A 72,089-nucleotide genomic window follows, 5' to 3' on the forward strand; every position below is an offset into this window, starting at 1 on the left:
CTTCTTTAGATTGTCTTTGTACCAAATATTAAAGGAGATTTCTGAATTTCAAGCAGACTTTGAGAAAGTAATTTGAAATATCTGAAAAGATCTGTCATCTTTTGGCCAACCATTAAGAAGTCGATATCAATGAATTGGGTCCTTTTGTTTTTCTTTTTTTTGTTATTAAAAAATAAAATATAAATGTAAATAAATAAAACACTTGTGTTGGGTTTTTAAGACTGGCCAATCGTAACCAAATATCAGTTTTGAGACTTGGTAACATAGGAAGGCCGTTGGAAACGCCTTGGAGAAGGCTTAAATCAGTTTCAAGTGCAATGGACTCGTGTACTTGAGCTCCTCATCCACTGTTTTATCAACTATTCCTCTCTGCAGCTCGACTTTTCTTTTTTCTGAAAAAGGCTAAGATACAACCGCTGTATGATAAACTCTCTCCCTCTGGAACTGAAATTTTTTGAAAGAAGACTAAAATACATTTGTTACCCTGATAAAGTGGCCTTACCACAAACTTGGACATACAATTTTGTTCATATTACAGTTCCCTGGTGCTATTTTCTCTTTAAACACTTTCATCCATGTTGACCAAATAAAAGTAGTTCACATTATTTTCCTTTCTAAAAAAATCTCCAAGTAAGTTGATAGGTGGTCTATTTTTTATATGATAAAAAAGAAATATTTGGTCTAGTCCCTTCTCTACAAAGAAATGTGGGAAGATAATATCACTGTACGCTGATTTCCTCAAGAAAGTTTTTGTTGAAACTTTCTTGAATATACATAAAAGATGGACCGACCAGATGCGTCAAGTACATTTTGTTAAATGCTTAACAGAACGATAAAGATGCACAAAGCCAACAAATGAAAAGGAAACATCACAATGCAATGAGAAATTAGAACGTTTTCAGAGCAAATCAATCTGTAGAACCAAAGATGAAGAACAATTATCAATTACAAATTATAGTACAATAACATGTGTCTTAAAATTGTTACAACAATATAAAACAATTATGCGCAACATGGGCAGTCATATTGGGCAGAGATGCAGCATCTTTGCCACTTGAATTTCAGTGTGCAGTCGCTTTCCACCCCAGTACTAGCCAAAACAAAACTTGCAACGTACTCAAAGAGATGCCCCCTCAAAGGAACTCAGAGAACTAATTAAGGATTCGTAGACCTTAATACCATTCAAATATACTGTATCCTTCAGGAACTGCAACAGATACAGCGAAGTTGGGAATGGAATCAGCAATGGATGCATATAGGATGGATGGAGATGTGGAGACAAACCAGTGAACTGACCTCATTATGATCATGAAGCAAGATGGGAGTATTCACCATAGGAGAGAATCCAAGAGCGGGAATTCCCATCTGTCTCATGTATCGTGCATCCGTGGTTGAAGCCAAGATTTCAGGCTTTGCGAGTTTTCCTCCGGCAGCTGTGATAGCTTGCTTGAAAATAACCCACCATGGGTTGGAATCATTGGTTGACGCCATTAAAGGGCGCCCCATGTAATCTCTTAAAGGTCCTTTCTCAGTTATCTGCAAAATAATAGAAGCAACTTGCTATCTTATACTAGTTTAGTAGCCAAAAAATCACAGGAGAAGAAAGTCTACCGTGGGATTAACTGAAATGAGGATATTTTAAATTATAAAATATATATATATGATCGAAAGGTTCCACCCCTTTCCTCTAAGCTTAATGTCAAGAAAATTAAGCAAACACACTCCAATGCCAACATTAAAATGAAGAGATAAGTGCTCAAATTATCAACTCCAATGAGAAAGATTTTGCTCTTCAATATTTGTAATATTTTATTCAAGAAATATCAAATATTTCTTCATCAGTGTCGCCCAAAACACAAACGTCCTGGTTCATGGAATGAGAAGAAGATCACGGAAAGTCACATGTTCTACAGTGTAATAGTACTCTGATAAAAATATGTCACCTGGCAAACATTGGATAACAATTTAAACCACCAGATTTAGTGTTCCAGAATGTAATATTAACAATTTGTCCCATGTTTTGGGATGTTCCATAACAACTTGAAGTTTGCTAGAGTATCAATGTTTTTTCTAGTGACTCTGCTTTCCATAGTCCAAGTATTTTATTGACATAAATAACAAAACAACCAGCATAAAATCATTATACAATCAACATAAAAACAAGGTGCCCATTAAAATGTGGGTAGGTCATACTTCCATATCAGAATGGCTACTTCCATCAGTTACTTAGCCTTTGTTAACAAAAGTCACATGTAGCCCATGCCTAGATAGAAACCACGGAGCTCATTCCGTACTGTATCAAAAAAAGAGGAAACCAACACAACTGCAGGCAGAGAATTTGGTAGCCATGAACCCTAAATCCTGTATCTGGGATCTTAATATCAACTATTGGGCATGTAAATTATGCCTATTAGCACAATAACTCTTTTATCCTTTTCAACTTGTAGGTCTTAGACGTTACAAAAAACAACTGCAACTTTTTTTGGATTTGATTTTGTTCCAACCATGGATCTCCCTCACCCCATCCAAACCCTACACCATCTGGGCCAAGGCTCAAGGGCTTAACTTCAAGACTTATGTTGGTTTTGGCATATTATAGGAGCTTTTATTGCAAGCCTTCTTTCAATAATTTTACTTATGTTCCTCCTATTCCTTTTCTCATATAAAATTTTATTCAGAAAACTAAGGGCCTCTTCAATTGTGGAAGATAGTTTTCAATTTTCATTTCCAGTTTTTCACATAACAACGATAATGCCACCTTACATGGTCCCTTTCATGAACTGTGGAATAACCTGTTTGCTGTTTTTCGGGAGCATTAGATTTTTCCATGTGACTTTGGATAGCCTCTCCACTTCATCCTCAAGGTTTTAGGAAGGAGAGGAAGGCTCTTTGGAGGTGAACAATTTTTGTGATCATTTGGTGTGTCAGGTTGGATTCTAAAGCTGGAATATTTAGGGGTTCTGTTACTCCTATTTTGGTTAGAAGTGGGGTAGTCTTTCTGTTATCACTTTGGTGCTCCACAAATAGCTTCTTCAAGTTTCTCTTTGACTGATTTGCAGAGAAAACAGATCACATTTGTTGAAATTGGTGTATTCCCAAGAAGGGAGGTGAATTGGAATTTTAAAACTTTTCTAAGTTTAATTTGAGTCACAAGCAGTATATTGCAACCTAGGGTCTTTCTAAACAAATTCCAATACACACAATAGTCAAAGCATGTATGAAGAACGATCAAGGCAATAAATAATTAAACATACATGTGCATGTATCAAAGTGCGGAAATATAAAGAGTATTAAGGGAAAGAGAGAATGATACACAATATGATATCGGGGTTCGGCCAACACTACCTACGTCCCTGTCTCAAGCTCACAAGCAAGAGGATTCACTACCTTTGCTCACTTATGGGTGGAACGATACCTAATACAACACCCATTTCCTTACTAGGCAAGGGAAACCCAGGTCAAATTTAAAGGGCTGACCCCAACCTTTACAATCAATCCTTTCGGGTTAGATGAACACCCCCTCAGGCTACGCCTCGAATACAACAGATAAACAATATAAATTTTGTGTAAAATACAATGTTTTTCCAATAAGCAAGTATGTACCAATATAATCAATACACTTCAATATGATAGGATCTATAAGCTCAATGAAGTGTACTAAAACAACTCTCAAGATAATGTCAATATAGCAATTGATATGTGAGAGCGTATTGTGAGAGGTTCTTTGAAACAATAACTATATATATGTATATGTATATATCAATCACAAATATGGTTTCAAAAATTTTAAGAACACTATCAAATATCTCAAAAATAATTTATCAAGTATTAAGTATAAGAGATATTTGGATTTCTAGCTTGTCAAAAATATTTTGCTAAAAGCACAAGACAAGCTCTTCAATCTTGCAATAAGAATGCAAGACTCACAAGCCCTAGAGAGTTTTCCCAAAGAAACTTATGAATGAAATCACAAGAGAGAACTCAGACTTACTCTCAATAAAAATCAACACCAATCAACGAGTATGAGAGTGTAAGCTTATATGTATGATCTTTAAAACACTCTTACCAAAGGAATATTTCAATAGGAATATGTAAGAGAGGGATTTTTAAGCTTGTATAGGAAAAATAGGTATTCAAAAATTCAGAGGATTTTTGCTAATGATGTTTTCTAATTTTTTTGCTATTTAAGCCAAATGAAGGAGTATATATATATAGACACTCCAAAAATTAGAACCGTTTGGGACTCAATGGGTATTTTTGAAAATGTTTAAAAAGGTTTAATTAAAAATAACCCAATTTAACCACGTTTTACTGCCTTAAAAATATTGGCAACCCGAGAGGTTCGGTCGACCGTATTCAAGGTTCAATCAACCACTTTAGCAAGTTCAGTCGATTGTGACACTTTTGAACTATAGATATGGTCAACCATTTCAAGGCGATTTTGAATCCCCTCGTAGGCTTGGTTGATCAAGACAAGGACGGTCGGCTACTCAACTAGGTTCGGTCAACCGTGGCCAAAATGAACTATACATTTGGTTGGCCGAACAGTAGAGGTGTTAGACACGTATTGGTTCAGTCAACCTATGACACTACGTTCAAAAACTAAACAGTTGACCGTGCGAAGTCAAAATGTTGACTTTCAAACCGTTTGGTCGACCGTGGCATTTATATTGCCACAGGTTCAGTCGACCGTGGCTAAGTCAATAGTGTTTGGTGGACCAAGCAGGTTATTACTAGAAAGGTTCGGTCATTCGGACCCATTCAAAACATAATTTTTGACCTAAAGTTTTATCCCTATTTGTATAAATGTGACATTTTAGCCTTAAGGGATTTTGCATTTATGTGCATGGGGTCCTAAGCTCAGTCTATGGCCTAGGCTTCTTAATTGAGCCCAAAAATCTAACGTTGGTTGACCTTCGATCAACCGAAGTCTTTGTTAAATCCATTTTGACCCTTGAACCTTTTTAACCCTGTGTGAATAAGTTGTGGCATTTTATCTTAAGGGTATTGGCTCCTATGGGTATTGCTATGGCCTCTTGAGCATTAAACCCTATCATGCATGTAGATGCATTATTACAAACCATTATTACAAACCCAAAGATTAAATGCAATACAATACAACTTGAAACAAAAATCTTCATACTTTGCTCCTTCGCAATTTCATGGATTGCGCCAAATGGTGTGTGCATTTAAGTACTTTTTGGCTTCCATTTCTCATCTGTCATCTGTGCTTAGAAAAATGAACATGTTCATACACTTAACACACATATAAGATACTGTGGTTTGTCATAATCAAAACAGGGATCAGAGTCAAAAAGTCAACAACATTGCTTCATTAACTTTATAAATTGTTAGTCTCTCTTCTTCATTTTTTTCCCTTCTCCCTTTTTTCCTTTCTTGTTTGCTTAGAGGATGCCATATCTCTCTCTCTCTCTCTCAATTCTATTTGTTCATTGTCTTATACAGAAAACTACTGAGCACTTGCTTGTCATAGGAAAGCACGGATATGTTCAAGACCGGTCCTCTAAAAAACCTCATTAGAATATATTTTTCCAATAATTGAAATAACAAATTGATGAAAAACGGAAGTGCAGACGTATTAGTGACAGAGCAATTAATCCTGTCCTAGAAGAATTCTAGGGTTTTGTGCAAACAGGTATAGAAGAAAAAACCAAACCTTTCTAACCCAAAGAAGTGTGGATGGCCAGCAGCCTAACAAGGCTATTTATAGCTCTCAAAACCTTAAACTTAAGCATAAAATTGAGCCTAGAGTTACACCTAAAATCATGCCTCCAAGATAACTCAAGAAATCCTGAAAAGGTTAAAAAAATTAAACCTTTGAGTCAACTCATGTATTCCAAAATAAATTAAAATAAAGCCTAAAATTATGACTAAAGTAGCCAAAAACTAAGCCTTCTTCAAGACATTGATCTTATTCTACATCAGTCTCCCACTTGAGAAAAGCTCATCCTCGGGTTTGGGGAATGAACCCCTTATTAACAAGAACCTCATGCTCACTGACCATGGGACTTCCTGGAACATTCTGTTAGGAATGCCTTTGACTGGAAATTGACAATCTTTCATAATTTTATAGCAGCCTTTAAAAAACTCAGAGAACACTACCAATGAACCTGAATGAACCCCGGACAAAAATTGGAATTTTTTTCAGTTAGGTTCCACAATAACAACCTCACCTCTCCAGCAGAAACCTGCAGCAAAATCCCCTGGGACTGCAGCCCCCATAAAGGTTGCTTTCTTCATGTGGGTGGCAACTCTCGGAAGGATTCTTACCATTGAGAACCTCCAGAAAAGGGGCTGCCCTTGTTAATAGGTGTTACTTATGTCTGGATTATGCTGAATCAATTGAGCATATCCTCTTGCATTTGCCCTAGACTAGAATTTTTTGGAATTACCCATTTCCCTCATCAGGCACTAGTGGGTTACTGCCAGAACAGTGGAAGGGGGCTATGGGCTTGGAGAGGTATCCACACCAACAAGGAAAGGAGGAGAGCTCTTTCCCTCATTCCCCTTGCCATTTTTGGTCGGTCTGAAGGGTTAAGGAGAGCTTTCAAGGGATCGGCTATGCCCTTTCACATCATCGAAGATCGTTGGATTGCTATTGTTTCTAATTGGCACAGTGAATTGTGAATGATACCCATGCAGTAAGGTGATGTACTTCTATTCATTTATACTTGGTTGGCATCTCCTTGAAGCCTCTTAATGAACTTTCTTCACTGATAAAATGAAAATGAACTTTAGCCCTCACTTGGAACCACTGCTAAAAAATACTTATTCCAAAAAGTACTTAAAATAAGTATTTGTGCAAAAAAGTAGTGTTCAACATACACCCAAATAAGTTCTCAAAAATTACTTCTGAACTACTTTCTTAGTTTTCATAGGGGGAGAAAAACAGGTACTTTTTAAGAAGTAATCTTAATTACTACTGGCTACTTACAAGTAGCTATAGTTCATAACCAGTGGCAAACTTTTAAATTTAGACAACATATGGGCATATTGGTCATTTTGTTGTCTCATCTTTCATGTACCCAGGTCTCCTCCCCCTTCCCCTCTCCTGCTGCTGCTGCTCCTCCTCCTCCACCCACAGCCTTCCTTGACAATCTCCTCCTCACGCCACTGCCACGTCCTCCACCTCCTCCCCTCAACCTCCTTCTCCACCAGCCAATTCCTCCTAATCCTATGCCCACGGCCACCCTCAAAGGCCTCCTCCTTCTGTCGTGCCAACCTCCCCCCCCCCCACCCTCTCTCTCTCTCTCTCTCTCTCTCTCTCCTTGCAGCATGCTGGATCTCGTGGTACTTGCTAGATCCCCTCTCCCCCTTTACAAGTTTTCTGATTATTGAATTATTGTTTTATTAATTAGGAATTAATGATAAATAATAAAAATATTATAAAACTAATAATATTATAAATGTAAATTAATAATATTGTTATATTTAATTAGAAAATAATAATCAAAGATTGTTTTATTTATTATTAGAAAATTATTAAAAATTCCAATTAAAAAAGTTCATTAGCATAAATATTAATTCATTTTTAATTAAATTTCTAATTAAAATTAAATTTTTTTTATTAAAATAACAAAAATTTTAAATAAATATGCTAATTTGACAATATTAAAATTTTTTGATATATTAATTAGACTATAAAAAATGCTAATTTACTAAATTTAATTCGTTTTTTAATTATAAAATATTTAAAATGTAAATTACAAATATTAATTGGAAAACATTGTTTGAAAATGCTAGCACAATTTTAAGTTTTTAACTATATGTTGAAATATAATAATCTTATTCACATCATAATAATGTATATTCAATTAGTACTTACAAATTAAAGAAAGTAATGAAACACCACTTATTTTATAAGTACTTATAATCAGTAATCATTTTTAGACACCACCGGACTGCAACACTTCTCCAATTCAGTATTTATTTCCAATACTTACCAAATTCAATGCCTTTTTTTTTCAGAAAAACACTTTTCCATAGTGGTTCCAAACAATCCCAATCTGTTTCCACTTAAATGAAGGTTCAAGTCATGAGACAGCTTCATCAGTGAGATTTTCAAGATTGCTTTTATGGTTTAATTTTCAAAAGAACTTTTCCTTATTCTGAAAATGGTGGGGGGTTGCTGGAAAATTTTCAAAATAATCAAAGATGTGCGTCCAAAGCTCAAGGTGTCTCCTAGTGTGTCTAAAAGATTTGGCTCTTAGTTTTACGCATACACCAAGGGCATTGTCTAGTTTCAACAAAGGCCAAGTTTATTACTAGCATCAAAGGGCACTGAGCAAGGATTATAACAATTTAAAGAGACGCCAGCAAGTCTATACATAGGACATAAATTTTGCTGTGATGCTCTAGACTAGACAATTTAGAAGTTATATAGCTCTATAATTACTTTATTGCCTTCTTCATATCCCACCGAAATGCAATTTTATTGCACAAAAGTAGTGAGTTGGTTAGAGCAATTTTGCTTTCAGTAGAAGCATTCAATGGGTCTATCTTTGTTTGCACAAAAGCAAATTGATGGTGGTTCATTGCATCCTAGAGGATATTCACAGAACTTGTGGACACCAATGGTTTGTTCATAGTGGCGGCAAATAAACCGTTAAGAAAAGCAACAAGAAGTAAAGTGCTTTTGAAGTTGCTTTTGTCAAAAGACTCAAAACCTACAGAAAACTAAAAGGAAAAGTGAAGGCATTGGTCCATGGCTATCAAATTCAATTAAATAACATAATACAATTCATAGGGGCATATTCAAAAAATAATAATTAATTTCAACTGAAAATAAAGTATTTAACCAAGTTGAAAAATTTGGAAGGAAAAACAAAAACCATATTATCACGCCACAAGTTTCTTAAGCAACCCCAGTCAAGCAGGCAAGCCCGCTAGCACGATGTCAACATCAGGCTCAAGCGACCGTTTGATTGCCAACACATTTGGTGGCTAAATGAAAATCAACTAAGCAAAGAAAACCAAGCCATTGGTTGTCAAACTTACCATTTTGCTTTAGAAAACAGACTCGCCGCTTCATTTTAGTTTCGAAAAGATAAAACGAAGGAAAACCTTTTGAAAAGAGATTAAATTCTAGAAGCACCATTGTGAATAGGGAAGGTAGATCATAAAGCTTTCTTTAAATGAAGTTAAAGTCTTAGCACCCTAAAACACCCATTCCAAGAATGGTAACCACCCTAAAACATTCATTCCAAGAATGGCAATCATACTTAGCTCGTGTGTGTGTGTGTGTGTGTGTGTGTCCCATTTTGAAGTTCATTTTTTAAAGAAAAGATCATAAAATAGAACAAAAATCAAGTTACAACAATGGTAAGTAAACTACTTGCAAAGGTAGATCAACCGCCTGCTGCAAATATTATTTCTTTTATTTTGTATTGCAGAAAACTTTTGAACTCTTGACTTCTTTTGAAAAGGCTTTCATAGAGTCTATGCAAAGGACTTAACCTCACGAAAACTCTACAACTTTATGTCCTTTCAAAATAAACACACATTCAAACAAAAAGTAAAGAAAATAAAAAGAAGACGAAAGGAAAACAATAGAATTTTTAGTTTTTTGGTTGTTATGCCTGAGTCTACATGTGTAGATTGCCTACATATCCTCCGGAGAGAAATCAAGTCATTTGTAGTTCATCAAAACATTTTCAAAAACAAATTTTGGAAAACATTTTGATGGAATCCTTGAAACACTTGAAAACCCTAGTAGTTTTGATTGAAAAATCTTTGTTTATGTTTCAAAACTCTGAATTTTCAACAAATCCTCTGCAAAACAGAGATTTATAACCAACCAAGTTTAAGTTTGAGAAAACACCTATTTTTTTTTTTTTTACCCTCAAGCCACTTCACAGGTGATTACTTTGAAAAATGGTATTTACTTGCTTAAACTTGAAAATTGTGGATTTTTTTGTGGGAGAATCACAAACCTAAATTGAAATCTTGCTTTTTAGAAACCTTGAAAGTTCTAAAGAATACCCAAAAGTCACATCATGAGTATTCACTCCAATTTTTGGTGTGGAAAACCTTGAAAACACTTGTCATTACTTGAGAATTCTTTAGAAAATGAAATTTTGGTTTTTTATGGAAAAACCATGAAAACCCTTGAGATATCAGCATTCAGACTTGACCAATATACTCCAAAGAATATTTAGACTCCAAAACAACATAAAAAACCAAAGAATATAGCCAAAAACATGGCCTCTGGACAAGCTTGTCAACCATCTACAAAGGCCCGTCAACCACCTACAGTAGCCAACGACTACTATGAAAACTCAAGGGAGTTCGACCATGCCTGCAGGCCGATTGACCATCTACATGCTCATCTTCGAAAAATGCTATTTATGCCATTCCAATCAAATTTTTTCATGAATTCCAGTCACTACCACATTCTAAGATCCCTAGATGACTTGATCCAATCAAATAAATTCCAATTATATGCATAAAACAAACACCAATGTCATATGTAAACACACACATGCATTACATACAAAAACACAAACTAAACTTTAAAGCAATGAATAAAAGGGATAGAGGGCTGACATTGTGTTACTGCAATCTATGTAGATCAAATGGGGATACACTCACAATGTTCACACCCCAAGGATCCCTCAAGTAAGAACAAAGAAGAGATAGAATTCTCTTCCCGAATTCTAAGTTGCAATCCTCTTTCTATAACCTCAAAAGATGCACAAATTCTTTGTATTTCCCTCTCCTTACCCCAACTTAGGCGTGCCTCAAACTCACTCCTAAAGGGTCTATTTATAGACCTCTCAAGAAATGGAGGAAAATGAAATTTGAATTTGAAATTTAAAATTCAAATTCAAACTAACCACCAACGAACAACTACCAACTACCCTAGTCGTTTCCTAACGCGGCAATTTCTAGGATACTTGGCATGCCCAGAACCATTAACCAATCAAATGAAAATAACTCAAATATTTGAATTTTACAAGGTCGGTCGACCACCTGTAGAGGTTGGTTGAATGTTATCGGGTGGCGCCAAACCAAAGGCAGGGAAAAGGGCCAATCGACCACCAAATAGCGGCTGATCGACCGCCCTATGTTGCAACCTTCTCCTTTGATTTTTTTGCCTAAGTTTACACATATTTAGTTAGGTCATGTTACTTTGTTGGGTAAAAGATGACAATCGGCACACAAGCAACTGCAACTATAAAAGACCAACTCCAGCCACGATTTAAAAGTCAGAAGGCAATGATGCCAACCAGCAACAAGATTCAAACCAGAAGATTCTCATAATAATTCATTCATGCCTGAAGAGATAACTTTTTTATTGATTTGACTAATAACAATTATCCTACATCTTAAATGACACTCATTCAACCATAAAATATAAACTGGTAAATCAAACACAAAAGGGCAGAGAAAATCTTCATAATCCATAGCTATGGTAGTGCAAACAACACAATGTTTTGATAGTTACCTATCAAAGTTGCACAAGTAAAAGCATTCTGTGCTGCTTTAGCATGCTATGGTAATATACTAATACTAATACGATCAGCATCCTACTTCAGATGTAATTTTTAAAAAAATATGAAGACTAACAAATTAAACATTGAACAAGTAAAAATTATATGTGGTTCTCAAATACTTCAATGTGGATGCAACTGAAGTGTTGCTTTCCTTCCTTTTTTTTTTTTTTTTAAATTTTTTAGCAACCAGCGCTCATTGTGCTAGGGAACTGAACTTTCAGGTGTGCTCATTCAGCTACATGTTAATATCCCTATTCTATTGTGCTCCTACTAACAACATGAGCATCATCCATATGAACAGCCAGACCAAAACAAAAATCTATTAAGACTGAGAAGGGAAATAAAAAGGCCAAAAGAAGATATCCACATGTAATTTGCACTGCATGTCATTACAGTGATATCAGTCAAAGATTTTAGTTCATTTCAGTAAATCGTAATACAAACTCCCCAATGTCTCCTTACTAGTCATCTAAATGACCAGTACTAGCTGGTTGATTCTATAATGATTCAATTATTGGACCATTATGATGATTAGAATATCAAAATAATAAACTACATTTACATAACAATTTAATGTGCATTCGTAGTATAATGATGATTTCAGCAAATTATTTAAAATAAAAAAGAAAAAAAGAAACGTGTTGTCAACTGGAATCCTGAAAATTGAAATGTTTTCTGTCAATAGTCAATTTTTGACCAAACAAACATTTACCCATATCAAGATGCAAAAATTTAGGAAAATGAAGAGAAAGGCCAAATTTTGCACTAGGCAGTTGACCGGCCTTCCCTCCATAACTAGTCGTTTCCATAGGCAGTCAACCGGCCTCTAAAGGCAGTCAACCAGTCCAGCCTTTTTTCAAATTTTTAAAGTTGTTTTCACACGATTGGTTGGAGATCTTTGGCCAACCATGTGCCCTTTTGATGCCGCATGTTAATTGCAAACATTGGTAGTTAACGGTTGGTGGTTATTGGTAGTTATTTCAAATTTGAATTTTTGAAATTCAAATTTGAAAAGGGTTTTCCCTCCCTTCCATTGAAGGTCTATAAAAGGGACCTCTTATGGAAGACTTTGGGGCACATCCAAGTGGGGGCAAAGTGAGGGTTTCAAGACAAATTTGTGAGTTTCAAGGGGACTTTCATTTGGAGGAAGGAAAGAAGAGAAACCACACTTCTCTTCTCTTGAAAGGGACTTTGGACAAGATTTGAAGTGAGGGACCTTCTACTTGATCTACAAAAGGTTATTCTTCAAAGATGTTAGTGTCAAACCCTTTGCTTCGTGCATTTCCATTCATTATATAGATTTTGGCAATGTGAAGCATGATTGTGTTTTCTTGAATCATAACATTTTTACTTCATGATTTCTCTACTTTCCTATGTCAAAAATGCTAGTTGAGGATAGTAGAACATGTTTCTAATTTGATTGCATAAGAAAAGCATGCAAGAATGTCAAAATTTATCATTAATGTTGAATTTCATGTTCATGCGGTCGACCAGCCTCTCCTTCATTTGAAAATGTAATCGTTGGTTACAGGCTGTCGACCGGCCCCTGCAAGTGGTCGACCGTCAAATCCCAAAAATGCTCTTTTTTGCACTCTCTCTTGATTTCCTTTGAAATTTCAAGTATGTTAATGTCTCTATACATGGTAGAGTACTTGTGATTAACATTGACTGATCTTTTCTTTAGAGTTTTCATGGTTTCTTCACAAAAAATCACTTTTAATTAAAAAAAAAATGGATTTGCATGATTTTTCTCAAAAAAGCATCAATCTTTTTGCAAATGTTTCAAGTTATCTAAAGTCATACATCCATAATGCAGCATTTGGGTGTTATCTAATATTTTCTAATGACAATCAAGTCGGGTTTGTGGTTCTCCTTCCAAAAATCCACACTTTTCAAATGGTTTTATGATTTTCCTTCAAAATAAACCAAACATGGCTTTTTAGAAAATTTAACTTTTTATTGAATCATTTATGATGCAGTTTTTAAACATATTAAAAAGTCTCTTTTCTAGAAGATAATTCAAGATATTTCAAGTTAAATTTTATGGTTTTCCACCCAAAGAAATCAAAATCATGCAAATTCCAAATGTTTCCATAAATAACCCAAAAAATGTTTTTAAACTTGAATTGAAAATATTTTTTGGGAACTAGACATGGCTTGAATCCTCTTTGAGGATATGTAGGTAGTCTACATTGTAGATTTAGTCATACCAAACAAAAAACTAAATCCCTCCTTCCTCTCTTCTCCATTTCTTCTTTATTGTTTGTTAACTTGCATGTGTTATATGTGCATTTTGATTAGACATTAAATTAGAAGGGCTTTTTTCATGAGAATTAGTACTTTGTACAAGTCCTATGAAGGTCTTTTCAAAAGGATAAGAGTTAAACATTTTTTTTTTAAATGAATAATCAAAAATGGAAGCAAAAATGCATAGGGCAGTTGGTGTTCAAATCCTCCCGGGTTCGTTTCCGCCTCTAGATTCCTGAAATTTACCTCCCTTTGGAGTTGTGGGGTCGGCTTCAAGGAACGCGAGATTAGTCACGTGGACCGTAAAACGGACATGTGGAAACCTAGTGCGTAATCCAAAAAAAAAAAAAAATGCATAGGGCAGTCGATCAGCCTCTGCAGGTCGTCAACCACTTAGTTTTCAAAAAATGAATTCCATATTTTCCCCAACTTCAAATGTTTGTTTTTAGAAAATCATTTCAATATGAGATATACTCATACCCACAAGGTAAGCACGGTAACCATTCAAGGGAATGGGTGATTTAGGGTGCAAATGCTTTGAATTCTAATTATAGTGAATTTAAAGTGTTACCTTCCCTATTCACAAATGTACTCCCGAACCTTATTTCTTTAAAGAGGTTTTCCTTTATTTTACCTTTTCAATAACTATAATAAAGTGGCGACTCCATTTTCAAAGATAAAAAGGATAAGTTAGATGTACCAGTAGTTTGATAGTCTCCACCCGTTTGATTTTAAAACAGTCACCAAATATTGGTAATTCAAATGGGTCCTCAAAACTCAATGTAGACGCTTTCAAATTAAACAAGCTTCAAGATCTTAATTTAAACAGACTTCAAGAAAAGGACAAGGATTTGTGCCATCAAAACATGATAAAAGTACTATATATCCTGCGCCAATAAGATGCAGTCTTTCAATTTTCATAACAAACCACAACCCCACGATTTCAAGCCTAAACAATTTAAAACAAGAAAAAATTCCAACACTCACTTGATATGTCATGTTCCTCGTAGCCGGCGCCCATTCTTCCTCAATTCTTCTCTTCAAAAGATCCGGGTCTGCTGTGGGTGGCAGACGAACATCAAATCCTGCTTCAGCCTCTGAAGGTTGCATGTTCATCACAAATCCCTACACAAATTCTTCTCTGGTGAAACAACTAGAACCATTTCAATCACAAACCAACAACAACAAATCATGTAATTCACAACTCACAGTGGGGGAAGGAATGCCCGCCTTCAGGTACACGGGATTAACCGATATAACTTCTGAATTCGCCGCCCAACCAGCCTTAACCATATCAAATTGATTCTCCCTAAACTTAGTGATGACTTCAACACTCTTCATCAAATTCTCCATGGCACTGTTATCAAACAACCTCGACCCATGCCCAGGCGCGCCTGAAGCCCTAATTGTCAAACCCCACGGGCTCCGGTCAGCGTAAAAAACCCTAAATTCATCATTAGTCGAGGCCTGCCCTTCGTCCAACACAAACCCCACATTCAAATCCTCAAACTGCTTGGACGCCGCGAACTTGGCAGCGCCGTCGAACCCGCCGATCTCCTCGTCGGGCACGTACGAGATATGCACCGACCGGAGGGGCACGAAGCCCCGATGGTGTCGGAGGGTCCGGATTGCTTCGAGGTACTGCATAGCGATGCATTTGTCGTCTTGGGCGCCGCGGGCCAAAATTTTGCCGTCGGGGGTTCGAACGGCGGAGAAGGGAGGGTGGACCCACTTGGGGGGCTCGGCGGGGACGCTGTCGAGGTGGGAATTGAGGAGGAGTGAGGGGAGAGAGGGGTTTGAACCAGGCCATGTGAGGAGGAGAAGGGGCTTGCCAGGGGCGAATTCGAGGACGGTGGAATTGAGGCCAATGGAATGGGCTTGGGATTGGAGGAAGGAGACGGCAGAGTAGTAGTTGGGGTTTGGGTGGGCGGTGTTGATTCTGAGGTACTGTTGGAAGCGAGTGATGGGGGAGTCTTCTTCGATCTGTTCACTCTGCTCTTGGTCTTGGGGTGCTGTTGCAGAGAGGACAGAGATTGAGAGGAGGAGGATGAGGATGGAGAGAAGTGGCTGGTGGTGGTGGCGGCGGCGGCGGTGCTCGGCCATGGCCGAGGGAGTGAGCCAGCAGCTAAGCTGATCGGTGCAATGGCACAGTGAATTCCTCCGACGGGTCCGTCGGATAAATTCTTCGAGTTTTTTCCTTTTTTAACTTTTTTATATAAAAATATTTGATAAAGGTACAAGAAACTTTATTTCTCATTTTCTATGTTTTCTATAACATTAAACCGTCCAACATTTTTTAAACAAAGTGAGCTGGTGTTAGTTGATGCGTGGTAGCCAAAAAATATTGAAGTGCATCTTTTATTTAGAAAATATTGGACCATCCAGCGTTTTTTGCACTGTTCATGCAACATGAAATTTGTAATTTTTTTTTTATTAGAATTATTTGAATCTATAGGATTTTCATTTCAATTGATTTCATTGAATTCAACAAATTATCAAAGGAAAATTTGATAAAAACTTTTATCACTTAATTTTCAACTTTTTGGGAATATATTAGTCGATGAATTAGTAATTTTTGTTCTTATTTCTTTAATATCTTTAGTGGTTCTTATACTCGTTATGTTCCTTTTGATTATTTACAAGCAATATTCAAGCTCTTATATTTGCAACTTTATCTGTGACTTATATAGGCGAATCTATGGAGGGTCATCACTGATTCTTTTTTTTTTATTATTTATTTTTGAAGTATTCTTTATTTAGTTTAGCCCAATGCAATGTATGCGCAGTTCAGATAATCTACTTAGGAAACACTAGAATAATAGCAATAAAGATAAAAATGAAAGAGATCTAAAAATTTTGGTAAAGTACACATTCACAGTACATTGAATTACTGTAAAATTTTTGACAAAGGCTCCTCTTAAAATCGAGTATATTCATTCATGCTTGCACCTGTTCAAAGAAATAGGTAACCTACTTAGGAACAACGTGGCATGACTGGTGCATCCACATCCTCAACATCTAGAATGTCGTCCAATAGGAATGACATGGATGGGGTCGTAGAAAAGTTAGACGGGGTACTCAAATCTGAAGGTCTGGAGGATGAAAGAACATTTGCAGCATACAACCTGCTACTGGTCAACTCCACAATATTAGCTCCCATCGAATAAGCATAGGGTGCTGACGGGCCAAACACGTATTCAATCTGTACGTTAGACGGCTCACTGGAGCATCCATGAACCACTATCCACACACGAAACATGTCCTCCTTGTACTGGAGCTCCTCGACCTCCTTATATAGGTGGGTCAGGTCGAGGTACATTGGTCTTGTTGATTTTTTAAATCCTATCCTATTTTGATAATGATAAATCATAGCATCTCATTTGTGCACTAAGTGTTTGAACCGTTTTATGTTTCCATAAGTACAAATGACCAATGCAAAATGAAATTCATAAAGCACTTACTTGAACACATTCTTGGCACATTCCATGGGAATCATAAGAGCAAAAGCTTGAAGACTTATCTTATTCAGTTGTATTGTTAATAGGTTTCAATTGTGCGTGCATTTCATTTGATTTAAAATTGAAGCTCTATACTGACCTTAGATTGACCTTAGGAACTCCAACCTTGCATGAAAAACCTTTTATTTAAAATGTTTAATTTACACAAAAGGATTGAAATGATTTTGAAATCAAATCACTGGTCAAAACTCATTTTTATAAAGGGACCAGTCGACCGGATCATAAGCTCGGTCGACCGAACTTCATTCAAGGATGATTCGGCAGACCAGATCATACGCTCAGCTGATTGAACTGCGCTAAAAGGGAAATCGCCCTTTGACCGATCAACTGGACCTTGGGTCAATCGACTGGATCTCTCGGGTTAAAGCCTTTTTGAGCTCCAAACGGTCATAAAATTTAAAATATATTACTATTATAATACCCAACAATCATATAATGATCATATTTTAAATTTGGCTATAAATACATTGCCCAATCACTTGGAGAAGGTTAGCAAATCATTTTGAAATTATACTTGAATATTTTTTTATTCTTATTCATATTTCAAACTCATTTTGAAGATCAAATTCATATTTCTCTTACTTTCATTTTGAAAACTCTTTTGGAGAAAAAATATTTTGAGTTATCCTTGAAAGGCTAGATCATATATTCATACTCATATATATTGCTTGAAAGCCTCCTTGCATTTGATATTTCAAAGGTCAATCTTGAGAAAAACATTTTCCATACTCTCATTTACTTGCAAAAATTTTCTTTTGAGAGAAATACCCATGCTCTACTAAGCTTCATATTTCAAATCATTTGAGAGTACATTTAAAAAGCTTTTCATTGTACAAATAAGCTCTTTAAGGAGTATTTCATTGTACGCAAAACTTATCTTTCAAATCATCTCTTTGTGGTTCAGGTTGTAAACCGTGCCAAGTGAGGGTATATCACTTGGAGAGGTATCTCTGCCTAGAAGGAAGGATTACAGTGTGAACCATATTGAGGAGGGTAAATCGCTCGGAGAGGTATCTTCGCCTATAAGAAGGGATTATGGTGTGTACCATACCGAGTGAGGGTATATTGCTCGGAGAGGTGGCTCCGCCTATAGGGAGTGCGTATAAGGTGGCTACGCCTTGATTTAAAGGAGTGAATAGTAGAAATCCTCAAGTGGTTTGCTTGAGATGAGGACGTAGGCAGAGAAAGCGGAGCCTCGTAAAAATCTTGGTGTCATTCTCTCTTACCTTACACTTTTTTATATTTTCGCACATGTATTATCATTTATATATTGTTGTGATTGTTTTACATACACGCTTTAATTTTGATTGTGATATTATTTGTGAATCGGTAAAATAATTAGAAATTTTTTTTAAAAAAATCCAATTCACCCTCCCCTCTCTTGGGATTACACCAATCCTCACAGGTCCGTCGTCCATCCTCGTGGACAATTCTTAATCCAGATTTCACCAATCCTTGTACTGCAGGATTTGGAGAGATCATATCTACCTCCTACAGTATGTCAGCCTACAGTTTAGAACAAAATTTAGTTAGTACATTCACATCATAAAATCCACAAAACAAAAGTACAATATGTGGCTTAATGTCTACTTACGAGGCTCAAATATACAACAGTAGTCCTGTCCATGAAGCATCGTGTGATGGACCTATACCACCTGAAGTATGGGTCATTCGAACGTAAAGGACCATCCTCCAGCTTCACTAGGATGATGTGCTCTCTTCGATGTTGCCATGTATCCACATACATCTTGCGGAAAGTCATCCAATCAGCGACTCCTCGACTATGTCTGTCAACTGCATGGAGGTTGTATACATGTAGATGTACCTTCGATGTTAAGAAGGGGTCAGGAATGCCTTACAGATAGCCAAGATACCACTTCATAATATTAGAGCATATGAGTGGTACTCGGGCTACTCATAAGTCACTCCCAATGTGATAATCGGTGGGTAAGTCAACTATAACCTCATCAGTGTACCCCATATGAACTGCACATAAATAGAAAAAAAAAGTTAAGCAGACTATACATATCTCCTACAAAAAAAATAATTGTGATTTGTTAAAATTGAATACGTCTTGCTCCCATTGCATGTCCAACTTGAACTTATACCAGGGCAATGTATGCTGCACAACTGACGGAGCCCTCATATCGTCCCTCCACTTGTACAAATTGAAAACTTAAATATTAGAATGTAACAAAGCAGTAAGCACTACTTTGTAGTACTTAGAGTACAAATTTATTGTAACAGATGTTGTTACTAATCGATATGCTAGTGGTACTCGCTCAACTAGATGATCTTTTCCATCCCTTGCAATCTGCAGCATACCCAAGCACAAAGGGGCTAGGTAGGGGTATCTCTCCCATGCCCAGATTTGTAGTAAATGTAGAGGACGAGAGATCTCCCTCCTTGATAGGTGTGTGGCGTGGCACATCTCTCTATACAGCCACGCCAATGTCGCAGATCCCCAACTATACGAGCTAATATGCATAAGGTCCTCTAATAGTGGCATGAACATCAGATGGGCATAACTACTCAACAGATCGTAAAATAATGTCTCATATATCAACTGCAAAAATGTGGGCTCGTGCGAAGAATACTGCAGTCTGAGCATCCGCATCTGTCGGTAAATGAGTGAATTGCTCCTATAGATAGCGCATATGGATGTAGGCACCGTGCATCATGGTGTCAGGTGGCACAACTCTTAATAACTGGTGGCACATATGTTGTTGTGTCACTCATCCCTGCCGGTTTGCATCACCGTCTCCTGGTCCACACGTATGACCAATGACAGGCCTTCCGTCAATGGGCAGGTCAAACAAGATCGTGACTTCCTGTAATGTGATTGTTGCCTCACCATGGGGTAGGTGGAACGTATGTGTCTCCAGCCTCCATTGCTCCACGAAGGTCATGACTAAATGCGAATCCAACTGGATATGGCCAATACGATAAATCCTGTAGAATCCCGCTGTATGGATCCATGTAATGATGTGGTCATCCACATTGAATAAGTTCTCCAAGAACTATGTGCCCCCTTGACAGTACAAGGGCTCCGCATGACCATCAACCCATGCTCAGGTGGACCGGTGTTGCTCGATCAACTTCAAAAATGAACGATTGCTCGACCCAGGATCAATGCTGCAAAATGGAAAAAGTTGAATACAGTCACTAACTAAATCAAATAATACAAGGTCCTAACATACCATATAAAGTGAAGTTTGCGTAGATGTGATCAGTAAATGCGATGGGTAAACTCCATCCCCAGGTAGGGTCCTTTTCGGATACTTTGTGTGGTTATGTCCTTGTTTATGGTTGCATATGTTCTTCTTCCTAACCTCCCTTACGTCCATCTCATTACAGAGACATGAGCTCCTAGGCTGACCTTTATGTCGAGCTAGGATTTGTTTGCAATGTTAGCAATGAGGATGCTGGTCACTATGCCTTGTGCCTAATTGGGTTGAAATCGGCTGTGTTTGTCATATAGTGTTCGGCAGTGCTGTAGCAAGGGTGAACAAACCTGATAGTGTTCAGCCGTGTCCTAGCAAATGCAGCTAACAAGTGGGAGCAAGTAAAGTGTAAATTTAGCAACTTCTTATATGAGTATTAGCATCCATTGATGCTCAAAGTTTGAACATTGTTTCCTTTGTGTGGCCCTTTTCGCACCGTTGTTATTGCTAAATGTACTAGTTGACCTGTTGAATGTCGTGACTTGATATCCAGTAGCCTTAAGCTTCCCTCTTTCCATGGCTAACATTATATGTGGAGTAAATGCATTTCCTCCAGAAATTGCCTTATAAGCAGCCTCTCGTCGGCTATTGAAATAATGTGCAACATGATAAAATATTAGTTGCACAAGGGCCATTATTGGGAGGCTATGAGCTCCTTCCAGGATGGCGTTGAAACACTCCATAAGGTTAGTGGTCATGTTCCTATACCTTCGTCCATTGTCGTGGCATTGAGTCCACATATGAGAAGGGATTTGGTCAAAAAATGACTTTGCTGGTTCTCCACCTTCATCAATTATCCTCTCCATCCACTTGTCAAATTTTCTTATCTGATACTCCCTCCACACTTACTTTACCATATGCTTTAGATTGACATTTTCTACTTTATTATTGAAGTTGCTTACCAAGTGCTGAAGGCAGAATCGGTGGTGGGCACGTGGTGGTTGCTAATCACGATTTCGTTACACGGTAGTTAAGATGCCTGGATGCCTATCTAATATCAAGAAAATATCATCCCTATCGGTAATGGAACGAAGACAACATAGAAATCAATTCCATATGTCAAAGCTTTTCTCTTGGACAATGGCAAATGCAAGGGGATAAACTTGTTTATTTGCATCCGAGGACGTCGTAATAAGGAGTTTGCCTTTATACTTAGCGTATAGATGTGACCCGTCTACACATATAACAGGAGAGCAATGATGAAATCCCTCAATGGATGCTGCAAACAACCAAAATATAGATACTGACATTGTAGAGTTTTCGTATTTTGGAACAGAAGTCCACCTCCATTTGACTACAAGACCAGGATTGTATGTGCACATCATTTCCATCCACTTCAGCAATATTTGATATGGCATCTCCCAATTGCCGAAGACTTGACCAATGACCTTCTGTTTGCCCAACCACACCTTCTTATACGAGATCAAATAGTCGAAATGACGATCTATGAATTCTTTCAACGTGGCGATTGATGTAGACGCATCTCCCCTAATCATATTCACTATCTCCCCAATAATTAGGGATGATGTGATTTGGTTATGGTCCTGCGATAACAATTCATTCAAACACGTGCGGACCATCGTATTGAGTCAAATAAATTGTGCTTCTTTCAAAACATTGCATGTAATTTCCATTTGCACTCAAAATCCTACTTACACTTAGCAACCCATAACACTGGGTTAGACTATACCACATAGAAGTCATGGTGAGTTCAAGCGTGATAAATTCGCACCACAGCTATCAATTGATCCTTGGACCCAAAGAGCATCCCCTTACACAACTCGGATGACTCATCCCAACGAATCACTTGTATAGGAAGCTCTTCTTAGCGTGACATATTTGCGACATCTACATCAATTTGAGCGTACATTGGAAGTTCATCCATAGATTGTACATTGTAGATGGCATCTTTGTTTCACTGAGGGGTGGATTCACATCATCAATGAACTCATTTAACCCTTCAGCGGTTTCCTACTCGTAGGTTTTCTCGTCTTCTAAATTAACATCGTTCGTAATGTTCATCCCTTCATCTAACGCAATATTCATAATAACAAACAAATTAGTGGAGACTTCAGCATGTCCAAACTGTTCATCCGTGTGATAAACAAGCATATCATACGTCGGCGGCTCGAGCACCGAAATGTTCATTCGTGTGATAAACATGCATTTAGCGGGCTAGATTTATTACCATAAAAATCTCCTTCAACAACACATTTAGAAATAATTTAATTACTTATTACCCTAGCCAATAAAAAAAGTCAAAATACAATGTTTAATTTAAACTGAAGGTGAATAAGCATGAGTTGGTATTTGGTATCAATCGATGGTGTCATTATAAAATTAAAACCAAATGGACCTTCCAGAATTTTAAGAATTGCAAGTAATAATCAAATGATAGAAAGTGAAATATTTAATTATAGATGGTTTGGCTTGATTTGTATTGATGACTTAGGTATCAAACTTGATTTTTAATTATTTTAGACTTTTAAATATGAAGTTCGACACATAGAGCAAAAGAAATGTATTTAAAGCAATCTATATTAATAGTATATTATAATTTTTCATAAGTTATTCTTGGTCCTAGAATGATCTTATGAAAATATTTAAGTAAAAAATAATATGTAGAATAAATTTAATTTTTTAAAATCTAAATATTAAAATAATGAACTCCAAATATTAGTATTTATAAACATAAAAGTAAAGTAATTTGAAAAGGTACATACTAATTTTAAGTTTCTTATATATATTGACTAGTAAAGTTATAGCCTTCGGCATAAGGTTCTTAAAATATTTTAAATATTTAAATTATGCATATGTGTCGAACATTTTGAATCAATTTTCACTTATATCAAATTACAAGGTTTGTTTTTTTTAGATTTTAATAGTATTTGATACTTTAGGAAAGAACGCATTTGTTGACCTTATAGGTCATACCTTGTTTTGATTATGACAAATAATCAAGTATTTAATGTCTATCAAGTTTGTGTGTGTGTTCATATTAGTAAGATCATTTTGATGGCATGTGAAGACTTAAAGAATGAAGACCCGGAAGATTCATTTGTTGTAATTTATATTATTATCATTTCGGATCTGTAATAGTAATATAGGAAAGGTCTGTAATAATGAATGTATATCATGCATGTAGGAACTAATAAGCTCAAAGGCCTTAGAACAACCTTAGGTCCCTACACATCACTTGGAAATCGAGAGACCTTAGATAAGATTTCGGTCGACGATCCTAGGTCCTTGCACTTGCACATAGGATAGTCCCCAAAAATACATATAATATATCAGGGGAATCAACTGAATTAAATCAGGACTTAAAGGGCCAAATCACAAAGGTTTCGGGTGACCGAACTAGGAAAGTTAAATTGCCTTGGGCGACCGAACAGTTGAATGGTTAAACAGTTGACCAGACTTTAGGCAACCAAACCAAAAAGGGCACCACTATCCTTGGTCAACCCAACGTCCATTCTTACTTTTTCCACCAACTCGGTAGCCCGAACTCTCACGTTCAAAATTGCCTCAGGCTACCGAATGATCAAGTTCGATAAACCGAACTTGATATCAGGAGACCGAACTGCGGTCTTTTGGAAAATTGCCTAGGTTCAGCAAATCATCTTCTTTCACAGGCACCCAAACTTCAAAAATGTACTTTTTCTCAAGTGTCTGTTCGGGCAACCTAACCTCAGGTTAGCCACTTGAAACTCTTGGTTAATTTTCCTAAACATTTTTAAAAACAAATTTAATAATACCCTATGTGTCCCCAATGATTATAGAATTGGGCAAGTCTATATATAGGGGCTCATTTGCTCTAACTAGCAAGCAATTAGCAAAATTGATTAAGCAAAAACTCTCTGAAATTTCTTAAGCCCTATTTCTTCATACAAACTCTATACACTCATATACTACCATTCATTTTAGAAATCAAGCTTTGTGAGTGTTTTATTCATTGTTGATTATTGCTAAAACCCTCACTTGTTTATTGTATATTTGATTTTTGGATTGAGGGTTGAGCTTAGTTTTCCCCCTAAATTTAATTTAATAAATCTTGTATGGGAAAACTTAGAGTTTGTGGTTCTTAGCACCCATATTGCAAGACACCTTAGCTCATATTTTTGTGTGTGCAAAAATCATTTTACAATCTTAGATTTGAATATCTCTTTGTGCTTTGATATTGAGAAAATACTTTTGAGATATTCATATTACTCTTGGTACAAATCTTTGAAATCCTAAAACTGTGATTGATATTTTTATCTAAACGTAGTTTAAAATATTAGCATGTAGATACACTCTTGTGCTTAAATTTGAGATAATCTTTATTTTGAGTGTTGATTGCACATATACACCATTGAGCTTATAGTTCTTACATTATTGGTGTGCATTGATTATACTGTATTGAATTGTTGTATAAATCTGCTTGTGTTAGAAGTACTTTTCATTGTGCGAAAAAAGTTTATTTGATTGTATTCCATACGTGGCCTAAGGAGGTTTGATCTAGCCCGTAAGGATCAGGTTGGGGTCAGCCTTGTGAATTTGACCTAGGGCCTTCTCTGCCTCACAAGGAAAGTTTGTAAAGGTTGAGGTCAACCCTATGAATTTGACTTGGTTGTAATCGGTGTCGTTCCACCCGTTAAGTGAGTAATAGTGATAATCCTTGGGCTTGCAAGCTGAGGCGGGGACGTAGGCAGTTGGTCAAACCCCGATAACATATTATGTGTGCACTTTAAATTTCTAAAATTTATTTACTGCACATGTATGTTATATTATAAATGTTGCACATGCTTTAATTTCCACATCTTACACTTATCTGCGCATTTGGGTTTATGAGTATATAGACAGATCCTAGGATGAGTATTACTACTGCTGATTTGGACATACCTAAGAATAAATTTTAAATACCCAATTCACCCCCCTTTTAGGAATACACCAAAGTCAACAATTGGTATCAGAGCCTCGTGGCATTGATTTAAACGTTTTTGCTAAAGATCGAGATGGCTCACATTAGTGTATCCTCATTTAGAAAGGGGAGGTCACCTTCTAATCCTCCATTATTTTGTGGTGTTGATTACATCGCCTGAAAAATTAGAATGAGCATATTTATAAAATCAATGGACTGGAGGGCCTAACAGGTGATTGTCAAAGGAATTTGTATGCTAGTAGAAAATGATATTAATTTAATGCATGCAAATTCACATGCCATGGATTTACTGTATTGCGCTTTAGATTCTAATATTCTTATTGAGATTATGGCATGTACAAGTGCTAAGGATATCTGGGATGAACTTGAAAGGAAATATGGAGAAACCCGGGAGAATGAGACCTCCACTCAGGAAGTGGTAAATAATAGGGCAATTGCATTAACAGACAAAGAGGTATATGTTCCTATCTCAGCCTCTATAGATGATTTTGTTGCTGAATGCTATAATTTTTCAAATGTTGAATCATCTATTGAATTTCATGATAATTCTATTAATGATGCATGTGATGATTCTCGTGAAAAATATTGAAATATATTGTATGTTGAATCATTTGTCAAACTTTGTGATAATATTGTAAATGGTTCACGCGATGTCTATTGTGATATAACTTATGATGAATCATCCATTGTTTTTGTTGATGTTGGTGCATGCAATGATTCATTTGTTAATGATCATAATAACTCCTGTAATGAATCATGTGTTGAATTATATGATGAAAGCATTCCCATATATAAAAAACTAGAAAAGGCTTCATCTAAACTAGATAAGCTTCTAGGTAGGATACCTAAACATAATATGCCAGGAGAATTGAAAGAATTGAAAGCTTATCATACCACCTTAGAGAAGAAATATGAAGAAAATATTGAAAATAATATGCCAGGAGAAAGAAATGGGAGATGATAAACCCTCAGGTCTTAAAAAGAAATATCTTTTCAAAAAGGATTCAAAATCATTTAATAAATCCTATACAAATTTTTATGCCTCATCGAGCAAAAAAAAGAATTGTAAACATAATCCTTCACGCATTCACAAAACCTTTTTTTTTTGTGAAATGTTATGGCACATTTAGTTTTCTTGTCCATCTAGAAGTGCCAGAGGCCTAAATAAGGAGATGACGTGGGTATTTATGAAAGTAAATCTCATAGGACTTGAGGAAGAATGTGATCGAATAAGAATTAAATATTCATTTTAAATTATTCCTTAGTTCCTAGGTTTAGGAACAATGATAACTAAAGGCTTGGGAAGTGTGTTTTGGTTTAATATGACTAAGAAGATTTGAATATGAAAAGTTAGGTAATATATCCAATTAAACCACCTAATAAAGAAATATCACAATGATATGGTAAGATATGAAAACTTTGGCTACAACATACTAGAGTAAAATCCACTTCCAATTGGACATGGCGTCTTTGTCAGGTAATTAATTTCATATGCTTAACTCATGCTTAAAGATAAAATATTTTAAGTTAAGCACGTTTTGTCCATTTCACAAAGTTGAGGTTTAGGGATTCGTCTCACTATATATCCTTTATCCCTAAGCTTATCCTTTAACATAAAGGTCTGGATCAAAACTTAGACATTACTCTAGGCTTAAGCACTAATGATCTCAAATGCCTATTATACAAATGCTTATTTAAAAAACATCCCTCGTAATCAAAATTTGAGGTAATCAGTAAGGGAATCAAAATGCTTCCTTTGAGCTTAAAATATTAAAATCCTCTAATCTTGGTTCACTATCTCCTCCATAGAAATCCTTACCAAACCACGATCATATTCGGTAAGGTTTCACATATCCACTTGTATCCTTGCTTTAAATTGTGATTATATTTATAGGATATTTTCCCACTCTCCGAAGAGCATTGTTCAAGAAAATTCAAATACTCAAAAATGCTTTTTACCTAAGAGGTTGGACATATCCACTTCCATGAAAATATTTTGAATCATGTCCACTCATAATGAATACTTTTCGAACTTATCAGAAATTTTAATCCTAAAGAGTATTTAATCACGTGCCTCTCACACGCATTGAGATTCATAAGAAAAGAGGCAGACATTGGCTTATCATCTTAACAGATATGCCTATATGTGTATAGCATTGTAGCACTATCCATGATTTAATAAATAGTTAAAATTTCTTTGATGGATAGTTCATGTACTTTCCTAGCACAAACTACTATTGAACTATATTGAATATCTTGAGTTAATTATACTATTGGAATGCATGCTTAGTCTAGAATGCCTCCTACATGGCGGATGCAATTGATGTGAATTGCATGCTGGTAGTGGATTATAGGTTCTTGTATGCCTAAATTGAATTATATATTGCTTGCTTGAATCTATTTTGTATAGGTTTAATGGAAAATGTCCAATTTACAGAAGGCATGTTATCGAAATTTCAAAAAAATTTCCCAAAATAAAACCTTGCGCATAGATGATTATGATATAATAAATGATAAAACATTTTTGAAAGGATGAGTGAAAACTAATTGAATATTAAATTTCATCCTAGCATAATCATCGAGAATATTTAGGGAAGTTCAGTTCCATCCCTATAGGAAGCGCATAAATGACCCATGTGCATCACTTTCATCTACTGAAATATTGTGGCTCTTCTAAAATCGCTGAATATTATATCATGCGCTTAAAGTTTTATGTTTTGATATGGAATGTTCTTGGGTCATGAACTCTATAGCATGCCTTAATATACACTTTTCTGATGCATTTATGGTCTATAGGGACAACTATACTGATAGGGATAAATATAGTTGATTAATATTCGGTATAGTTGATTTTAAAGATTTAAATTGATGACTTATACTACTTAGTACAATGATATTAGTCTTTAACTGGTATAAGCAGTTTATTGCATCTAAGCTAGAATTCAAATTGACAGGGAGAGCATCTAAAATTAAAATGTCTATCATATTATGCTTACAAAATTTTTAGCTTAGATCTATTGTTGAATTCAATGTGGCGTGTGCTTAAATGAAATGAACTTCATGAAAATCTTAAGTTGATATACACTACTTTGCCACATGTTGTTTGCGTTTACCATATGATCTTACATTTGATTGATTATATCTTTAGGATCATTGTGGTTGTGTTTTTCTAGTTACATTTTGTGTGCTTAATTAACAAACCAGGAAAATGTTGTTTGCTTCATGATCTTTAAATTTTTTAGCAAGCAACCCCTAGTATCTCTTGACGACATCCAAAGGGGGTTATATAGTTATACATATAAAATATATACATATATATATATATATATATATATATATATTTACATACATTTTTATTATTTGGCAAGAAATTATTTCAAATAAAAAAGTCCTTTATATTTTGCCTTATTATTACATACACACACACACACACACACACACACACACACACACACACATATATATATATATATATATATATATATATATATATATATTTTAAATTGCATAACTGATTCAATAACTACACATGAAAATGCATACAAACTAGTTAGACTATTTTATGCTCAAACCTTTTACCTGTTATCATATGTTGTATGTTTTAAAATTAAATCTTTTACGGGTCTTATGATATGACTTAAATTGCTATGGTTTGTGGATAATTCTGCTCTAATCACGTTTGTTATTTCATTTTAAATTTGAATGACCAGTTATATTGTTTGTATGCTTAATTGCTATATTCTTCAAAAACTAGTTATATTTTACATGCCCTTTTTACTGTTGCCAAAAAGGGGAGAACTTAGGCAAAATTGGGTACCTTAGGAAAATTTTTGAATTTTTCACATCTTTACACTTCCCTTATGCATATTGATAGGGGAAGCCTTTCAAAGCTGTACCTACTTTTGCATGATGTATTTGTCATCATCAAAGGGAGAGAATGTTGACCTTATAGGTCATACCTTGTTTTGATTATGACAAATAATCAAGTATTTAATGTCTATCAAGTTTGTGTGCAGGTTCATATTAGTAAGATCATTTGATGACATATGAAGACTAGAAGAATAAAGACTTAGAAGATTCATTTGTTGTAATTTATATTATCTTCATTTCGGGTCTGTAATAGTAATATAGGAAAGGTTTATAATAATGAATGTATATCATGCATGTAGGAACTAATAAGCGCAAAGGCCTTAGAACAACTCTAGGTCCCTACACATCACTTGAAAATAGAGAGACTTTAGACAAAGGTCAACTGACGCCAGATTTTTTAGGCTAAGTTAAAATGCCTAAAACCTTAGAAAAGACCTTAGGTCCTTGCACTTGCACTTAGGATAGTCCTCAAAATCACATATAATATAAGAGGAATCAACTGAATTAAATCAAGATTTAAAGGGTCAAATCACAAGGGTTTTGGGTGACCGAACTAGGCAAGTTAAATTGCCTTGGGTGATCGAACAATTGAAAGGTCAAACAGTTGACCAAACTTCAGGCAACTGAATCAAAAAGGGCACCACCATCCTCGGTCAACCGAACGTTCATTCTTACTTTTTCCACCAACTCGGCAGCCTGAAATCTCACGTTCAAAACTATCTCGGGCTACCGAATGTTCAAGTTTGGTAAACCAAACTTGATACTGGGCGATTGAACTGCGGTCTTTTGGAAAATCGCCTAGGTTCAGCAAACCGTCCTCTTTCACAAGCACCTGAACTTCAAAAACGTACTTTTTCTTATGTCTTTGTTCGGGCGACCGAACCTCACGTTAGCCACCCAAAACTCTCGGGTTGTTCAATTTTTTACTGCAATTAAGAGGGGCAAAACTGGGTTAATTTTCCTAAATATTTTTTAAATAAATTTAATAATACCTTATGTGTCCCCATTGGTTATAGAATTGGGCAAGTCTATATATAGGGGTTCATTTGCTCTGATTAGGAAACAATTAGTAAAATTGATTAAACAAAAACTCTCTGAAATTTCTTAAGCCCTATTTCTTCATACAAACCCTATACACTCATATACTACCATTCCTTTGAGAAATCAAGTTTTGTGAGTGTTTTATTCATTGTTGATTATTGCTATAACCCTCACTTGTTTATTGTATATTTGATTTTTGGATTGAGGGTTGAGCTTAGTTTTCCCTCCAAATTTAATTTAATAAATCTTTTGTCTGGGAAAACTTAGAGCTTGTGGTTCTTCGCACTCATATTACAAGACGCCTTAGCTCATATTTTTGTGTGTGCAAAAATCATTTTACAAGCTTGAATTTGAATATCTCTTTGTGCTTTCATATTAAGAAAATACTTTTGAGATATTCATATTACTCTTGGCACAAATCTTTGAAACCTTAAAACCGTGACTGATATTTTTATCTAAACATAGTTTCAAAGATTAGCTTGTAGATACACTCTTGTGCTTAAATTTGAGATAATCTTTACTTTGAGTGTTGATTGCACATATACACCATTGAGTTTATAGTTCTTACATTATTGATGTGCATTGATTATACTGTATTGAATTGTTGTATAAATCTGCTTGTGTTAGAAGTACTTTTCATTGTACGAAAAAGTTTATCTGATTGTATTCCATACGTGGCCTAAAGGGGTTTGATCTAGCCCGTAAGGATCAGGTTCGGGTTAGACCTGTGAATTTGACCTAGGGCCTTCTCTGCCTCGCAAGGAAAGTTTGTAAAGATTGAGGTCAACTATATGAATTTGACCTGATTGTAATCGGTGCCGCTCCACCCGTTAAGTGAGCAATAGTGATAATCCTTGGGCTTGCGAGCTGAGGCGGGGACGTAGGCAATTGGCCAAGCCCCGATAACATATCGTGTGTGCACTTTACATTTCCCCAATTTATTTACTGTACGTGTATGCTATATTATGAATGTTGCGCATGATTTAATTTCCACATCTTACATTTATCTGTACATTTGGGTTTATGAGTATATAGACAGACCCTAGGTTGAGTATTACTGTTGCTGATTTGGACATACCTAGGAATAAATTTTAAATACTCAATTCACCCCCCATCTTGGGAATACACCAAAGTCAACAGTATTTCACAACATGCTAATGAAAAAGTAAATATGATTGAAATAAGAAAAGGTTTTTTTAGGTTTTATAAATAAAACATGTTTACATTAATTCATACCAAAACATAAACTAGAACAAATTGCAAATGAAAATAAGACCAAATTCGAATAAATTAAATAGGAACAAATCAAGCCAAGAATAAACCCTAACCTCAAATTGGAGTGTTGGCCTAACTAGGTTTTTCAATCTTGTTTTGATGATAACAAATATAGATGGTTTAACATGTGTTGTTGAGTGATTTTGTTTCAGGAATACATATCTCAACACAAGAGAAAGAAGCTATAAATCAAAGCCACATCAAGAGAAAGCTTTTCAAATAAATCAAGTATCAAAAGACTAAAGCTTGAAGATAAAGAGAAACTCAATGAAAATCTCAGTATCTCAAAGTATCTCAAAGCTTGAAGAACAAAAGCATGAAAACTTGAAGTGTTCAAGAATGGTAAAAAACTTAGAAGTCTTTATGTAAGTGCTTTAATATTTAAATATCCTTTGGAATATTGTTGAAGCTCTTTAAGGGACCAATATAAACTTAAGAAACTCATTTTTAAATCTCTGAAATATTTTATGAAAAATCAAATCATAAGTGTAAAAGCTGTAATGGAAAAATCAAAAAGAAAAATCAGTCTTTTGTCTATCCAATCGACTGACTTAACCAAGGCAAACTTACCCAGCTGACTGACAGTCAGCCAACTGACTCAAAATGAACTATGTTCTACCTGCTGACTGACAACTTCTTGAAATAATTTTTGGGAGACAGAATGGTGCCAGTCGCTTGTCCAGCCAACTGACTCCACGGGTTTTGTTTTTCTTTTATTAAAAAAAAAAACTCCAATGGGCAAATTTCAAAAATTGGTTTTTCAAAATATAAACGTTGTAAAAACTTTGGAAACACTCATAGTGACTTGGGGAATAAGGAAACTAATCCTAGAATGCCTATAAATACCTCTTTGAACCCAAGAATTATATAACAACAAATTATACAACACACTTGTATAAAATCTCTCAATCTCTTTCAAAGTTTTAAATTGTTGAAACTCTTGCTGGAAAGAGAACATCTGAATTGCTGCTGAAATATCTACCAAAGGTTCTCATACTGAATTTTTCAAAGCACAAAGGAAACCTTGGTGAATTCTACTCTTGACCTTCAATTCTATTTCTTAGTTGTATTTAAATTATTGAAGTACCTAGAGCTGAAATTGTACTAATATACTCTGTTTTGAGAGTGCTTTATATGCAGTATTTTCTTCATATTTTTGCGTAGTTCTTGGATGGTTCGAGGTGTTTGGATCGTTGGCTAAGAAAGGGGGTATTGCTTAGAGAGGCGGGCTCTAGCCTAATTAAGGAGTGACCGAGTGAGGGTATATCGCTTGGAGAGGCGGGCTTTAGCCTATTTGAAGGAGTGACCGAGTGAGGGGATATCGCTTGGAGAAGGCGGGCTCTAGCCTTAACAAAGGAGTGTGTAAAGGTTTGTTCCACCTGTTAACAGAACAGGTTTAGTGAATCCTTTGGTGGTTTTGCCAAAGGCGAAGAAGTAGGCTGTGTTGAAGCCGAACCTCGTAAAAATCCCGATCTCACTTTCTCTTTCTCTTACTTTTTATTTTTAGTACATATTTCAATTGCGTGGATGGTTTAAATTTGAAATCATATATACTACGTAAACTTGGAAATCAAACAAACTCAAAGTTTAATTTTGATTTGGGATTGCGAAAACCGAAAGGAAGTACGTTGGTTAAACCATTCTTTGCGGAAACCTTACAGGAGTACGTTACTTGGTTAAACACCCAAAGATAAATTTATCAAGAGTTTATTTGAATTCTAAATATTTGGAAAGAGTGATTGGATTTTATATTGAATATCATATTGAAGAAGAAATTTCATATATACAGGGATTTGTTCAAACTTATATTCACCACAGGGCTGAAAGCATTAAAAGATGAAAGTTACATATATTATATTGATTGTGATTGAATGGTATAAAACTTGAGATTAATTGGATAGCGTTTATATTCCCAGAGATCTACATCTTGAATCTTATAGTGCTACAGTAAACATATATTTGTCAATTGGTTGTTGGTTTGAGCATTGTGGTTGATTGGTTTGACTGGTTTAATTATTTCTATGGTTGAAGATTGGATGTTTTATTAGTTGTCTTGTTGATTGTTTAAAAGAAATCAAGTTCTTTTTTGATTGAAAAAATAGATAAACAAGTCAAAGAATTGGTTAAATATTAAAAGAAGTTAAGGACTTTAAAAAGAAAATTTTAAAAGCCAATTCACCCCCCATCTTGGGAAGCTATTCCTAATTTCATGGAGGTTTCCAAATTACGCTTCCAGTCACAAAATTTGGTTCAATACAACCAAATTGAATATATGAAAGACTACTTTATACCACAAACTAACACAAATTTTGAATCAAAATAATGAATCTTAACAAAGTAAGATCAGAGTTTAAATGGGGGAAACATACCTCATCTCCCTGACTCACTCTAAAAATGAGTAGCGCAAAGGCTATCCTAAGTATAGGAGTTTTGTCATGTAACATTTAGCCCAAAGGCCAGATAGTCTGCTCAGGGAATGCAGATTAATTCCAAACTCATGTAAAAAGTTTACTAAACATGATTCAGATTCAATTTTTGGGATTTTTGAGATATTGTGATGAAATTGAAATGACGCAAGATTTAAACTACAAACCTAACACGCAAAAAATTAACGACAAGAAATGGGAAACATGCACAACAAGATAGACGATAACAAACTTAAATACTAAGCACAATCCTATGTTTAACCATTCAGACAGGAAATAAATCCTATGTTTGAACTTTCGAACAAAAGCCTAAAAGTGGTAACTTTATTACGTAACTGAAGCATGCAATCCTAAAAACCTCAATCAAACACGAACTCAAACAAAACTAAATTTTAATGCAATCAAAAATGTAACAAAAAGCAAACCAAAAACTAAACTTTAATAATAACCAAAAAGAAATTTAAAATTTGAGGACTTTAATTAAAACACAACTCAAATAAGCAATATTAACTTAAACAATTATTTAAAGGAAAAGAGAGAGAGAGAGAGAGAGAGAGAGAGAGAGAGAGAGAGAGAGAGAGAGAGAGAGAGAGAGAGAGAGAGAAGAGACAGAGAGAGAAAAAGATTAACCCAATACTCAATGCAAGAATTAACTAAAACTAAATATTCAAAATGTATTTAAATGACAATGAAAATAAATAACAAGTAAGTAAAACAACTAATTAAACAAAGAGAAAAAGAGAGAGAGAGAAGGATAAGAAGAGAGAAGGCAAGTCGTGAGAGTATGGAGGAGAGTTGCAGCACAACAGCTGCTGCTCGAAAGCCTGCTGCTACAATTCCCTACCAAAAAAAACTACTGTAAAGAAAAAGTAAAAACCTTAAAATTAGTCCCCAACAAAAGCTGTTGCCTCCCCCTTTTATTAAAGACCCAACATGACCCAACGCACAGCTCAGCATCTCCTAGCCTAGCACGCTTCTCCAATTATCATGAAGCCCACTCATGCACAGCTAAGTGGTCACATTACTATGAAGCCCAGCACCTCTCATGTACATGCTTCATGGGCGGGTCACATCAATGAATCCCATGACCCAGCTTCTTCAAGAGAGAGACCCAGCGGTTCCAGCTCTCACCTATCTAGAACATGGTCACTCAGCGCATACATGGCTAAGAACCCTTCACGAACCGGCCATGCATGGACGGGTCTTGTCACCCAAGCCCATACAGACGGCTTCTCTTTATTATTTTAATCTCTCCTCACGATCTTCTTTAGTAAATAGCCCAGTGCATGCCACTTAACTGCATGCATGCACCAACACATGCATGGCTTCTCAACTGGTTCAAGCCCATGCACGACCTTCATTTAAAACTCATGACCAGCCCACACTTTAAATGCTCCAACCCAACTCTTTTTAATTAATGTCTAGCTCGCGAGCTCTCTTCATTCGGCTCGACAGCCACTTCACGTGCATGCGCATGGTTTCTATTCACGCACATGCGGTCTTCTCGTCTAAAAAGGAAGGTGTATTCCCAAAAGGGGGGTGAATTGAGTTTTTAAAATTTCTTTATGCCTTATTTGATTGATTCTTTCTCAACTATTTTTAAGTTCAGCAACCACACACACAAAATTGATTTTCAATCACAAGTTCAGCGGAAATTTATTTTGTTATAAACCTTTATGAATGAATATATCAATTAGAATATCCCTTTCAACAATTTAATTCAATCCAACCAAGATAACCAAAACACAATTCACAATATAGAATGAATTCCGCAATGCTTCAAAGATTCAACACTTAAGTAACTCAAAGTAGAGTTTTAGTATGTAGCTGATAAAATCCTTGTATTTGTGAACTTGATTTTTCAATATGAAACACAATGTAATTTTCCAAGACTCTTCCAAAAACTTCAGATTTTAAATAAACTTTCAATTAATAAGTTTTGGGTGTTAACCAATCAATGTACTCCCTTATGGTTTCCGCAATTTGTGTTGATCAACCAACGTACTCCCTTTTTGGTTTCCGCAATCCCAAAGTCAAATTAATCTTCGGTTTATTTAAAATCCAATCCACGTAGTTATTATAAACAGAAAATTAAAATCCAATCATGCAATTTATATGAACAGAAAATTAAATGAGAGTAGGGAAAAGAGTGAGATGCGAGTTTTACGAGGTTCGACTATACTTGCCTACGTCCTTGCATTAGGCAAAAACACCCAAAGATTCCACTATACAACTCCTTTACGAGTAGGAGCAACCTTACACACTCCTTTGATGGGCCGGAGCAGCCTTTACAATCTCTCCTTCAATAGGCTAGAGTTGGCCTCTCCAAACGATACCTCACGCTTGGTCCAACAATGATTCAAGGACCTGAACCGTCTACAAAACAAGAAACAATATTTGGTGTGCAAAGACACTCTCAACAAGAGCTGATTAGTACAATAATTAAGCACTACAATATACTTCAATTCAAAATTATAATTGAAAGAATTTGAAGCCTTAGAAGTATATCATCGTGAACTTTCTTTCTATATTGAAATAATTCAAAGTAGGCTTAGAATTGTGAGAGAGTTTCACAGCAAAACTCAACAAGGAACTTTAGAGAGTTTGAGAGCAAGAGAGATTTGAGAGTATTGAGAGCAAGAGAGCTTAATTGATGTGTATTTTCTTGGTGTGTTGAATCCTTAGCCTTGGGAGGTATTTATAGATGTTTAAATAAGATTGTTTCATGTTCCCCAAGTAACTTAGAGTGTTTCCCAAGTTTTCATAATGTTTAGAATTCAAAAAATCAAATTTGGAAACTTCTCATTATATTTAAAATTTGAAGTCTCGAAGAGTCTGTCGACTGGGAATAAATAGTCAGTCACCTGGATTCATTAAAACATTCAGAATTTCAAAGGCAGAAAAGAGTCAGTCAACTGAGTCATCACCAATCAGTTGCCTGGGTCATTTCAGGTTGTCTCAAAAATAAATTATTTATTTTTTAGTCACCTAGAAAAACTTTATCAGTCGTCTGGGTCCGCTCGGGTTGTTTCAAAATCAGTTTATTTCTTTGTCAGTCGCCTGGGTTGTCTTTGTCAGTCGCCTGGACAGACCATAATTCTGATTTTTCTTTTTGTTTCCAAAAACTTTTTGCTCTTTTGCTTTCCTCAAATTAATTTAAGAATTTGAAAAATATTTTTTGGGGTTTTTCAAAAACATCATCTCTAAGTTAATAAGCTTCCTAGTGAGCTTCACATCCAATCAAATCATCATTTGAATGAAGTACTTACATAGAGACTCTCTTAAGACTTTAAACATATTCTAAGCTTGGAGTCTTCATGCTTGTCATTTGCTTAGTCCATCTTACCTTTTAGCTTCAATTTTCTGAGCTTCTTCAATTCTTTATGCTTTCATCAAGTTTTCTTTGAAATATATCTTTTAAGCTTTCTTTTTTTTTTTTTTTTCATTTTTTTTTTCATGTAGACTTGCAATAAGCTTTGTGATAACTTTGAACTTGAGTTAAAAAGCCCGATTCTTGAAGTATCATCACTTTCAAAAAAACATGTTAAATAACCTTTGATTTGCTATCATCAAAACAAGATTAGTAAGTCATGTTATGCCAACAATCTCCCCCTTTTTGATGATAACAAATAAAGAGCAAAAATTTGAGTAAGCCTTAATAAGTTTGCCCCTTTCAATGAGCATCTTAACAATATTTGTAATATCAAGATCAATTTCATATTAATTTCAATATCATGCTCCTATATCAAGATTAGCTTAATATCACATCATGTCATAATTCAAGATCAATTATCATGCTCAATTCTTATCCCCCTTTTGACATCAATAAAAAAGAGTAAGATATCAAGAAAAACATATAAATACTAAGGCAAAGAGCAACCATTAGCAAAAGTATATATCCAGTGAAGGCATAAAGCAAAAACTTTGCATTCATCATGCATAAAAAGATAGACAATGAGTCCCAAAATAACATGAAAAAATATGAATGATTATATATCAGAATTTTCAAAAATCTTCATAAATCATGATTTCATGGCTTAACAAATCTAACTCCCCCTGAATGAAATGTATTTCACGTTCAATAAAGTTATAATTTCATTCTTGAAGGACAAACTATGTATCCATGAAGGTGTCAAGATTACCAATTATGCTTTTAAATTTATCATGCCATGCTCAAATATCAATTAATTTTATGTAAGTGCTCATGGATACCAATATCAAGAATAATACCAATATCATATCAATATCATCAATATCATAACATGCTCATGTTTAGCAAGTTATTTCAATTTTGCAACTCAATCTCTTTATTTTGATTTATCATTTTATCAAGCTTCAAGTGACTTTCTAAATTGGCTTTTTGAAGCAAATGACCTTCTTGATTTCGAAGATAAGCCTTATACAATCCAAGCTTTCTTGATTTGTGGTGAACAATACCATTCTTGTATTCATCTGTTTCAATGTTATAGTCGTCAATAAGCTTATAAATTCTTTTTTAAGATTTTCCATTTCAATTAGTTCAATATCCTTGTATTAAATTGGATTAAGTAGATTTCCATATATTGAACAAGGAGAAATTTTCTTCTAATATTTGAATTGGCTATCTTGAATCTTGTGGGCTATGGAGGCATCCCTTTTCATTTTAGTATAGATTTAGCTTTCTTAATTTCTAAAAAGGGAATGACTAATCCTAATATCTTTGGAGTCCTTAGTTTGTGAACTAGGCTTTTTATCTAGGTACCCATACTTTATTGGGGCCGAATGGTTTAATAAGAGTTGATTCTTTTATTTTCCAAACTTGTTTGATTTTTGCACCCTTTCTTTTTAATGGACATTCAAACTTATGGTATCCTTTCTCCTTACATAGAAAACATGTGGTATGTGTGTAATCATTTAAGGAGGTGCTAGCATGATCTTTGGAGGCTTTTGCAAAGTACCCCTTGTAGAGGTTCTTTTTCCTTGTATTCTCAACTCCATTGAATCCTATGCCTTCTTTATTCAAGGACATTCTTTGTGAGCCAATCATTTTATCAAGATTTTCTTTTCCTCTAGTAAAGTTGTAAATTATTTTATTTTGATCCTCAATTTTCTTTTTCAAGATCACATATTTTCAGGTCTTGTGTATTTTTACCCTTTTCTTGATTTTGAGACATTTTGTTAATTTTGTTTTCTAGTTCAGAAATATATAGATCTTTCTCATTATCAATGGAAGTTTGGGATCTTAGATCTTCCAATTCTTTCATCACCTTTTCATTCTTGCTTTCTAATCTCTTGATTTTTAAATTCTTTTCTCTTTTAGAAAGATTTTTAGATTCTAATTCTTTCATAATAGTTTTGAAAATTGAGGTGTAGTTCCAAGAGGGGGGTGAACTGGGTTTTTAAAATTGTTTTTAAGTCTTTTTACAAATTCACAACTTTTTGTATACTTAACAAACACACAAAAATGTTTTGATTTTAAATGCTCAATTAAACCAACCACAATCCACACTTAATATCAACATAAGCCAATGACTCTAAATGATAACAATTAATCAACCAATCAATCAAACACACGATACTTAACCAATTATATGAGGTGCAGCACTTCCTTGATTCAGCGTTTGCAAAACTCAGCTTGGAGTTTAAATAAAGCCCTGAATATATGAATATTGGTGCACTTCCTTTTAACCAAGATTTTCGCAAACGATTAATCAACGTACTCCCTTTAAGGTTTCAGCAAAAGATTAATCAACATACTCTCTTAAAATAAAAGTTGTCTCAATCTCAAACTTTCAGCTACCTGCACTTAGAAACACAACCACACAATTTATATATGCTGAAAAATTTAAAGAGTAAGGGTAGAGAGTGAGACCAAGTTTTTACGAGGTTTGACTTATATCCTGCCTACGTCCTCGTCTTAGGCAAGACCACCTAAGGATTCCACTATAATGTTCCTTTGCAGGAAGAACAAACTGTTACAATCCCTCCTTTAAGGTGGAGCTCCCTCTCCAAGCGATACCCCACTCTCGGTACAATGATCCAATAAACCTAAACCGTCAAAGAAAACAAGGAAACAAGAAATATTTATTTTGTATAATAGATGCTCTCAGACAGAGTTGGTTAGTACAAATATAGCACTAATATACTTCAAAGTAAATATCAAAGAGAATGAGTTTGAACCTCTAGAATGTATCACCATAATTCTTCCCTTGATATGAATAAGTAATTCAGAAGTTTAAGCTCAGAAAATAGTGATTAGAGACTTAGTATATCTCAGAAAATCTCAATAAGAATATGTGAGTAGGAGAGCTTTGAGAGAGAGTGAGCAATATGGCTTGCAAACTGATTTTCAATACTTTGTATTGATTAGATTTGAGAAACCATGTACTTATAGGCTTCAAAAAGTGTTTAATTCATATTTCCCAAGTTACTTGAAGTGTTTCCCAAGTTTATACGAAGTTTGGGGCACAAGCAACTCAAATTTGAATTTTAAAAAGCTGTTTAAAAACTAGTCGTTCGAGGGTCAGTCACCTAAGATCTGAGGGCTCAGTCGCCAGAAGCTTCTGAACATTGCGAAAATTTCAGTTTAAAATAGGGTCAGGCGCCTGAGGTTTCATGGGTCGATCGCTTGAACCTTCACTGCCTGTTTAAAATCTGTTCAGGAAAAACTTTAGTCGCCTGAGGTCTAAAACTCAGTCGTCTGAACAATTATAAAAAATGTTTTTTAAGTTTGCTTCCAAAATCCTTTAGCCATCTTACTTTGATACATTTAAAAAAAAAATTTGGGATTTTTAAAGTAAAGTCTCTAAGTCCATATCAACCCCTAATGAGCTTCAAAAGATATTTATAATAAAATACTTACATAAGACTTCCTAAGGACTTAAAAACTCTCTAAGCTTGAAGTCTTCATGTATTTCTTTGCTTTGAGTCATCTTTGCCTTGAGCTTGAGTATTCTTTAAGCTTCCATATGTTTTGAACATCTTGGTCCTCTTGAGCTTTTCTTTTGATCACTTTGTTGATGAAGTATAGCTTTATGGTACTTTCATTTCTTTGAACCTTTTGAACTTTATCATACTAGGTTTCTTGAAACATCATCACTTAAAAATAACAACTTATTAAATTAACCTTTATTTGTTATCATCAAAACAAGATTCGAAAGCCATGTTAGACCACAAGCTTCATTCCTATTTTTCAATAAAGTGTATCGTTTAGTTACTTTAACTAGAATCTTATGAGCTTTAAATAATTTCATTTGTAATTCTTCATAAGATGGTCTACTCTCATCATTGAATTAATCATATGAATCATCACAAGAATCATTAAATGATTTGGATGAAGAGCTTTGTACTTCATCAACGTCCCATGCCATAAGAGAACCATTTGACATCTTTTGATCGGTTGATTCACTCTCCGAACTGTTGGAGCTTATATTGTCCCATATAGTTGCCTTCATTGCCCTTTTCTTTTTCTTCTTAGAATCCTTCTTAAGTTGTGGACAATCTGATTTTATGTGTCCATCTTTCTTACAATTACAACATATTGGAAGTTCAGCTTTTGTTTTCTTCTTACTAATTTCTTCTTCTTCATTTTCATCCGATTTTGAGTTCCGGATTTTTCTTGTAAATTTATTCTTCTTTCTAAGGATTTTTGCAAGTTTCTTGGTTATGAAGGCTATATCATTTACATCCATTGTCTCTTCATCCTCATGGCTAGAACTTTTATTTGAGGCTTTAAATGCAATGGATACCTTGGCTTTATATTTTCCACTTCTTTCATTTATTGTCATCTCATATGTGAGTAGGGATCCTATTAATTCATCTAGGGAGGTATTTTTCAAATTTCTTCCTTCAGTTATTGTAGTTTCATTAGGTTCCCAAATTGGTGGAAGTCCTCTAAGGATTTTTCGAATCATCTCATATGTAGAGTAGTTTTTCCCTAAGACATTGAGGGAGTTTATTATATGGGTGAACCTAGAGTACATACTGGTAATAGTTTCATCCAAGTTCATCCTAAAGGTCTCATACTCGTTTGTGAGCATGTTGATTCTATTATCTCAAACATCAACTATCCCTGCATACGTTACCTCTAGCTTATCCCATATTTCTTTGGATGACTTAGATGTCATGATCCTATTAAACTCATTTACATCCAAGGCACAATATAGTGCATTCATGGCACTTGAATTAACTTGTAGCATCTTAAAGTCATTATCGGTCATGTCTTTTTCTTCTTTGGGTACTTCTTTGCCATCAACTAATTTAGTGGGGATGTGTTCACCATGTGTGACAACTTTCCATGCCTTTCAATCCATGGTTTGTAGATAGATTCTCATTCTTTATTTCCAAAAAGTATAATTTACACCATAGAAAATAGGAGGTCTAGTTGAGGATTGACCCTCAGCAAAAGGGGATACACCTAGGTGTGCCATAGAGATCTTTATATAGCTTCTAATTAAGATTTGTTACAACCTTGCTCTGATACCAATTGAAAAGGAAGGTGCATTCCCAAGAGGGGGGAGGGGGAATTGGATTTTTAAAATTTCTTTATACCTTCTTTGATTGATTCTTTATCAACTTATTTTAAGTTCAGCAACCACACACACAAAAAATTGATTTTCAATCACAAGTTTAGCAGAAATTTATTTACTTATAAACCTTTATGAATGAATATATCAATTTGGATATCCCTTTTAGCAATTTAATTCAATCCAACCAGGATAACCAAAACATAATTCACAATATAGAATGAATTCAACAATGTTTCAAAGATTCAACACTTGAGTAACTCAAAGTAGAGTTTTAGTATGTAGCTAATAAAACCCCTGTATTTGTGAACATGATTTTTCAATTGGAAACACAATGTAAATTTCCAACACTCTTCCAAAAACTTCAGATTTTAAATAAACTTTCAATTAATAAGTTTTGGGTGTTAACCAATCAACATACTCCCTTATGGTTTTCGTAATTTGTATTGATCAACCAACGTACTCCCTTTTTAGTTTCCGCAATCCCAAAGTCAAATTAATCTTCAGTTTATTTAATATCCAATCCACATAGTCATTATGAACAGAAAATTAAAATCCAACCATGTTGTTTATATGAACGGAAAATTAAATGAGAGTAGGGAAGAGAGTAAGAGTAGGGAAGAGAGTGAGATGCGATTTTTATGAGATTCAGCTATACCCGCCTATGTCTTCACCTTAGGAAAAAACACCCAAAGATTCCACTATACCACTCCTTTATGGGTAGGAGCAACCCTACACACTCCTTTGAGGAGTAGGAGCAGCCTTTACAATCTCTCCTTCAATAGGCTAGAATTCGCCTCTCCAAACGATACCCCATGCTTGGTCCAACAACGATTCAAGCACCTGATCCATCTACAAAACAAGAAAATATTTTTGGTGTATAAAGATACTCTCAACAAGAGTTGATTAGTACAACAATTAAGCACTACTATATACTTCAATTCAAAATAACAATTGAAAGAATTTGAAGCCTTAAAAGTATATCATCGTAAGCTTTCTTTTTAGATTGAAAGAATTTAGAATAGGCTCAGAATTGTGAGAGAGTTTCATAGCAAAAATCAGTAAGAAACTTCAGAGAGTTTGAGAGTAAGAGAGCTTTGGGAGTATTGAGAGCAAGAGAGCTTAATTGCTATGTATTTGCTTGGTGGGTTGAATCCTTAGCCTTGTGAGGCATTTATAGATGTTTAAACAAGATTATTTTGTATTCCCCAAGTGACTTGGAGTGTTTCCCAAATTTTCATAACATTTAGAATTCAAAAAATCAAATTTGGAAACTTCCTGTTATATTTAAATTTTGAAATCTCGAAGAGTCAGTCGACTGGGAATAAATAGTCAATTACCTGGATTCATTAAAACATTGAGAATTTCAAAGGCAGAAGAGAGTCAGTTGATTGGTTCATTGCCAATTAGTTGCCTAGGTCCTCTTGGATTGTCTTAAAAATAGTTTATTTATTTTTCAGTCACCTGAAAAAACTTTGTCAGTCGCTTGGGTCCTCTCGAGTTGTTTCAAAATCAGTTTATTTCTTTGTCAGCCACTTGGGTTGTCTTTGTCAATCGCCTGGACAAACCATAATTCTAATTTTTTTTTGTTTCCAAAAACTTTTTGCTCTTTTGCTTTCCCCGAATTAATTTAAGACTTTGAAAAATATTTTTCGGGGTTTTTCAAAAACATGGTCTCTAAGTTAATAAGTTTCCTAATGAGCTTCAAATCCAATCAAATCATCATTTGAATGAAGTACTTACATAGAGACTCTCTTAATACTTTAAACACATTCTAAGCTTAGAGTCTTCATGCTTGTCATTTGCATAGTCCATATTGCCTTTTAGCTTCAATTTTGTGAGCTTCTTCAATTCTCTAAGCTTTCATCAAGTTTTCTTTGAAATATGCCTTTTGAGCTTTCATTTCTTTTCATGTAGACTTGCAATGAGCTTTATGATAACTTTGAACTTGAGCTTAAAAACCTGATTCCTGAAGTATAGTCACTTTCAACAGAACATGTTAAATAACCTTTGATTTGTTATCATCCAAACAAGATTAGTAAGTGATGTTAGGCCAACATCGGCATTGCATGCATGTGCTTCCAACTCTCATGTGGTCTTGTTTCTTCAATTTTTACACATGTACACGGCTTCAAATAAATGCGTGCATGGCTCACGGTCACGTGCATGGCTCACGGTCACGTGCATGGCTCACATACATTTTTAATTTTGACTTTAATTTTCAAAAAAAAAATCTGCAATAATAAAATAAAAAAATCTGTATATTATCAAATAGAAACCCAAATATTGTAAATTGAGCTCAATGTTAAAATACGGACCATAATCAGGCATTTAATTAAAATTATAATCTTTAATGCATGAATTTAAATACTTAATTACGCAACTTTGACGTGTAATCACCCCACCCAACTAACGCTTTGCTAGTCTCTAACAAAGCAAAAACTACGAAAACTATCAAATCCTATCTACCTCCTCTTTTACGGGAAACACGGTTACATTACCAAATGTAACAAGGCTTTAAACCCCTAGGTCGATCCTAGTGGACGAGTTGTAGTCTAATGAAGATTTCTAGGGTGACAACTACAAACACCAATTCTAATAAATATTAAATGAATGCACATGCAACACAAATATACCATTTCACATATAGGAATATCACTAGATTGCACACCAGCTCATTCATACACAATTATGCTATACAAGTAACTCCAAAGCAAGTCACTCATGCAAGTTTCATCATTATATAGCCATTAAAAATAGTATATTCATATAGAGTCAACCAGGAATTACAATTTAGAGTTAATGTAGCCATATAAATTCAAGACTAAATAGGTGAAATCTCGAGACATGTGTAATGTGTATGACTCGTTACACCCAGAATATCCATGGGCACCTACAGAACATTCGTTTTGACTCAGCCTCATTGGTATACCCTAAAAAATACTCAAAAGGATGGGTTCACTCGTCATATGTGAGGAGGAGTGTCATGATCAAACATCCCACATATTGCAAGGAACAAATGCTAAATATATGGAGTGGGCTAGTCTAAAAAGGATCCAGCCTATTTGTGAGGTGTTGGGTCTTTCATCCTAACATCTTCTCACCTACTCACCATATCTAACCAAGACCACCCTAGATCAATTTATCCATAGACTAGGTGTGAATATTTCTGAGGCATTAGACAGTTGAAGAGTCTTCATATGTGGAGAACATGTGTCGTGTCCCTAAATTTTTGTTGTAGTTGTGTTTTTTTGAAGTAGATATTAATTTTTCACCTCATTCTTGTACATTTATGTTTCTCTTTTTCTTTCTTCTGCTCATTCTTCAATTTCTTTCTTTTTATGATTAGTTAGGACAATCATTACACTTCTTTTATTGTCTTCATACCACCCATGTAAATTAGGCTCAAAAAGGAATCCATGAAATAAGTATATTTCTAGGGGTGACTCAGCCTTCACATCTTGAGTAGATTACACGACCTAGGTTTCTATCTCCCCACTAGATGTCACCTCTAGGCTAGCAAGTCAAAAACTGAGACTAATGTACAAAGAATTATCTAGAAAATGAAAATTTGATGTCAAAACTCAAAAGAACGATAAATGGCTCAACAGTACCTCACAAGGTGTCATAGTCGCCACGGGTGCTCTCTCAGTGCTCACAAGGAACCCTAAGTGCTACAAGTCACGTGAATGTGTGTTTTCAGCCTCATGAGATACTATGTAAATACAATAGTTTATATAGGCAGATTAACACGACTGAACTACTAGTAAACCTATATAGAGTTATAATTCCTAGATTAGCCATATGAAGAGAAACTACACATAAATAACCCACTACATTGTCAGGGAGCATACAGAATCATGTTAGTGATAGGCCTAAGCATGTAACTCCTAGGTTATATGTAGGTATGTAAAGGGTATAAGTCAGTGTTAATCATGACCTAATCATCCATATTCAATATTTTTGTTTTGTTTTGTTTTTCTTTTTGTTTTTGTTTTGGTTTTTTTTTTTGGTGTGTATAAGGATTTGATGCAGTGTTTTCCTACCCCCTCCCCCGCAACTAAAGTGTAACATTGTCGTCAATATGAAAGCATAAGGGAGACGAGAGCGATGATAAGGAGGGAAATAGAGGAGTACCTGGGTAAAGGAGTAAAGGAAAAGAAAAACTGAAACTAAGAGAAAATGTACCTGAAAATAAACTAAAAATAAAATCAAATAAAAAAAATGCAAATAAAGGGAAAAAAAAAAAAACATCGCAATATGTTTGGAGGAGGCTCTGGGGGAATTTCATCTAATGGGTGTAGTTTTATAAATTGAACTGACGGGTCTCCAAATTTGAGTCGCCATAATGAATCAATCTTATTACCTACATGAAATTTGGCCTTAAATGAATTAATACTCTTCAAAATACCAGACAATACATGTGCAAATTGAATTTCTTGTTTTAACAATAAAGGATCTTTATTCAGTATGTTTTCTAGGAAATTTACTTCTTTAAGAACTAGTTTTTGAGAAAAAGTTATCGAAACAGTTACCTTTAGTTCTTTAGAAGCATCAACATTAAAATTCTTACTTGGTTCCTTGAAAGTTGAACTTTCACCATTCTACTCAACTTCTTCATCTAGTGCACCAATTACCTTACCGTTGCAAAGATTTGCTTCAATATTGCAATCCTTGACATTTACTACAGTAGGTAATGATGGTTCCATGGCCGTCACTTGCACTTGAATATTTAGCTGGACTTGACTTGACTTCTTCAATTCTGGGCTCGCTTCCTCTTATTCTTCTTTAATTTCATCTGTCTCAGTTGTAATTTTAGGTGTTAGGACAACTGCTTGTCTATCGATGGGTATCTCAGGTAGGGAAACTTCTTTTCCACTTCTCAGAGTACTAACGACCTTCTCTGTCTCAAGAGAATCCCCTAAGACATTATGTACTTGTTGATGTTATTGCTGGTATACTTGAGAATCAGGCTGAGGTTGTGCCAGAAATTTCCCTTTTTCTAGGGTACTCATTTGCGTGCTCATATCATTAATGGTGCGCCACAATTCATTTATGGCTTGAGTGTTAATCTACATAAATTGTTGAAGTGTATTAGCTATCTGTGTCATGCTATCCTCAAGAGACTTTGTCGGTGGAGCAGGTGCTGTAAAAGAATAAATCTGAGGAATCTGATGTGGCTGATACTGATGCTGAGGTGCAGTTTGATAATATATCGGCTAAGAAGGTGGTGCAAAGAACTGGGGAGGTTGATTCGAATGTCGCTCTGTACTATTCTCCTTTTCCATCTCCATAGCATCCAATTTTCTAGTGATTTCATCTAGACGTGTCTGAACATCAATATAATCCGTCAATTCATACCACTCTCCACCATGTATTGCTCTCAATGGTTGAGCTGCACTTGGTCTTCTGTCAATCCTAGTGTTCCACTACTGAGCATCTTTAGATAAATGATCCAGAACACCCAATGCCTCATCAGGCTCCTTGCCGAAGAAATCTCTTGAACACATAATATGGTTGAATTGTTTCAATGTAGGAGTCAACACAGTGTAGAAATAGTCGACCAGGTGCCATGTTTCAAATCCATGGTAGGAAAATATATTAACCAGATCTTTAAATCACTCCCAGCTTTCATGAATTATCTCATCGGCTCTTTGCTTGAATTAACTGATCTGTTCCTGTAAAAATTAAGTTCTCTATGAGGGAAAAAAATTATGCAGAAATTCACATTCCATATCATCCCAATTAGAGATAGAGTGAGATCTCAAAGAATTAAACCACATCTCCGCTTTATCCTTCAAAGAGGAAGGAAATAAATGAAGTTTAGTAAATTTATCAATTCCAGCTCTAGTAATAATATTATTGCAAGTCAACTTAAAATCCACCAAGTGCTGATAAGGACACTCAGATTCCGTCTCGTGGAACTGAGGTATCACTGACATCCTCCCATGCTTAATCGAGAAATTAAGTGCATCATTAGGTAAAGCAGTGTAAGATGTTGCAGTGATTCGTGTGGACTACAAAAAATCCATAAATGTGTGTGGTGCATGTGCAGCCATATATTTTTTTTTCAAAATTCTTTTTTTTTTCCTTTTTTTTTTTAAAATTTTTTTTTCATGAAGAAAATCAAAATAAAAGAGAAAACACTAGTTTGAAACTAAATATGGCATTCCTCGGCAACGGCGCCAAAAACTTGACTCACTCTAAAAATGAGAAACGCAAAGGCTATCCCAAGTATAGGAGTTTTGTTATGTAATATTTAGCCTAAAGGCCAGACCGTCTCCTCAGAGAATGCAGATTAATTCCAAACTCGTGTAAAAAGTTTACTGAACATGGTTCAGATTTAGTTTATAAGATTTTTTAGATATTGTGATGAAATTGAAACGATGCCAGATCTAAACTATAAACCTAACTCACACAAAATTAATGACAAGAAACAAGAAACAGGCACAGTAAGATAGACGATAACAAACTTAAATATTAAACACAATCCTACGTTTAACCATTTAGACAGGAAATAAATTCTACATTTGAACTTTTGAACAAAAGCCTAAAAGCGGTAACTTTATTACGTAATTGAAGCTTGCAACCCTAAAAACTTCAATCAAACAAGAACTCAAACAAAACTAAACTTTAACACAATCAAGAATGTAACAAAAGCCAAACCAAAAACTGAACTTTAATAATAACCAAACAAAAATTTAAAATTCCAAGATGTTAATTAAAACACAACTCAAATAAGCAATATTGTTAAGAACCCAAACCGTGATATAGGGAATTAATTAATTGAGAGAGGGCTAAATTGGTAATTAAGCAAGCTTCGTCGACGAAGCCAGGGTTTGTCAACGAAATCTTTGTAGTTTTCGGTGACGAAGTATAGAGTCTTGTTGATGAGGAGTGGTCAAGTCAAAGGGTTATAAATAGATATTTTCATTACTTCTTAGCTAAGAAAACTCAAATTCTATCTCTATCTTTCTAGAAACTCAACCTACTCTCTATCTCTCTACATTTCTTTGTCATATGTAGCGGAAATCGTAGATCCGACATTACCACGAGGATTAGGGAAGGATTCTCTACAAGTTCTATGGATTGGATTTTCATTTCGAGCATTCTTGTGTTTTGGCCCAAAATAGAGCTAAGGCTCGGTTTTCAGTTTTGATTTGGTAGTCTAGTAGGTAACAGAGTTGTGAGTGAGTTTTGTACTGTGGGTTGTAGGTTTTGGAACTCAGTTCACGGTTTTGGGGCTTTGGAGTTCGAAATTTGTCATTCGGGAAAAGGTAAGAGGATTAAGTTATGTCGATTATTTTTTAAATCAGACTCGGTAGAAGTATGGTTCACGGTCCTGTGTGTGTTTTGGTTAGTCATGTGGGAAAATCTAACGGGTAAAACTTCAGGTTTTTCATGTAATAGTTTTTTGAAAAAATGGGGTACTGGGCTACAATCCCTAGTTTTGTTGGAAAACCTTTAGTATACTGTGTTATGTATTGTGTTAGGGATGGTCGTGCCTTCACTTTATTAAACTGTATATGCTTGGAAAATCAGGATTTATAGATTACCAAATGGGTGTGGTTTGTTTGGTTATATAAGCATGCATGGTTGTGTTTTGATGAAATCCAATAAGAACTGGGTTCCAAGTTGTTCCAGGTACTGAAAGAGTGTCCGACTCTATATTTGAGGGAGTGTGTTTATCACCTGCCATGTTTGGCAAGAGTGTCTGGCACTATATTCGAGGGCGTGAGCCTTATCGACTAATCATCGAAGGGTATGGATCCACCAGTTTGTAGTGGTACGATGCCATGGGAGTCTGGGGTTCCCCATGTGCCGGGGACGCCATGTATTGCGTGCTGGCTACGAGCTGACGCCGGGTATAGCGAGTTGGCTTCATGATGAAGGGTGTGACAACATCGGGTTGCTTGATCATGTGTGTGTGCGCGTATGCACTGTTTTGAAACTATTTTGTGAAAGTACTTGAATTGCATTTAATTGTGTATGTTTTGCTATCATGATAACACTCAAATGCCACACACCAATATAACCTGTTTCTGCCGTACTGAGAGGTGTCTCACCCCTGTTGTACGTACATATTTTATAGGTCCTTTGAGTAATCGGAACTAGCATCCTGGTGTTGGAAGCGTAGTGGTCAGTGTACTGTGAGAGGTACTTGGGTAAGTACTAGGACTGTACTAGGTGGTCTTTTGATGGTTTTGGCTGACACCCGGGTTTGTGTTATATTTTGTGGAGTTTGACTCCTTTGTATAGACTCTAGTATGGTACAGTACATGTATAAAAAGACCCGTTTCCACTGTGTATATTCTGGATGTGTATGTGAATGTGTATAGGGTGCCTGGGAACCCCACGGGGTTGGACCCTCATTCATTGTACTGTCTGTTGATTTTGTATGTTACAAGGACGAGTTAGGTTACTATTTCACCTTTGGGTCCCATTATCGGATTCGGGGCATGACAGCTTACTATCTAAGCTAACCAGGTTGCTAGGTCTTGCAGACTTTGTTAGGCATAGCTGTGTGTACATACCAGAGCATAGGAGGTTGGACGTGGTTAGAGTTGATTGAGGGATGTTCTATTATTAACCAGGACTCGTCGGCGGTGTTATGTGTTTTTCCTGGAATGACGAATTTAGTAAAATCACGACAAACCATTGATGACTTTCGTGTTAGTGTGATAGGACAGACCTGGACCTGACAGGTGATAGATAACATGATTATGGTTAGATAATTATGTAAACTATACATGTTGTAGGAGTCTTGATAGAACTCTGTTGTGTTTTCAGAATGGAGCCCAAGGATATGACCTGGGAAGTGGCTTCGAGGAGACGGCGAGTGATGAGTCTCCTACTGTGCCTCGAAGACTGACAAGACAGGTCCTACGGGAGATCGAGTGGAGTGTCAGGAGATGCAAACCTTCTCCTACGTCTGTGGGATGCACCATTGAGAGGTTCACACATATGCATCCTTTGACGTTCTCAAAGGGACATGACCCAATGATAGCAGAGGACTAGGTCGAGAAGATTGAGAAGATCTTGGAGGTCCTACATTGCACAGATAGGCAAAGAGTTCTTTATGCTACCTTCCAGTAATCTGGGGGGGTAGGGTGATGGTGGACTGCCATGAGCCTGCTGGAGAAGCAGACGGCTGGTCCTGTGGAGATTTCTTGGAGCCGTTTCAAGGAAGTGTTCTTTGACATATATTCCCGGCTTCTGTACATGACGCTAAGGAAGATGAGTTTTCTGTGCTGACTTAGGGGAGTGTGACAGTGCAGGGATATGCTGCTTGGTATATAGAGCTATCTCGGTTTGCATCGTGTTTGATCTCGCACGAGTACGAGGTGGGTGATTGTTGTGCCAGGTGCCGCAGATGGCATAGCGGTGAGTGCCTGCCATTTGTGGGTAACTACTACAACTGTGGCTAGTCAGGTCACATGGCTCAGGATTGTCACGCACCGAAGAGGGGTACGCCTTCTTCGAGTCCGAATCGGGGGAGTAACCAAGTATTCCAGGGAACCCACCAGATGAACACAGCTCCAGTGAGGATGTACTCGCTTACTTTAGCGGATGCTGAGCATGCAGGGAATGTGGTGACATGTACTATGATGTTACTTTTAAATAGAGTTGTGGTTTTATTTGATTCAGGTGTGACCCACTCCTTTATATCTGTTAATTTTGTGAAATTGTGTGGGGTGGAGACCCAAGTCATGGAAGAGAAATTGTCTGTAGCTACACTATCTAGGGGTATATCATTCTGTAGAAAAATGTTGGAGGACTGCCTTGTGGTAATCCAAGGGAAGCTGCTACCAGAAAACCTTGTAGTATACGACATATCAGGGTTTGATGTTATATTGAGAATGGATTGGTTATTCTCCAGAAATGCTCTGATCAACTGTCGAAGGAAGGTGGTAGTGTTCAGACCTCCTGGGGAGCAGGAGTATGAGTTTGTGGGATCATGTGTGCGTTTGACGCCACAAATTCTATCAGCATTGTAGGCAAGAAAATTACTCTTGGATGGATGTCAAGGGTACTTGGCTTCTATGAGGGAACCACCATGGGATGAGTTGAGGCTCGAGCATATTTGGGTAGTCAATGAGTTCCTAGATGTGTTTCCAGATGATTTACTCGGCTTACCTCTAGATCGTGAGGTGGAGTTTGCGATAGAGTTGTTGTCTAGTAAGGCACCGATCTCTAAAGCTCTGCACCAGATGGCTCCAGTAGAACTTTGAGAGTTGAAGGAACAGTTACGGTAATTAATGGATAGGGGTTTTATTCGACCTAGTGTTTTGCCCTGGGGAGCTCCAATGCTGTTTGTGAAGAAGAATGGGTCAATGCGTATGTGCATTGATTATCGTGGGATTGACAAGATAACTGTGAAGAATCGCTACCCGTTGCCTCGTATTGATGATTTTTTTGACTAGCTGTAGGGTACGTAGGTATTTTCGAAGATTGACTTACGGTTAGGATATCATCAGGTGAGGGTCAAATCTGAGGATGCAGTGAAGATTGCTTTCCGTACCAGATACGACCACTACGAGTTTCTAGTCATGCCGTTTGGATTGACGAATGCTCCGGAAGTGTTTATGGATCTTATGAATAGGGTTTTCCATGAGTACTTGGACCGGTTTGTGGTGTTGTTTGTTGATGATATTCTGGTATACTCGAGGAGTACGGAAGAGCATGAGAACCATCTGAGGTTAGTATTATAGATTCTGCGAGAGAAGAAGTTGTATGCTAAACTAAAGAAGTGTGAATTCTGGTTGAATCAGGTGGCATTTTTAGGCCATGTAGTAATTGGTGATGGTATATCAGTTGATCCTAGCAAGATTGAAGTTGTGGTCGACTGGGTGAGGCCAAAGAGTGTGCAGGAGGTTCGGAGTTTTCTAGGACTGGCGGGTTATTATCGTCGATTCGTGGAAGGGTTTTCTAAGTTGTCCAGACCTCTAACTCGATTGACCAGGAATGGGGCAAAGTTTGAATGGACCAGTGATTGCGAGCAGTGTTTTTAGGAGTTGAAGCATCGACTGGTTACTGCTCCTGTGTTAACCATTCCTTCTGGGGATGACGGTTTTTTGATTTATAGCGATGCGTCTCTGAAAGGTTTGGGTTGCGTGCTTATGCAGCAGGGTAAGGTAATAGTTTATGCTTCTCGACAAATGAAGGATTATGAGAAGAATTACCCTACGCATGATCTGGAGTTGGCTGCTTGTATATGCACTAAAGAACTGGTGACACTATTTGTATGGTGTGCAATGCGAGATTTTCACTGATCATAAAAGCCTCTGGTACTTTTTCACGCAGAAGGAGTTGAATATGAGGCAGATACAGTGGCTTGAGTTGATTAAAGACTACGATTGCACCATCAGTTATCACCCGGGAAAAGCTAATGTGGTAGCTGATGCGTTGAGTCGGAAGTTGGATCACGTGGCAATATCTGCAGTTGTAGCTCAGCATCACATTAGACAGGATCTGTAGAGCTCAGGTGTACGACCTACTAATAAAATAAAATATTTTTCCCTAGTTTTAAATTCAATCATTAACCTAAACAGCGGAAGACCAATTATGTAAAATAAAACCACACATAATACAATACCAGAGTGTCAAACAAACCCACAATATACAATCATCACTGTTTTCCTGAAACTACCATTACCGATACCAAGGATTTACAAAACATGCTACCCAAAAATACTCACTCTCAAAAAGGGCAGTACAATAGCCCTTCTACCTATGAGCCTGCTCCGCTCGCCTAGTTGGTTCACTTGAAAAATAATTCAACACTGGGATGAGCCAACGCTCAGTAAGACGAAACATGCTATTACTTGTGTGTGGCTATTAAGCTATAGTTTGGTAAAAATAATCTAATTTAAGAATAATATGAATAATTGAATCCAAAAGTGCTGATATTACATAATGTATAATAGAACCATTAGCTATATAACTGAACATGTCAATCTGTATGAAATTACTTTTCATATTAATACTACTATTTCTGAAAGTCTGATAGTACTCATAATATCTGAGAAATTTCCCTAGATGGTTGTATGTCATGATTTAACCCCTCATGACAGGGTTGTGCGGCCCGAAGGCGGGACCTATCCTGGCTGGCCGATCAGGGTAAGTCAACTGAACTCTGACAGTCTGATCGGCCCCCTCAATCCATATCTAATGGAGAGCCTGTCCCAAAATGGGTATGATCAACCTCATACCACTTACTATCTAAGTAAAGTGGTTGCACTTTGAACTGAATATTTGTAGCTACGGTACCGTGCTCTGCTGTCCGATCCATCAGGGTTTGATACTATATAAGTAGCTGATATCTGTAATATACTATTTTTATTGTGGTTTCTAAAATAACCATAACCCCATAGAATTTATCTGAAATTCTAAATAAACTGACTGGAATGTTTTCTGTATAACTAAATTGCTATCAGAATATTTGTCTATTGGGGCGTTATGGTACTGATAAACATGTTATTCTGTAATTACTAAAAATGCATACTTCTAAGTATACTGTACACTGAAAAATTCGTCATTCTATAAACATGCAAATATCATGGTATTTCTGTTAATAACTAAAAACTTGGTATTCACAAATTCTATAAATATAGTACTATTTTTGTTATCAACTCAAGCCACACAAATAAATATTAATATTACCAAGCTTTGAAAACTGTATATATATAGTTTGAATAATAAGTTAATACAAGCATATAATTTGTATTGAAATCATATATGGTTGCCTAGTTTCCCTTACCCGACTACTGAAAAGCCCCTATGGTATACTGGTCCAACACCCGTAGGGCTTCCTACTCAATATCCTGAAAACAACATTTTCCAGAATGGAATATCATTATTTCTTTGTCTCCATCATTTCCTACAACTATCAGAAGGCCAAAAACTGAATAAAAGGCCTTACCCTGATTCTGGGGAGAAATTCAACTTAATTCCACCGACAATCCGCCCTGGTAAACTTCGAGAGAACTTCACCAAAAGCATCGTGGTGGCCTCAGATTGTCAATCCGGCGACTAACGGGGCTGGAATCGAAGAGAGAAGAGGGAAGAACCGTAGGAGAGAGAGAGAGAGAGAGAGAGAGAGAGAGAGAGAGAGGAATATTTTTGTTGATTTTTCTATGATTAAACGAAGTTTAGGGCAATTTATACTGCGGCCTTCGTTGACGAGCCACGTCATCTCGTCGATGAGTCTAATAAAAAATTCTTTGACAAGCTCTCCCCTTCGTTGATGAAATTTAGAATCGCCTAAAACATTCCCTCGATATCTTCTCATCGACGAAGGTATGTTTCATCGACGAGACCCTCTTGTACCCTCTGTCACACCCCGAACCCGCAGATGGGTCCTAGGTGTGAATTTAGTTGCCTAACTTGTCTCTGTATCAATTAAAACATACATGATACAATACAAAAGAGGGTCCGACCCCATGGGGTGAACGGATGCCCTATATACATACACATAAACATCCATACTCATCAAAATACGCAGCGAAATACGGTCTTTCTATACATAAACGATACCATATCAGAGTCTATACCATACAAGGATATACGTCCCTATGAATACTATACATACTATGGGCATCTACAAAATCCATCACGACAACCCGGTTACAAAAACCCGTACCTATCAGGTACTAGTAGTAGCTAAACGACACCCCTTGCTTTCGGACGCTAGGATGCTAGTTTCGGTTACCCGAAGGACCTGAAAAACATTTATATATTCGGGGTGAGACACCTCTCAGTAAGGAAGAAAACAGGTTATATCAGTGTGTGGCATACCAGTGTTATTTTACATACTTCATAACACTATAAAATATGATACAGTTCGAAACATTTCCATATAGTTTCGTATAGTTACATACAGTTCCAGTATTTTCACCAAACCATTCTAAGTACATACGATACCCAAAACATATGGTCAGTGTCGTCACACTAGTACACAACTACACAAGGTAACCTAAGTCTCACAGCGATTACATTGCTACACACGCAACTATACTACAACGACCAAAGCCCAATAGTGATTACATTGCTCCATACGCAACTACACAAGGTAACCTAAGTCTCATAGCGATTATATTGCCACATACGCAACTACATTGTGACGACCAAGGCCCAACAGTGATTACATTGCTCCATATGCAACCACACAAGGTAACCTAAGTCTCCCAGCGATTATATTGCTACATACGCAACTACACTGCAACAACCGAGGCCCAACAGTGATTACATTGCTCCATATGGTGTAGAACACACCCATCAGTGACCAGCCGGAACATACTGGTGATATTTCACACCCCGAAATCCCCAATTTTTCTCGAAAACTGTAACCCAAAAATCCCGCATTTTTACCCGATAGATTTCCCCAAATAAGTTACCAAAACATACACATGATCGTAGCCTACAAGCTTACCGATCCTGATTTTGAAAATAAACTGATATAAATAGAATCCCCTTACCTTAACCCGAATACCAACTACGAACTCTATGGTCCCCAAAACTACGAACCAAGACTCTAAAACCTACAAACTATAGTACAATACATGCTTACAATTCGTACTACTATACATATACTGAATCAAAAATGAAAATCGAGTCTTACCTCAAACCGAAACCCAAAAATGCTCAAAACGAGATTCAGATTCGCTAGAAATGTAGAGAATCCTTCCTTGATCCTCGTAGTAACGTCTGATTTAAAAATCAGGCGATGAACGGCGAACAAATCAAGGAGAGAGAGAGGGTTCCGAATTCTAGAGAGAGAGAGAATTTCCAATCTTAGCCAAGATGTAATCTCAAAAATATATTTTAAAGGCCTTTGACCCAAGTGGATTCGTAGACGAATTGGCGTCCTCGTCGACGAGTCCGCCATTACCTTCATTGACGAAGAGGTGGCCTCGTCGACGAGCCGGATATTTTAAATTTTTTTGAACCTCTCAGCATCCCCTCGTCGACGAGCCTCTGAATTTCGTCGACGAGAACAGAAGAAATTTCGTCGACAAACCCTGGCCTCGTCAAGAAACTCTACTCAATTTTCCATTTTACCCTTCTTTTACAAAATTAAGCCATATATCAAGGTTCGGGTTCTTACAACCTCCCCTCCTTACAAAAATTTCATCCTCGAAATTTGCAATCTCTCATTATGAACACAATCATACTACTACATACATACATCCTCAAGTGAAGCGGTGACCATTTATACGCAGTCCCCTCTACAATACATACATACTCTAAAGAATATGGCGGCCATTTATTAGCAACCCCATCACGATACATACATACATGCTCTAGAGAATACGGTGGCCATTTATACGTAACCCCGTCACGATACATACATACATACTCTAGAGAATACAGAAGCTATTTATATGCATCCCCGTTACGGTATATACATACATACATTCCCTCACTTATGGCGGAGGAATACCATGGTTACATACATACGTGGCCTCGGGAGTTTACAATACAACAGGACTCTCCCAGAGACTAACCACCAAATACAATATGATAACAGAGGATTACATACATACATACATACTCATACCACCCTACTATCCAACTACTACTTAGAACAATTGCAGATACTTCTGGTGTATTTTCGTTTCTAGTTCCCAAGAAGCTTCCTCAACCTCATGGTTTCACCACAATACCTTCACCAATGGTATTTCTTTGGTACGAAACTTCTAAACTTTATGGTCCAGAACCTAAATAGGTATTTCCTCATATGCTAAAGTATCATCGATTTCCAATTCATCATAACTGAAAACATGAGATGGATTCAACACGTACCTTCTCAACATGGATACGTGAAACACATCGTGGACCCTCGAGAGTGCTGAGGGTAGTGCAACTCTGTAGGCTACCAAACCCACTCACTCAATAACCTCGAATGGTTCGATATACCTCGGGCTCAACTTGCCCTTCCTTTCGAATCTCATCACTCGCTTTATCGGAGTGATTCTAAGGAATACTTTACCTCCCACCTCGAACTCCAACTCATGATAGTGAACATCCGCGTAACTCTTATGCCGACTCTGAGTCGATCTAATCCTCTCTCAGATCAAACCTACTCTCTCAGACGCCTATTGCACAAGTTCAGGTCCTAAAACTTGACGTTCACCGACCTTATCCCAATACAAAGGAGATCGACACCTCCAACCATACAGAGCCTCAAACGATGCCATCCCAATACTAGCTTGGAAGCTATTGTTATAGGCAAACTCCACTAATGGTAGAAACTGAATCCAACTACCATCGAAGTCTAATACACAAGCCTGTAACATATCCTCTAAGATCTATATCGTCCTTTCCGACTATCCATTAGTCTGGGGGTAGAATGCTGTACTAAAAGTAAGCTTCGTCCCCAATGCTTCCTGCAAGCTTTTCCAAATCGAGAAGTAAACCTCGGATCCCGATCTGAAACGATGGACACCGGTACTCCGTCCATTCTCACTATCTTATATACATACAAGTCCACTAGCCTACTCAAAGGGTAGCTAACCTTCCTCGGTACAAAATGAGCATATTTCGTCAACCTGTCCACAATTACCCAAATAGAATTCTTCTCGTGAAGCACTAGTGGCAATCCGGTAACAAAGTCCATAGAAATGTGCTCCTATTTCCACAGCGGAATAGGCAAAGGCTGCAATGGCCCTACCGACCTCTGATGTTCAGCTTTGACCTGCTAACCCGTCAGACACTGTTCCACAAACTGGGCAATATCCCTCTTTATACCACTCCACCAAAAGGACTCACGTAAATCCCAATACATCTTCGTACTACCCGGATGTACCGTACACAAAGAACGATGCGCTTCCTCCAGAATCGTCCTTCTGATTGCATGGTCATTTGGAACACACAACCTAATCCCAAACCTCAACACACCTCTATCAGAGATGTTAAAATCTGCAGCCAAACCCTGCTGCACTTTCTCCATAATCTCAGCTAACTCTGCATCATTAGCTTGCGCAGCTTTAATACGCTCATACAAGGTCGGCTGAATCACCAAGCCAGCAATGAAAGCTTGATGATCACTAGACACCAACTCCACGCCAAGGCTTCCCAGATCCCGTCTGACATGATGCTGAGCTACAACTGCAGATACTGCTGCGTGTTCTGATTTCTGACTCAACGCATCAGCTATCACGTTAGCCTTCCCTGGATGGTGACTAATCCTGCAATCGTAGTTTTGGATCAACTTTAGCCACTGCCTTTGCCTCATATTCAGCTCCTTCTGTGTGACAAAGTACCTGAGGCTTTTGTGATCAGTGAAAATCTCACACTGAACACCGTACAGGTAGTGTCGCCTGATCTTCAGTGCATATACCACAGCAACCAATTCTAAATCATGCGTAGGGTAATTCTTCTCATACTCCTTAAATTTCCAAGAAGCATAAGCTACTACCTTACCCTGTTGCATAAGCACACATCCCAGACCTTTCAGAGACGTGTCGCTATAAATCACAAAACCCCCATCCCCCGAAGGAATGGTCAATACTAGAGCAGTAACCAGTCGGTGCTTTAACTAGAGAAAGCACTGCTCGCAATCACTAGTCCAATCAAACTTAACTCCCTTCCTAGTCAATCGAGTCAGAGGTCCAGACAATTTATAGAACCCCTCCACGAACTGACGATAGTAACCCGCCAGTCCCAGAAAACTTCGGACCTCTTGCACACTCTTCGGTCTAGCCCAGTCGACCATAGCTTCAATCTTGCTAGGATCAACTGAGATACCACCCTTAGACACCACATGGCCTAAGAACACGACCTGATTCAACCATAAATCACACTTCTTCAGCTTGGCATACAACTTCCTTTCTCGTAGAATATGTAGCACCAACCTCAGATGATTCTCATGCTCTTCCGAACTCCTTGAGTATACTAGAATGTCATCGACGAACTCCACTACGAACTGATCCAGGTACTCATGAAAACCTGGTTCATCAGATCCATGAACACTGTCGGAGCATTGGTAAACCCAAATGGCATAACCAAGAACTCATAGTGGCTGTATTTGGTTCGGAAAGTGGTCTTTGCTACATCCTCAAATCTAACCCTCACCTGATGATACCCTGACCGTAGGATGATCTTTGAAAAGACATACATTCCCTGCAGCTGGTCAAAAAGATCATCTATACGAGGCAAAGGGTAACGGTTCTTCACCGTCACTTTGTTGATCTCACGGTAGTCAATGCATATACGCATCGACCTGTCCTTCTTCTTCACAAACAAAACTGGAGCTCCCTAGGGCGAAAAACTTGGTCAAATAAAACCTTGGTCCAATAATTCCTACAACTGCTCCTTCAACTCTCGAAGTTCTGCCAGAGCCATCTGGTACGGAGCTTTAGAAATCGGTGCCTTACCAAGCAGCAACTCTATCGCAAACTCCACCTCACGATCCGGAGGTAGACCAGGTAATTCATTAGGAAACACATCCAGAAACTCATTGACCACTCGAATATCCTCGAGCCTCAACTCCTCCAGTGGCGGTTCCTTCACGCAAGCTAAGTACCCTTGACAACCATCCAAGAGTAACCTCCTCACTTGTAATGCCGATAAAATCTGTGGCGTCGAACGCACACATGATCCCGCGAACTCATACTCCTGCTTCCCAAGAGGTCTAAACACTACTACCTTCTTATGACAATCAATCACCGCATAACTGGAGAACAACCAATCCATTCCCAGTATGACGTCGAAACCCGACATGTCGTATACTACAAAATTTTTCGGTAGTAGTCTCTCTTGAATTACAATTGGGCAGTTTCCTAACATCTTACTACAAATCATTACACTCCCAGTTGGCGTAGTCACAGACAACATCTCATTCATCACACAGGTTTCCGCCTCACACAACTTCACAAAATTAGAAGATATGAATGAATGGGTTGCCCCCCGAATCAAATAAAACAACAACTCTATTCGAAAGCAATAACATGGTACCTGTCACCATGTTCCCAGCGTGTTCCGCATCTGCTAGAGTAAGTGAATATACTCTCTCCGGAGCCATGGTTGCCTGGAAGTTCCCTCGAGGCATCTGATTACTCCCACGGTTCTGACTCTGTGCAGGCATAATCCTCCTCTGTTCCTGACAGCTCTTTGCCATGTGGCCCGACTTGCCATAGTTGTAGCAAACACCCCAGAATGGCTGACATTCTCCATCGTGCCATTTACGGCACTTAGCGCACAGTGCAGAGGATGGATCCACTTGAGAACTCGGCCGCTCTGTGTTTCGCCGATAACCAGAACTGTAATTCTTCTTCTTCTTCCACTGACCCTGCCGAGGACCACTCTGAGGACCAGAAGATACTGGCCTCTTCCCCTAATCCTGTACTACCTTATCTCCCTAAAGGTCGGTCTCAACTATAGTGGCTTTATCCACCAAGACAGAGAACTCACTGATCTGCAGTATCCCCACAAGACAGTGGATGTCTTTCCTTAAACCCCTCTCGAACTCTGAGCCTTCTCGTGCTCATTCAGAACCAAGTATGGTGCAAATCGAGATAACTCAATATATCTAGCAGCATACCTCTGCACCGTCAAAGTTCCCTACGTCAGGCCCGAAAACTCATCAGCCTTCGCATCCCGAGTGGAGACCGGGAAGTATCTTTCGAAGAATACCTCCTTGAAACAGCCCCACGTCATCCCCAATGGACCAGCCTTCTGCCTCTCAAGCAGACTCATCACTGTCCACCAACTCCCAGGCTCTCCAGATAGCTGGAAAGTAGCGTAAAGGAACTTTTTCCCATTAGTGCAGTGGAGGACATCTAGAATCCTCTCAGTCTTCTCGACCTAGTCCTCCACTATAATCGGTTCGGGTCCTCTAGTAAACGTCGGAGGGTGCACACAGGTGAACCTCTCAATTGTACACCCCCTATCAGAAGGAGAGCATTCACGTCTCCTAACACTCCGTCCGATCTCACGCATGACCTACCTCATCAAACCCCAAGGCACAGAATGAGACTCATCGCTCGCAGTTCCCTCAGAACTGTCTCCCAAGTCATTATCCTTGGGCTCCATTATGAAAATAGAATAGGAATCAGTTACGATTCCTATATCGTACGCAGTTAACACAATTATAAACCTAATCATGTCAACTATTACTCTCACAGGTCTAAGCCTGCCCCGTTACACTGACACGAATCCATCAATGGTTTGCCCTGCCTTTACTGGAATCATCATTCCAAGAAAAACACGGAATACTGCTGACAAATCCCGATCTAGCAACAGAACAATCCTCGACCAACACCACCCATTTCCTACGTCCTATACTCTGGTATGTACACACCAATACTCCTAACCAAGTCTACAAGACCTAGTAACCTAGTTAGCTCTGATACCAAGCTGTCATGCCCCGATACCACAGATGGGTCCCAGGTGTGAATTTAGTAACCTAACCTGTCTCTGTATCAATTAAAACATACATGATACAACACAAAATAAGGGTCCGACCCTGTGGGGTGAACTAATGCCCTATATACATACACATAAACATCCATACTCATCAAAATACGCAGTGAAATATAGTCTTTCTATACATAAACGGTACCATACCAAAGTCTATACCATATAAGGATATACGTCCCTATGAATACCATACATACTACGGGCATTTATAAAATCCATCACGACAACCCGATTACAAAAACTCATACCTATTAAATACTAGTAGTAGCTAAACGACACCCCTCGCTTTCGGACGCTAGGATGCTAGTTTTGGCTACCCGAAGGACCTGAAAAGCATTTATATATTCGGGGTGAGACACCTCTCAGTAAGGAAGAAAACATGTTATATCAGTGTGTGGCATACCAATGTTATTTTACATACTTCATAACACTATAAAATACGATACAATTTGAAACATTTCCATACAGTTTCATAAAGTTACATAAGGTTACATACAGTTCCAGTATTTTCACAAAACCATTCTAGTACATACGATACCCAAAACATACGGTCAATATTGTCACACCAGTACGCAACTACACAAGGTAACCTAAGTCTCAAAGCGATTACATTGGTACACACGCAACGATGCTGCAACGACCAAAGCCCAACAGTGATTATATTGCTCTATACGAAACTACACAAGGTAAGCTAAGTCTCACAGCGATTACATTGCTATATACGCAACTACGCTGCGACGACCGTGGCCCAACAGTGATTACATTGCTCCATACACAACTACACAAGGTAACCTAACTCTCACAGCGATTACATTGCTACATACGCAACTACGCTGCGATGATCGAGGCCCAACAGTGATTACATTGCTCCATATGGTGTAGAACACACCCATCGGTGACTAGCCAGAGCATAATGGTGATATTTCACACCCCGGATATAGAGCCGGCCACTCTCGCCCACGGTAGTTAACCAGTACATGGCGTAGCGTACGGTAATTAGCAGCCACATAACTGTTTCGGTGTACGGTAATTAGCCGCCCCTAGCCGATTTCACAAAACCTAGAATCATTTTGGAACTCATGTTCCTATACATTTCAGCATATGGTAATTAGCCGCCATATAGCTATTTTACAAATACCTGGAACAAATACGTACAACCATGCATACCACACTTATTTGGTTTACAAAAAATTATCTCATTTTCAAATTCAAGCATACAGTTCATGAAAATATGGATTACGGTCACCTCAATAATACAGTTTCAACATAACTAACAATTTTCTAAACAAAGTAGAGATGATACCCGAAAACTGTAACCCAAAAATTTTGCATTTTTACCCGATAGATTTCCCCAAATAAGTTACCAAAACATACACACAATCGTAGCCTACAAGCTTACTGATCCTGATTTTGAAAATAAACTGATATAAACAGAATCCCCTTACTTTAACTCGAATTCCAACTACAAACTCTACGGTCCCCAAAACTACGAACCGAGACTCCAAAACCTACAAACTACGGTACAATACATGCTTACAATTCATACTACTATACATATACTAAATCAGAAACAAAATCGAGCCTTACCTCGAATTTAACCCGAAACCTAAAAACGCTCAAAATGAGATTCCAATCCGCTAGAAATGTAGAGAATCCTTCCCTGATCCTCACAGTAACGTCCGATTTACAAATCAGGCGACGAACAGTGAGGAAATCTAGGAGAGAGAGAGGGTTCCGAATTCTAGAGAGAGAGAGAGAGAGAATTTCCAATCTTAGCCAAGAAGTAATCCCCAAAATATCTTTTAAAGGCCTTTGACTCAGGTGGATTCATCGACGAATTGGCGTCCTCGTCGACGAGTCCGCCATTACCTTCATCGACGAAGAGGTGGCCTCGTCGATGAGCCGGATATTTCAAATTGTTTCGAACCTCTCGACATGCCCTCGTCGATGAGCGTCTGAATTTCGTCAACGAGAACAGAAGAAACTTGGTTGACGAACCCTGGCCTCGTCGACGAACTCTGCTCAATTTACTATTTTACTCTTCTTTTACATAATTAACCCATATAGCACAGTTTAGGTTCTTACACCCTTGTTGATGAATCCCCTGTGTTCGTCGACGAGGCCATTAGAAAATTCCTTAGGTTTTTATATCCAAAATGCCATGTCATCGACGAAGTCTGCTGCCTCCTTCTGTTCTTGTTTCCATTTCCCTCCCTCTTTATTATTTAAATAACATTATTCTTGAGGTCGTTATATCAGGTATAGAGTTAGTGTGTGGTGATCATCAGGCTTTCCTTACTAGTTTGGTGGTCTAGCTGACTTTTTTTGAGCGTATAAAAGTAGCGCAGGCTAGTGATGCAGAGTTGACAGAGGTTGTGAAAAAGGTACAACAGGGATTGGCTTTAGAGCTCAACATCACTGAGGGAGGTGTGTTAAGGTTTGGGACCAGGCTATGTGTTCCGAACGATGATGAGATCAGAAGGATGATTCTGGAGGAAGCGCATCGCTCTTTGTATATGGTACATCCACGTAGTACAAAGATGTATCGAGACTTGCGCGAGACCTTCTGGTTGAATGGTATGAAGAGGCAGATTGCTCAGTTCGTGGAGCAATGTCTGACATGTCTGCAAGTGAAAGCTAAACATCAGAAGACGGCAGGGCTGTTACAACTTTTGGCTATTCTAGTGTGGAAATGGGAGCATATTTCCATGGACTTTGTGACCGGATTGCCACCAGCACTTCACGAGAAGAATGCTATTTGGGTGATCGTGGACAGGTTGAAGAAATCTGCTCACTTCTTACCGATGAAGGTTAGCTACCCTTTGACTAGGCTAGTAGACATATGTGTATGAGATAGTTAGAATGTACGGGGTACCGGTGTCCATTGTATCAGATCGAGACTCGAAGTTTACTTTTCAATTCTGGATGAGCATGCAGGAAGCATTGGGGACGAAGCTTACTTTCAGTACAACATTCCACCCCCATACTGATGGACAGTTGGAGAAGACAATACAGATCTTGGAGGATATGTTGTCAGCTTGTGTGTTAGATTTCAGTGGTTACTGGATACAGTTTATGCCACTAATAGAGCTCGCTTATAACAACAACTTCCAGTCTAGTATTGGGATGACACCGTTCGAGGCTCTGTATGGTCGGAGGTGTTGATCTCCTCTGTGTTGGAGTGAGCTTGGTGAACGTCACGTGTTAGGACCTGAACTTGTGCAACAGGCATCTGAGAAGGTAGGTTTGATCCAAGAAAGGATTAAATTAGCCTAGAGTCGGCAGAAGAGCTACCCAAATGTTCTCCGCCAAGATTTGGAGTTCAAGGTGGGGGTTAAGGTATTTTTTAGGATCGCTCCGATGAAAGGGATGATGAGATTTGGGAAGAAGGGCAAACTGAGCTCGAGGTACATCAGACCATTTGAGGTTATTCAGCGAGTGGTTCTGGTAGCCTACATGATTGCACTACCCCCAGCACTATCGAGGGTCCACGATGTGTTTCACGTATCCATGTTAAGAAGGTACATGTTGGATCCTTCACATGTTATTAGCTACGAGAATGTGGAGATTGGGGATACTTTAGCATATGAGGAGATACCTATTCAAATTCTAGACCATAAAGTTCAGAAGCTATGTACCAAGGACATATCTTTGGTGAAGGTATTGTGGCGGAATCATGAGGTTGAGGAAGCTTCTTGGAAATTGGAAGCAAAAATATGCGGGAAGTATTCGTAGTTGTTCTGAGTTATGTACATTACCCTACTTTGTATTGGAATAGGTGGTTGGTCTTGAGGAGTGCGTGTATTTGTGAACTCTTGAGACGATTTATGTTTGTAGCCACGGTATTCCTCCGTCATAAGTGAGGGTAGGTATATGTTGTGATGGGGCTACGTTATAGTAGTTGCCGGTTTTCTTCCTAAAGTTGAGTGTATAATTGATTTCATGAATGAGTTTATGAATAAGAGATAGCAAATTTTGAGGACGAAATTTTTGTAAGGAGGGGAGGTTGTAAGACCGGAACCGTGATATAGGGAATTAATTAATTAAGAGAGGGGTAAATTGGTAATTAAGTAAGCTTCGTCGATGAAGCCAGAGTTCGTCGACGAAGCCAGAGTTCATTAACGAAGTCTTTGTAGTTCTCGATGATGAAGTGCAGAGTCTCATCGACGAGTAGTGGCCAGGTCAAAGGGTTATAAATAGATATTTTCATTACTTCTCAACTAAGAAAACTCAAATTCTCTCTCTATCTCTCTAGAAATTCAACCTACTCTCCATCTCTCTAGATTTCTTCACTGTATGTAGCGGGAATCATAGATCCGACGTTACCACGAGGATCAAGGAAGGATTCTCTACAAGTTCTACGGATTGGATTTTTGTTTCAAGCATTCTCAGGTTTTGGCCCAAAATAGAGGTAAGGCTCAGTTTTCAGTTCTGATTTGGTAGTTTTGTAGGTAACAGAGTTGTGAGCGAGTTTTGTACTATGGGTTGTAGGTTTTGGAACTCGGTTCGCGGTTTAGGGGCCCCGGAGTTCGGTATTTGTCATTCGAGAAAAGGTAAAGGAATTCAGTTTATGTCAATTTTTTTAAAATCAGACTCGGTAGAACTGTGGTTCATGGTACTGTGTCTATTTTGGTTACTCATTTGGGGAGATAAAACAGGTAAAACTGTGGGTTTTTCATGTAACTATTTTTGGGAAAAAAGGGGGTACTGAGCTAGAATCCCTAGTTTTGTTGGAAAACCTCTGGTACAGTGTTATGTATTGTGTTAGGGATGACCGTGCCTTGACTTTATTAAACTATATATGCTTGGAAAATCATGATTTAAAGGTTATCAAATGGGTGTGGTTTGTTTGCTTATATGAGCATGCATGGTTGTGTTTTGATGAAATGCAATAGGAACTGGGTTCCAAGTTCTTCCTGGTACTGAAAATGTAACGACCTAAATAATAATGGGATTTAACTAATAAAGAGGAAGGGAAATGGAGACAATAACAGAAGGAAGAAGTTGACGACATTGCACTTTGGAAGGAAATACCGAGGGGAATCATCAGGGCTTCGTCGACGAATACAGGGGATTCGTCGACGAGGGTTTTAGAGAATTCGTCGATGAATACTGAATTTCGTTGACAAAGAAATACCGAGAGAGATTTTGAGCCAACTGAATTTCATCGATGAAATTTTTGAAGGATTCGTCAAAGAATGACGTGGCTCATCGACGAATCTAGTTCTATAAATATAGAAAATCCGGATTTTTACTTTCCAATTAAGAAATCTCTCTTCTCTCTCTCTCTCTCTCCCCCTTTCAATTTTCTCTCTCTCTTTCGTCGATTTTGGGCCAAATTTATGCCAGATCGACAATCCGAAGTCACCACGATGCTCCTGGGGAAGTTCTCTCAAATCTGCCAAAGCGAATCGTTGGTGAAAGCAAGTTGGAAACCATCCAAAATCTAGGGTAAGGCTTTCTACTCAATATTTGGATTTTTGACAGTTGAGGAAAGTGTTATATGCTTAGCAATATTGAACTTTAGTTCTGGGAATATTATTTTCAAGGTGTTGAGTTGAGAACCCTACCGGTGCGGGGCAGATTTTCTTAGGGGCTTTTCAGGAATCAGGTAAGGTGATAAACTAAGCTGTCAAAATGATGGTATGTTGAATATGTAGAAAACCTGTTAGTGTGGCATGAGTAGAAATTGTTTTGAAATACTGTTTTCTAGGAATGTGTTTATGATACGAGTTTTAACAATAGAAAATCGGTGTACGGGCTGAGATTTTTATATATATTTTCCAACGTACGGGCCGTGCTATGTGTATGATTTGCCAGCGTACGGGTTGAGTTATGGATATATTTTTTCCGGCGTACAGGTCGTGCTATGGATGTGATTTGCCATGGTACGGGCCGTGCTATGATATGATTTTTCGACGTATGGGCCAAGCTATAGATGTGATTTGCTAGCGTACGGGCCGAGCTATGGATGTGATTTGCCATCGTACGGGCCGAGCTATGATAAAATGTGTAATACCGGCGTACAGGCCAATGATTTTCATGATATACGTATATATGCAAAATGTTATGATCGATATGATAATTAATGATATGAGATATCCATGTATCATAGTTTCAGTATATGTTATATGATATCAGAACCTGGTTGGCTTGGTCTAGGCTAGCACTTGCACAGTATCGTTGCTATATGTCCATTTTCTTCATGATCATGATATCTGTGTTAACGCCACTATATGGAGTGGTGTGAGATTGGATGGTCGATGTGGTTATTAAGAAGTGAGTGAGCGCCCCTGGTGTACGGACCAAGTCAAGCAAACCTATCAAACTTACAGACTGTACTTTTAGCTTGGTAGTGGTCAGCCAACCATTGTCAGGTGCCGCCTTCGAGCCACACAACCCAGTCATGTGGGGATAATACATGACAACAGCCAACTAACCTACTAGAAATGTTTTTTTGTTATTATTATTATATGAGATGAAATACGTTATAAAAATGTAGTATGTTCCTCCATGTTTTGATATATATATGTTTTCCCAGTTTTGACAAAACAGTTACTGAATATGTTATGTATGATATGTGTATAACACGAAATACTCATGTTGCCACACACTGGTATTAGTTTATTTCCCTTACTGAGAGGTGTCTCACCCCGAAAATTTCATAAACTTTTCAAGAGCCCCAGATAGGAGAGCGGGAAAAGCCTCGCTAATCTAGAGCTATTGTCTGCCCTTTTTAAAGGGTAAGTTTTAGTAGGGATAGTTGGATTTTGTGGGAAATGTCCCTAGATTTTGTTTTTGGGATGTATATACTGGAATACAGTGGATATAGTGACTTTGGTATTTATAGTAATGTAATGGATGTCTTGTATTTATAATATTGTGATTATATGTTTCTTGCTGCTTAGGCTTCTGTTATGTGTTTTGATGTATCCCTGGTACCCACGAGTTCAAGTGGATTATGATTTTCTGATCTGGAATTTGTGATATTGATTTAAAAAAAATGTGGAAATTAAGCAGGTCGTCACAGAAAGAGTGTCCGGCTCTATATCCGAGGGCGTGAGCCTTACTAGCTGATCACTGAAGGGTGTGGATCCACTAGTTTGTACCGGTACGATGCCATAGGAGCCTAGGGTTTGCCATGTGCCGGGGATGCTGTGTATTTTGGGCCGGCTATAGGCTGACGCCGGGTATCGTAGGCCGGATTTAGGCCGAAGGTTGTGATGATATCGGGTTGCTTGATCATGTGTGTGTGTGTGTGTATGCACTATTTTGAAACTGTTTTGTGAAGTACTAGAATTGCATTTAACTATGTTTTGCTGTCATGATAACACTCAAATGCCATACACCGATATAATATATTTCTACCTTACTGAGAGGTGTGTGACCCCTGCTGTACGTACATATTTTACAAGTCCTTCAAGTAACTAAAACTAGCGTCCTGGTGTTGGGAGCGTAGTGGTCGATGTACTACGAGAGGTACTTGGGTAAGTACTAGGACTATACTAGGTGGTCTTTTGGTGGTTTTGGTTGACACCGGGGTTTGTGTTGTATTTTGTGGAGTTTAATTCCTTTGTATATAGTCTGGTATGGTACAGTACATGTATAAAAAGACCGTTTTCCATTGTGTATATTCTGGATGTGTATGTGACTGTGTATAGGGTGCCAAGAAATCCCACGGGGTTGGACCCTCATTCATTGTACTAGTATCTTGATTTTGTATGATACAGGGATGGGTTAGGTTACTATTTCACCCCTGAGTCTCATTATCGGATTGGAGGTCCTACACTGCACAGACAGGCAAAAAGTTCTTTATGCTACCTTCCAATTATCTGGGGAGGCAGGGCGATGGTGGACTACCGTGAGTCTACTGTAGAAGTAGAGGGCTAGTCTTGTGGAGATGTCTTGGAGCCGTTTCAAGGAACTATTCTTTGACAGATACTTCCCGGCTTCTGTACGTGATGCTAAGGTGGATGAGTTTTTTGCACTGACTCAGGGAAGTATGACGGTGCAGGGGTATGCTGCTCGGTTTATAGAGCTATCCCGGTTTGAGCCGTGTTTGATCTCGAATGAGTACAAGAAGACTCGGAGGTTCGAGAAGGTCTTAAGGAAGGACATCCGTAGATTAGTGGGTATGCTTCAGGTCTATGAGTTTTTAGTTTTGGTGGATAAAGCCACTATGATTGAGACTGGAATTCGAGAGGACGAGGTGGATCAGGAGCCAAAGAAGAGGCCAGTACCTTCTGGTTTTCAGTTTGGATCTCGTCAGGGATCGTGGAAGAAAAGGAACAGGGGCTTGAGTTACCGATAGAATACCGAGCATTAGGGTTCTCAAATGAGCCAGGTGGGTGATCGTTGAACCAGGTGTTGCAGATGGCATAGCAGTGAGTGCCAACCGTTTGTGGGTAACTACTACAACTGTGACTAGTCAGGTCACATGGCTCAAGTTATCACGCACCGAAGAGGTGTACGCCTTCTTCGAGTCAGAATCGGGGGAGTAATCATGTACTCCGGGGAACCCACCAAACGAACACAGCTCCAGCGAGGGTGTACTCACTTACTCTAGCGGATGATGAGCATGTGGGGAATGTGGGGACAGGTACTATGATGTTGCTTTTAAATAGAGTTGTGGTTTTATTTGATTCGAGTGCGGCCCACTCCGTTATATCTGTTAATTTTGTGAAATTGTGTGGGGTGGAGACCCAAGTCATGGAAGAGAAATTCTCTGTAGCCACACCATCTGGGGGTATATCATTCTGTAGGAGGATGTTGGAGGACTGCCCAGTGGTAATCTAGGGGAAGCTGCTACTAGAAAACCTTGCAGTATACGACATGTTAGGGTTTGATGTTATATTGGGAATGGATTGGTTATTCTCCAAATATATTGTGATTGACTGTCGTAGGAAGGTGGTAGTGTTCAGACCTCCAAGGGAGTAGGAGTACGAGTTTGTGGGATCGTGTGTGCATTCGATGCCACATATTCTATCAACATTGCAGGAGGGGAGATTGCTCTTGGACGGATGTTAGGGGTACTTGGCTTGTGTGAGGGATTCACCACGGGATGAGTTGAGGCTCGAGGATATTTGGGTAGTCAGCGAGTTCTTGAATGTGTTTTTAGATGATTTA

At 37.4% G+C, this 72,089-nt stretch overlaps 1 protein-coding gene across 1 annotated transcript; it reads right to left on the bottom strand.

Moving 5' to 3' along the window:
* Positions 1–895: 895 nt before the first annotated feature.
* Positions 896–16,036, bottom strand: LOC131161641 (uncharacterized). Its single transcript, XM_058117558.1, has 4 exons — positions 14,973–16,036; positions 14,751–14,888; positions 1,297–1,536; positions 896–1,207 (listed from the first exon to the last, which is right to left on the bottom strand). Exons 1-4 carry the CDS (start codon positions 15,864–15,866, stop codon positions 1,118–1,120), a joined length of 1,362 nt encoding a protein of 453 aa, XP_057973541.1. The 5' UTR covers positions 15,867–16,036; the 3' UTR covers positions 896–1,117.
* Positions 16,037–72,089: the final 56,053 nt, after the last annotated feature.

The sequence above is a fragment of the Malania oleifera genome, chromosome 8 (assembly GCF_029873635.1).
Source record: "Malania oleifera isolate guangnan ecotype guangnan chromosome 8, ASM2987363v1, whole genome shotgun sequence".
NCBI classification, from domain to species: domain Eukaryota; kingdom Viridiplantae; phylum Streptophyta; class Magnoliopsida; order Santalales; family Ximeniaceae; genus Malania; species Malania oleifera.

Excerpts from the sequence above, each read along its gene's own strand:
- LOC131161641 (XM_058117558.1), bottom strand. The coding sequence starts at position 15,866 with ATGGCCGAGCACCGCCGCCGCCGCCACCACCACCAGCCACTTCTCTCC. Across the intron at positions 14,889-14,972 it reads CGGGCATTCCTTCCCCCACT|GGATTTGTGATGAACATGCA; the intron begins GTGAGTTGTGAA and ends GAATTTGTGTAG. Across the intron at positions 1,537-14,750 it reads CGAGGAACATGACATATCAA|ATAACTGAGAAAGGACCTTT; the intron begins GTGAGTGTTGGA and ends ATTATTTTGCAG.